We start from the raw sequence: 71,020 nt of genomic DNA, 5'->3' as shown, positions 1-71,020 counted from the left end.
GAGCAAACGTATGCTAAAAATGTTCGTAGAATGAGATTTTCAGTGAAGAGCAGCCAGGCACCTTTTAGCAAGTTTTACTTGTATGTGGGGTTGGAAACGCTTTTCAGGCTCAGTACTGGGCTCAAAAGATGCAGCCCTGATGTCTCTCATGATAGCAGGTGGTTAAGTAGAAATTCGCTGCTCGGTTGACCCTGCAGGATCAAACGTATGCTAAAAATGTTCATAGAATGAGCTTTTCAGTGAAGAGCAGCCAGGCACATTTTAGCAAGTTTTACTTGTACGTGGAGTTGGAAACGCTTTTCAGGCTCAGTACTGGGCTCAAAACATGCAGCCCTGATGTCTCTCATGATAGCAGGTGGTTAAGTAGAAATTCGCTGCTCGGCTGACCCAGCAGGACCAAACATATGCTAAAAATGTTCGTAGAATGAGATTTTCAGTGAAGAGCAGCCTGGCACATTTTAGCAAGTTTTACTTGTAAGTGGGGTTGGAAACGCTTTTCAGGCTCAATACTGGGCTCAAAAGATGCAGCCCTGATGTCTCTCATGATAGCAGGTGGTTAAGCAGAAATTCGCTGCTCGGCTGACCCTGCAGGAGCAAACGTATGCTAAAAATGTTCGTAGAATGAGATTTTCAGTGAAGAGCAGCCAGGCACATTTTAGCAAGTTTTACTTGTAAGTGGGGTTGGAAACGCTTTTCAGGCTCAATACTGGGCTCAAAAGATGCAGCCCTGATGTCTCTCATGAAAGCAGGTGGTTAAGTAGAAATTCGCTGCTCACAAATGTATGCCAAAAATGTACGTAGAATGAGATTTTCAGTGAATAGCAGCCAGGCACATTTTAGCAAGTTTTACTTGTAAGTGGGGTTGGAAACGCTTTTCAGGCTCAATACTGGGCTCAAAAGATGCAGCCCTGATGTCTCTCATGATAGCAGGTGGTTAAGTAGAATTTCGCTGCTCGGCTGACCCGGCAGGAACAAATGTATGCCAAAAATGTACGTAGAATGAGATTTTCAGTGAAGAGCAGCCAGGCACATTTTAGCAAGTTTTACTTTGTAAGTGGGGTTGGAAACGCTTTTCAGGCTCAATACTGGGCTTAAACGATGCAGCCCTGATGTCTCTCATGATAGCAGGTGGTTAAGTAGAAATTCGCTGCTCGGCTGACCCGGCAGGAACAAATGTATGCCAAAAATGTACGTAGAATGAGATTTTCAGTGAATAGGAGCCAGGCACATTTTAGAAAGTTTTACTTGTAAGTCGGGATGGAAACGCTTTTTAGGCTCAGTACTGGGCTCAAAAGATGCAGCCCTGATGTCTCTCATGATAGCAGGTGGTTAAGTAGAAATTCGCTGCTCGGCTGATCCAGCAGGAGCAAACATAAGCGAAAAATGTACGTAGAATGAGCTTTTCAGTGAAGAGCAGCCAGGCACATTTTAGCAAGTTTTACTTGTAAGTGGCTGTGGAAACGGTTTTCAGGCTCAGTACTGGGCTCAAAACATGCAGCCCTGATGTCTCTCATGATAGCAGATGGTTAAGTAGAAATTCGCTGCTCGGCTGATCCAGCAGGAGCAAACATATGCTAAAAATGTACGTAGAATGAGATTTTCAGGGAAGAGCAGCCAGGCACATTTTTAGCAAGTTTTACTTGTAAGTGGGGTTGGAAACGCTTTTCAGGCTCAATACTGGGCTCAAAAGATGCAGCCCTGATGTCTCTCATGATAGCAGGTGGTTAAGTAGAAATTCGCTGCTCGGCTGACCCGGCAGGAACAAATGTATGCCAAAAATGTACGTAGAATGAGATTTTCAGTGAATAGCAGCCAGGCATATTTTAGCAAGTTTTACTTGTAAGTGGGGATGGAAACGCTTTTTAGGCTCAGTACTGGGCTCAAAAGATGCAGCCCTGATGTCTCTCATGATAGCAGGTGGTTAAGTAGAAATTCGCTGCTTGGCTGACCCTGCAGGAGCAAACGTATGCTAAAAATGTTCGTAGAATGAGATTTTCAGTGAAGAGCAGCCAGGCACATTTTAGCAAGTTTTACTTGTAAGTGGGGTTGGAAACGCTTTTCAGGCTCAATACTGGGCTCAAAAGATGCAGCCCTGATGTCTATCATGATAGCAGGTGGTTAAGTAGAAATTCGCTGCTCGGCTGACCCGGCAGGAACAAATGTATGCCAAAAATGTTCGTAGAATGAGATTTTCAGTGAAGAGCAGCCAGGCACATTTTAACAAGTTTTACTTGTAAGTGGGGTTGGAAACGCTTTTCAGGCTCAGTACTGGGCTCAAAACATGCAGCCCCTGATGTCTCTCATGATAGCAGGTGGTTAAGTAGAAATTCGTTGCTCGGCTGACCCAGCAGGAGCAAACGTATGCGAAAAATGTTCTAGAATGAGTTTTTCAGTGAAGAGCAGACAGGCACATTTTAGCAAGTTTTACTTGTAAGTGGGGATGGAAACGCTTTTCAGGCTCAGTACTGGGCTCAAAAGATGCAGCCCTGATGTCTCTCATGATTAGCAGGTGGTTAAGTAGAAATTCGCTGCTCGGCTGACCCAGCAGGAGCAAACGTATGCTAAAAATGTTCGTAGAATGAGATTTTCAGTGAAGAGCAGCCAGGCACCTTTTAGCAAGTTTTACTTGTACGTGGAGTTGGAAACGCTTTTCAGGCTCAGTACTGGGCTCAAAACATGCAGCCCTGATGTCTCTCATGATAGCAGGTGGTTAAGTAGAAATTCGCTGCTCGGCTGACCCAGCAGGACCAAACGTATGCTAAAAATGTTCGTAGAATGAGATTTTCAGTGAAGAGCAGCCAGGCACATTTTAGCAAGTTTTGCTTGTAAGTTTGGATAGAAACGCTTTTTAGGCTCAGTACTGGGCTCAAAAGATGCAGCCCTGATGTCTCTCATGATAGCAGGTGGTTAAGTAGAAATTCGCTGCTCGGCTGACCCTGCAGGAGCAAACGTATGCTAAAAATGTTCGTAGAATGAGATTTTCAGTGAAGAGCAGCCAGGCACCTTTTAGCAAGTTTTACTTGTAAGTGGGGATGGAAACGCTTTTTAGGCTCAGTACTGGGCTCAAAAGATGCAGCCCTGATGTCTCTCATGATAGCAGGTGGTTAAGTAGAAATTCGCTGCTTGGCTGACCCTGCAGGAGCAAACGTATGCTAAAAATGTTCGTAGAATGAGATTTTCAGTGAAGAGCAGCCAGGCACATTTTAGCAAGTTTTACTTGTAAGTGGGGTTGGAAACGCTTTTCAGGCTCAATACTGGGCTCAAAAGATGCAGCCCTGATGTCTATCATGATAGCAGGTGGTTAAGTAGAAATTCGCTGCTCGGCTGACCCGGCAGGAACAAATGTATGCCAAAAATGTTCGTAGAATGAGATTTTCAGTGAAGAGCAGCCAGGCACATTTTAACAAGTTTTACTTGTAAGTGGGGTTGGAAACGCTTTTCAGGCTCAGTACTGGGCTCAAAACATGCAGCCCCTGATGTCTCTCATGATAGCAGGTGGTTAAGTAGAAATTCGTTGCTCGGCTGACCCAGCAGGAGCAAACGTATGCGAAAAATGTTCTAGAATGAGTTTTTCAGTGAAGAGCAGCCAGGCACATTTTAGCAAGTTTTACTTGTAAGTGGGGATGGAAACGCTTTTCAGGCTCAGTACTGGGCTCAAAAGATGCAGCCCTGATGTCTCTCATGATTAGCAGGTGGTTAAGTAGAAATTCGCTGCTCGGCTGACCCAGCAGGAGCAAACGTATGCTAAAAATGTTCGTAGAATGAGATTTTCAGTGAAGAGCAGCCAGGCACATTTTAGCAAGTTTTGCTTGTAAGTTTGGATAGAAACGCTTTTTAGGCTCAGTACTGGGCTCAAAAGATGCAGCCCTGATGTCTCTCATGATAGCAGGTGGTTAAGTAGAAATTCGCTGCTCGGCTGACCCTGCAGGAGCAAACGTATGCTGAAAATGTTCGTAGAATGAGATTTTCAGTGAAGAGCAGCCAGGCACCTTTTAGCAAGTTTTACTTGTACGTGGAGTTGGAAACGCTTTTCAGGCTCAGTACTGGGCTCAAAACATGCAGCCCTGATGTCTCTCATGATAGCAGGTGGTTAAGTAGAAATTTGCTGCTCGGCTGACCCAGCAGGACCAAACGTATGCTAAAAATGTTCGTAGAATGAGATTTTCAGTGAAGAGCAGCCAGGCACATTTTAGCAAGTTTTGCTTGTAAGTTTGGATAGAAACGCTTTTTAGGCTCAGTACTGGGCTCAAAAGATGCAGCCCTGATGTCTCTCATGATAGCAGGTGGTTAAGTAGAAATTCGCTGCTCGGCTGACCCTGCAGGAGCAAACGTATGCTAAAAATGTTCGTAGAATGAGATTTTCAGTGAAGAGCAGCCAGGCACCTTTTAGCAAGTTTTACTTGTAAGTGGGGTTGGAAACGCTTTTCAGGCTCAGTACTGGGCTCAAAACATGCAGCCCCTGATGTCTCTCATGATAGCAGGTGGTTAAGTAGAAATTCGTTGCTCGGCTGACCCAGCAGGAGCAAACGTATGCGAAAAATGTTCTAGAATGAGTTTTTCAGTGAAGAGCAGCCAGGCACATTTTAGCAAGTTTTACTTGTAAGTGGGGATGGAAACGCTTTTCAGGCTCAGTACTGGGCTCAAAAGATGCAGCCCTGATGTCTCTCATGATAGCAGGTGGTTAAGTAGAAATTCGCTGCTCGGCTGACCCTGCAGGAGCAAACGTATGCTAAAAATGTTCGTAGAATGAGATTTTCAGTGAAGAGCAGCCAGGCACCTTTTAGCAAGTTTTACTTGTAAGTGGGGTTGGAAACGCTTTTCAGGCTCAGTACTGGGCTCAAAACATGCAGCCCCTGATGTCTCTCATGATAGCAGGTGGTTAAGTAGAAATTCGTTGCTCGGCTGACCCAGCAGGAGCAAACGTATGCGAAAAATGTTCTAGAATGAGTTTTTCAGTGAAGAGCAGCCAGGCACATTTTAGCAAGTTTTACTTGTAAGTGGGGATGGAAACGCTTTTCAGGCTCAGTACGGGGCTCAAAAGATGCAGCCCTGATGTCTCTCATGATTAGCAGGTGGTTAAGTAGAAATTCGCTGCTCGGCTGACCCAGCAGGAGCAAACGTATGCTAAAAATGTTCGTAGAATGAGATTTTCAGTGAAGAGCAGCCAGGCACATTTTAGCAAGTTTTGCTTGTAAGTTTGGATAGAAACGCTTTTTAGGCTCAGTACTGGGCTCAAAAGATGCAGCCCTGATGTCTCTCATGATAGCAGGTGGTTAAGTAGAAATTCGCTGCTCGGCTGACCCTGCAGGAGCAAACGTATGCTGAAAATGTTCGTAGAATGAGATTTTCAGTGAAGAGCAGCCAGGCACCTTTTAGCAAGTTTTACTTGTATGTGGGGTTGGAAACGCTTTTCAGGCTCAGTACTGGGCTCAAAAGATGCAGCCCTGATGTCTCCCATGATAGCAGGTGCTTAAGTAGAAATTCGCTGCTCGGTTGACCCTGCAGGATCAAACGTATGCTAAAAATGTTCGTAGAATGAGCTTTTCAGTGAAGAGCAGCCAGGCACATTTTAGCAAGTTTTACTTGTATGTGGAGTTGGAAACGCTTTTCAGGCTCAGTACTGGGCTCAAAACATGCAGCCCTGATGTCTCTCATGATAGCAGGTGGTTAAGTAGAAATTCGCTGCTCGGCTGACCCAGCAGGACCAAACGTATGCTAAAAATGTTCGTAGAATGAGATTTTCAGTGAAGAGCAGCCTGGCACATTTTAGCAAGTTTTACTTGTAAGTGGGGTTGGAAACGCTTTTCAGGCTCAATACTGGGCTCAAAAGATGCAGCCCTGATGTCTCTCATGATAGCAGGTGGTTAAGTAGAAATTTGCTGCTCGGCTGACCCTGCAGGAGCAAACGTATGCTAAAAATGTTCGTAGAATGAGATTTTCAGTGAAGAGCAGCCAGGCACATTTTAGCAAGTTTTACTTGTAAGTGGGGTTGGAAACGCTTTTCAGGCTCAATACTGGGCTCAAAAGATGCAGCCCTGATGTCTCTCATGATAGCAGGTGGATAAGTAGAAATTCGTTGCTCGGCTGACCCAGCAGGAGCAAACGTATGCGAAAAATGTTCTAGAATGAGTTTTTCAGTGAAGAGCAGCCAGGCACATTTTAGCAAGTTTTACTTGTAAGTGGGGATGGAAACGCTTTTCAGGCTCAGTACTGGGCTCAAAAGATGCAGCCCTGATGTCTCTCATGATTAGCAGGTGGTTAAGTAGAAATTCGCTGCTCGGCTGACCCAGCAGGAGCAAACGTATGCTAAAAATGTTCGTAGAATGAGATTTTCAGTGAAGAGCAGCCAGGCACATTTTATCAAGTTTTGCTTGTAAGTTTGGATAGAAACGCTTTTTAGGCTCAGTACTGGGCTCAAAAGATGCAGCCCTGATGTCTCTCATGATAGCAGGTGGTTAAGTAGAAATTCGCTGCTCGGCTGACCCTGCAGGAGCAAACGTATGCTAAAAATGTTCGTAGAATGAGATTTTCAGTGAAGAGCAGCCTGGCACATTTTAGCAAGTTTTACTTGTACGTGGAGTTGGAAACGCTTTTCAGGCTCAGTACTGGGCTCAAAACATGCAGCCCTGATGTCTCTCATGATAGCAGGTGGTTAAGTAGAAATTCGCTGCTCGGTTGACCCGCAGGATCAAACGTATGCTAAAAATGTTCATAGAATGAGCTTTTCAGTGAAGAGCAGCCAGGCACATTTTAGCAAGTTTTACTTGTACGTGGAGTTGGAAACGCTTTTCAGGCTCAGTACTGGGCTCAAAACATGCAGCCCTGATGTCTCTCATGATAGCAGGTGGTTAAGTAGAAATTCGCTGCTCGGCTGACCCAGCAGGACCAAACTTATGCTAAAAATGTTCGTAGAATGAGATTTTCAGTGAAGAGCAGCCTGGCACATTTTAGCAAGTTTTACTTGTAAGTGGGGTTGGAAACGCTTTTCAGGCTCAATACTGGGCTCAAAAGATGCAGCCCTGATGTCTCTCATGATAGCAGGTGGTTAAGCAGAAATTCGCTGCTCGGCTGACCCTGCAGGAGCAAACGTATGCTAAAAATGTTCATAGAATGAGATTTTCAGTGAAGAGCAGCCAGGCACATTTTAGCAAGTTTTACTTGTAAGTGGGGTTGGAAACGCTTTTCAGGCTCAATACTGGGCTCAAAAGATGCAGCCCTGATGTCTATCATGATAGCAGGTGGTTAAGTAGAAATTCGCTGCTCACAAATGTATGCCAAAAATGTACGTAGAATGAGATTTTCAGTGAATAGCAGCCAGGCACATTTTAGCAAGTTTTACTTGTAAGTGGGGTTGGAAACGCTTTTCAGGCTCAATACTGGGCTCAAAAGATGCAGCCCTGATGTCTCTCATGATAGCAGGTGGTTAAGTAGAATTTCGCTGCTCGGCTGACCCAGCAGGAACAAATGTATGCCAAAAATGTACGTAGAATGAGATTTTCAGTGAAGAGCAGCCAGGCACATTTTAGCAAGTTTTACTTTGTAAGTGGGGTTGGAAACGCTTTTCAGGCTCAATACTGGGCTTAAAAGATGCAGCCCTGATGTCTCTCATGATAGCAGGTGGTTAAGTAGAAATTCGCTGCTCGGCTGACCCGGCAGGAACAAATGTATGCCAAAAATGTACGTAGAATGAGATTTTCAGTGAATAGGAGCCAGGCACATTTTAGCAAGTTTTACTTGTAAGTGGGGATGGAAACGCTTTTTAGGCTCAGTACTGGGCTCAAAAGATGCAGCCCTGATGTCTCTCATGATAGCAGGTGGTTAAGTAGAAATTTGCTGCTCGGCTGATCCAGCAGGAGCAAACATAAGCGAAAAATGTACGTAGAATGAGCTTTTCAGTGAAGAGCAGCCAGGCACATTTTAGCAAGTTTTACTTGTAAGTGGCTGTGGAAACGGTTTTCAGGCTCAGTACTGGGCTCAAAACATGCAGCCCTGATGTCTCTCATGATAGCAGATGGTTAAGTAGAAATTCGCTGCTCGGCTGATCCAGCAGGAGCAAACATATGCTAAAAATGTACGTAGAATGAGATTTTCAGGGAAGAGCAGCCAGGCACATTTTTAGCAAGTTTTACTTGTAAGTGGGGTTGGAAACGCTTTTCAGGCTCAATACTGGGCTCAAAAGATGCAGCCCTGATGTCTCTCATGATAGCAGGTGGTTAAGTAGAAATTCGCTGCTCGGCTGACCCGGCAGGAACAAATGTATGCCAAAAATGTTCGTAGAATGAGATTTTCAGTGAAGAGCAGCCAGGCACATTTTAACAAGTTTTACTTGTAAGTGGGGTTAGAAACGCTTTTCAGGCTCAGTACTGGGCTCAAAACATGCAGCCCCTGATGTCTCTCATGATAGCAGGTGGTTAAGTAGAAATTCGTTGCTCGGCTGACCCAGCAGGAGCAAACGTATGAGAAAAATGTTCTAGAATGAGTTTTTCAGTGAAGAGCAGCCAGGCACATTTTAGCAAGTTTTACTTGTAAGTGGGGATGGAAACGCTTTTCAGGCTCAGTACTGGGCTCAAAAGATGCAGCCCTGATGTCTCTCATGATTAGCAGGTGGTTAAGTAGAAATTCGCTGCTCGGCTGACCCAGCAGGAGCAAACGTATGCTAAAAATGTTCGTAGAATGAGATTTTCAGTGAAGAGCAGCCAGGCACATTTTAGCAAGTTTTGCTTGTAAGTTTGGATAGAAACGCTTTTTAGGCTCAGTACTGGGCTCAAAAGATGCAGCCCTGATGTCTCTCATGATAGCAGGTGGTTAAGTAGAAATTCGCTGCTCGGCTGACCCTGCAGGAGCAAACGTATGCTGAAAATGTTCATAGAATGAGATTTTCAGTGAAGAGCAGCCAGGCACCTTTTAGCAAGTTTTACTTGTATGTGGGGTTGGAAACGCTTTTCAGGCTCAGTACTAGGATCAAAAGATGCAGCCCTGATGTCTCTCATGATAGCAGGTGGTTAAGTAGAAATTAGCTGCTCGGTTGACCCTGCAGGATCAAACGTATGCTAAAAATGTTCGTAGAATGAGCTTTTCAGTGAAGAGCAGCCAGGCACATTTTAGCAAGTTTTACTTGTACGTGGAGTTGGAACCGCTTTTCAGGCTCAGTACTGGGCTCAAAACATGCAGCCCTGATGTCTCTCATGATAGCAGGTGGTTAAGTAGAAATTCGCTGCTCGGCTGACCCAGCAGGACCAAACGTATGCTAAAAATGTTCGTAGAATGAGATTTTCAGTGAAGAGCAGCCAGGCACATTTTAGCAAGTTTTGCTTGTAAGTTTGGATAGAAACGCTTTTTAGGCTCAGTACTGGGCTCAAAAGATGCAGCCCTGATGTCTCTCATGATAGCAGGTGGTTAAGTAGAAATTCGCTGCTCGGCTGACCCTGCAGGAGCAAACGTATGCTAAAAATGTTCGTAGAATGAGATTTTCAGTGAAGAGCAGCCAGGCACCTTTTAGCAAGTTTTACTTGTAAGTGGGGTTGGAAACGCTTTTCAGGCTCAGTACTGGGCTCAAAACATGCAGCCCCTGATGTCTCTCATGATAGCAGGTGGTTAAGTAGAAATTCGTTGCTCGGCTGACCCAGCAGGAGCAAACGTATGCGAAAAATGTTCTAGAATGAGTTTTTCAGTGAAGAGCAGCCAGGCACATTTTAGCAAGTTTTACTTGTAAGTGGGGATGGAAACGCTTTTCAGGCTCAGTACTGGGCTCAAAAGATGCAGCCCTGATGTCTCTCATGATAGCAGGTGGTTAAGTAGAAATTCGCTGCTCGGCTGACCCTGCAGGAGCAAACGTATGCTAAAAATGTTCGTAGAATGAGATTTTCAGTGAAGAGCAGCCAGGCACCTTTTAGCAAGTTTTACTTGTAAGTGGGGTTGGAAACGCTTTTCAGGCTCAGTACTGGGCTCAAAACATGCAGCCCCTGATGTCTCTCATGATAGCAGGTGGTTAAGTAGAAATTCGTTGCTCGGCTGACCCAGCAGGAGCAAACGTATGCGAAAAATGTTCTAGAATGAGTTTTTCAGTGAAGAGCAGCCAGGCACATTTTAGCAAGTTTTACTTGTAAGTGGGGATGGAAACGCTTTTCAGGCTCAGTACTGGGCTCAAAAGATGCAGCCCTGATGTCTCTCATGATTAGCAGGTGGTTAAGTAGAAATTCGCTGCTCGGCTGACCCAGCAGGAGCAAACGTATGCTAAAAATGTTCGTAGAATGAGATTTTCAGTGAAGAGCAGCCAGGCACATTTTAGCAAGTTTTGCTTGTAAGTTTGGATAGAAACGCTTTTTAGGCTCAGTACTGGGCTCAAAAGATGCTGCCCTGATGTCTCTCATGATAGCAGGTGGTTAAGTAGAAATTCGCTGCTCGGCTGACCCTGCAGGAGCAAACGTATGCTGAAAATGTTTGTAGAATGAGATTTTCAGTGAAGAGCAGCCAGGCACCTTTTAGCAAGTTTTACTTGTATGTGGGGTTGGAAACGCTTTTCAGGCTCAGTACTGGGCTCAAAACATGCAGCCCTGATGTCTCTCATGATAGCAGGTGGTTAAGTAGAAATTCGCTGCTCGGCTGACCCAGCAGGACCAAACGTATGCTAAAAATGTTCGTAGAATGAGATTTTCAGTGAAGAGCAGCCTGGCACATTTTAGCAAGTTTTACTTGTAAGTGGGGTTGGAAACGCTTTTCAGGCTCAATACTGGGCTCAAAAGATGCAGCCCTGATGTCTCTCATGATAGCAGGTAGTTAAGTAGAAATTCGCTGCTCGGCTGACCCTGCAGGAGCAAACGTATGCTAAAAATGTTCGTAGAATGAGATTTTCAGTGAAGAGCAGCCAGGCACATTTTAGCAAGTTTTACTTGTAAGTGGGGTTGGAAACGCTTTTCAGGCTCAATACTGGGCTCAAAAGATGCAGCCCTGATGTCTCTCATGATAGCAGGTGGATAAGTAGAAATTCGTTGCTCGGCTGACCCAGCAGGAGCAAACGTATGCAAAAAATGTTCTAGAATGAGTTTTTCAGTGAAGAGCAGCCAGGCACATTTTAGCAAGTTTTACTTGTAAGTGGGGATGGAAACGCTTTTCAGGCTCAGTACTGGGCTCAAAAGATGCAGCCCTGATGTCTCTCATGATTAGCAGGTGGTTAAGTAGAAATTCGCTGCTCGGCTGACCCAGCAGGAGCAAACGTATGCTAAAAATGTTCGTAGAATGAGATTTTCAGTGAAGAGCAGCCAGGCACATTTTATCAAGTTTTGCTTGTAAGTTTGGATAGAAACGCTTTTAGGCTCAGTACTGGGCTCAAAAGATGCAGCCCTGATGTCTCTCATGATAGCAGGTGGTTAAGTAGAAATTCGCTGCTCGGCTGACCCTGCAGGAGCAAACGTATGCTAAAAATGTTCGTAGAATGAGATTTTCAGTGAAGAGCAGCCAGGCACATTTTAGCAAGTTTTACTTGTAAGTGGGGATGGAAACGCTTTTCAGGCTCAGTACTGGGCTCAAAAGATGCAGCCCTGATGTCTCTCATGATTAGCAGGTGGTTAAGTAGAAATTCGCTGCTCGGCTGACCCAGCAGGAGCAAACGTATGCTAAAAATGTTCGTAGAATGAGATTTTCAGTGAAGAGCAGCCAGGCACATTTTATCAAGTTTTGCTTGTAAGTTTGGATAGAAACGCTTTTTAGGCTCAGTACTGGGCTCAAAAGATGCAGCCCTGATGTCTCTCATGATAGCAGGTGGTTAAGTAGAAATTCGCTGCTCGGCTGACCCTGCAGGAGCAAACGTATGCTAAAAATGTTCGTAGAATGAGATTTTCATTGAAGAGCAGCCAGGCACCTTTTAGCAAGTTTTACTTGTATGTGGGGTTGGAAACGCTTTTCAGGCTCAGTACTGGGCTCAAAAGATGCAGCCCTGATGTCTCTCATGATAGCAGGAGGTTAAGTAGAAATTCGCTGCTCGGTTGACCCTGCAGGATCAAACGTATGCTAAAAATGTTCATAGAATGAGCTTTTCAGTGAAGAGCAGCCAGGCACATTTTAGCAAGTTTTACTTGTACGTGGAGTTGGAAACGCTTTTCAGGCTCAGTACTGGGCTCAAAACATGCAGCCCTGATGTCTCTCATGATAGCAGGTGGTTAAGTAGAAATTCGCTGCTCGGCTGACCCAGCAGGACCAAACGTATGCTAAAAATGTTCGTAGAATGAGATTTTCAGTGAAGAGCAGCCTGGCACATTTTAGCAAGTTTTACTTGTAAGTGGGGTTGGAAACGCTTTTCAGGCTCAATACTGGGCTCAAAAGATGCAGCCCTGATGTCTCTCATGATAGCAGGTGGTTAAGTAGAAATTCGCTGCTCGGCTGACCCTGCAGGAGCAAACGTATGCTAAAAATGTTCGTAGAATGAGATTTTCAGTGAAGAGCAGCCAGGCACATTTTAGCAAGTTTTACTTGTAAGTGGGGTTGGAAACGCTTTTCAGGCTCAATACTGGGCTCAAAAGATGCAGCCCTGATGTCTCTCATGATAGCAGGTGGATAAGTAGAAATTCGTTGCTCGGCTGACCCAGCAGGAGCAAACGTATGCAAAAAATGTTCTAGAATGAGTTTTTCAGTGAAGAGCAGCCAGGCACATTTTAGCAAGTTTTACTTGTAAGTGGGGATGGAAACGCTTTTCAGGCTCAGTACTGGGCTCAAAAGATGCAGCCCTGATGTCTCTCATGATTAGCAGGTGGTTAAGTAGAAATTCGCTGCTCGGCTGACCCAGCAGGAGCAAACGTATGCTAAAAATGTTCGTAGAATGAGATTTTCAGTGAAGAGCAGCCAGGCACATTTTATCAAGTTTTGCTTGTAAGTTTGGATAGAAACGCTTTTTAGGCTCAGTACTGGGCTCAAAAGATGCAGCCCTGATGTCTCTCATGATAGCAGGTGGTTAAGTAGAAATTCGCTGCTCGGCTGACCCTGCAGGAGCAAACGTATGCTAAAAATGTTTGTAGAATGAGATTTTCAGTGAAGAGCAGCCAGGCACCTTTTAGCAAGTTTTACTTGTATGTGGGGTTGGAAACGCTTTTCAGGCTCAGTACTGGGCTCAAAACATGCAGCCCTGATGTCTCTCATGATAGCAGGTGGTTAAGTAGAAATTCGCTGCTCGGCTGACCCAGCAGGACCAAACGTATGCTAAAAATGTTCGTAGAATGAGATTTTCAGTGAAGAGCAGCCTGGCACATTTTAGCAAGTTTTACTTGTAAGTGGGGTTGGAAACGCTTTTCAGGCTCAATACTGGGCTCAAAAGATGCAGCCCTGATGTCTCTCATGATAGCAGGTAGTTAAGTAGAAATTCGCTGCTCGGCTGACCCTGCAGGAGCAAACGTATGCTAAAAATGTTCGTAGAATGAGATTTTCAGTGAAGAGCAGCCAGGCACATTTTAGCAAGTTTTACTTGTAAGTGGGGTTGGAAACGCTTTTCAGGCTCAATACTGGGCTCAAAAGATGCAGCCCTGATGTCTCTCATGATAGCAGGTGGATAAGTAGAAATTCGTTGCTCGGCTGACCCAGCAGGAGCAAACGTATGCAAAAAATGTTCTAGAATGAGTTTTTCAGTGAAGAGCAGCCAGGCACATTTTAGCAAGTTTTACTTGTAAGTGGGGATGGAAACGCTTTTCAGGCTCAGTACTGGGCTCAAAAGATGCAGCCCTGATGTCTCTCATGATTAGCAGGTGGTTAAGTAGAAATTCGCTGCTCGGCTGACCCAGCAGGAGCAAACGTATGCTAAAAATGTTCGTAGAATGAGATTTTCAGTGAAGAGCAGCCAGGCACATTTTATCAAGTTTTGCTTGTAAGTTTGGATAGAAACGCTTTTAGGCTCAGTACTGGGCTCAAAAGATGCAGCCCTGATGTCTCTCATGATAGCAGGTGGTTAAGTAGAATTTCGCTGCTCGGCTGACCCTGCAGGAGCAAACGTATGCTAAAAATGTTCGTAGAATGAGATTTTCAGTGAAGAGCAGCCAGGCACATTTTAGCAAGTTTTACTTGTAAGTGGGGATGGAAACGCTTTTCAGGCTCAGTACTGGGCTCAAAAGATGCAGCCCTGATGTCTCTCATGATTAGCAGGTGGTTAAGTAGAAATTCGCTGCTCGGCTGACCCAGCAGGAGCAAACGTATGCTAAAAATGTTCGTAGAATGAGATTTTCAGTGAAGAGCAGCCAGGCACATTTTATCAAGTTTTGCTTGTAAGTTTGGATAGAAACGCTTTTTAGGCTCAGTACTGGGCTCAAAAGATGCAGCCCTGATGTCTCTCATGATAGCAGGTGGTTAAGTAGAAATTCGCTGCTCGGCTGACCCTGCAGGAGCAAACGTATGCTAAAAATGTTCGTAGAATGAGATTTTCATTGAAGAGCAGCCAGGCACCTTTTAGCAAGTTTTACTTGTATGTGGGGTTGGAAACGCTTTTCAGGCTCAGTACTGGGCTCAAAAGATGCAGCCCTGATGTCTCTCATGATAGCAGGAGGTTAAGTAGAAATTCGCTGCTCGGTTGACCCTGCAGGATCAAACGTATGCTAAAAATGTTCATAGAATGAGCTTTTCAGTGAAGAGCAGCCAGGCACATTTTAGCAAGTTTTACTTGTACGTGGAGTTGGAAACGCTTTTCAGGCTCAGTACTGGGCTCAAAACATGCAGCCCTGATGTCTCTCATGATAGCAGGTGGTTAAGTAGAAATTCGCTGCTCGGCTGACCCAGCAGGACCAAACGTATGCTAAAAATGTTCGTAGAATGAGATTTTCAGTGAAGAGCAGCCTGGCACATTTTAGCAAGTTTTACTTGTAAGTGGGGTTGGAAACGCTTTTCAGGCTCAATACTGGGCTCAAAAGATGCAGCCCTGATGTCTCTCATGATAGCAGGTGGTTAAGTAGAAATTCGCTGCTCGGCTGACCCTGCAGGAGCAAACGTATGCTAAAAATGTTCGTAGAATGAGATTTTCAGTGAAGAGCAGCCAGGCACATTTTAGCAAGTTTTACTTGTAAGTGGGGTTGGAAACGCTTTTCAGGCTCAATACTGGGCTCAAAAGATGCAGCCCTGATGTCTCTCATGATAGCAGGTGGATAAGTAGAAATTCGTTGCTCGGCTGACCCAGCAGGAGCAAACGTATGCAAAAAATGTTCTAGAATGAGTTTTTCAGTGAAGAGCAGCCAGGCACATTTTAGCAAGTTTTACTTGTAAGTGGGGATGGAAACGCTTTTCAGGCTCAGTACTGGGCTCAAAAGATGCAGCCCTGATGTCTCTCATGATTAGCAGGTGGTTAAGTAGAAATTCGCTGCTCGGCTGACCCAGCAGGAGCAAACGTATGCTAAAAATGTTCGTAGAATGAGATTTTCAGTGAAGAGCAGCCAGGCACATTTTATCAAGTTTTGCTTGTAAGTTTGGATAGAAACGCTTTTTAGGCTCAGTACTGGGCTCAAAAGATGCAGCCCTGATGTCTCTCATGATAGCAGGTGGTTAAGTAGAAATTCGCTGCTCGGCTGACCCTGCAGGAGCAAACGTATGCTAAAAATGTTCGTAGAATGAGATTTTCAGTGAAGAGCAGCCAGGCACCTTTTAGCAAGTTTTACTTGTATGTGGGGTTGGAAAAGCTTTTCAGGCTCAGTACTGGGCTCAAAAGATGCAGCCCTGATGTCTCTCATGATAGCAGGAGGTTAAGTAGAAATTCGCTGCTCGGTTGACCCTGCAGGATCAAACGTATGCTAAAAATGTTCATAGAATGAGCTTTTCAGTGAAGAGCAGCCAGGCACATTTTAGCAAGTTTTACTTGTACGTGGAGTTGGAAACGCTTTTCAGGCTCAGTACTGGGCTCAAAACATGCAGCCCTGATGTCTCTCATGATAGCAGGTGGTTAAGTAGAAATTCGCTGCTCGGCTGACCCAGCAGGACCAAACGTATGCTAAAAATGTTCGTAGAATGAGATTTTCAGTGAAGAGCAGCCTGGCACATTTTAGCAAGTTTTACTTGTAAGTGGGGTTGGAAACGCTTTTCAGGCTCAGTACTGGGCTCAAAAGATGCAGCCCTGATGTCTCTCATGATTAGCAGGTGGTTAAGTAGAAATTCGCTGCTCGGCTGACCCAGCAGGAGCAAACGTATGCTAAAAATGTTCGTAGAATGAGATTTTCAGTGAAGAGCAGCCAGGCACATTTTATCAAGTTTTGCTTGTAAGTTTGGATAGAAACGCTTTTAGGCTCAGTACTGGGCTCAAAAGATGCAGCCCTGATGTCTCTCATGATAGCAGGTGGTTAAGTAGAAATTCGCTGCTCGGCTGACCCTGCAGGAGCAAACGTATGCTAAAAATGTTCGTAGAATGAGATTTTCAGTGAAGAGCAGCCAGGCACATTTTAGCAAGTTTTACTTGTAAGTGGGGATGGAAACGCTTTTCAGGCTCAGTACTGGGCTCAAAAGATGCAGCCCTGATGTCTCTCATGATTAGCAGGTGGTTAAGTAGAAATTCGCTGCTCGGCTGACCCAGCAGGAGCAAACGTATGCTAAAAATGTTCGTAGAATGAGATTTTCAGTGAAGAGCAGCCAGGCACATTTTATCAAGTTTTGCTTGTAAGTTTGGATAGAAACGCTTTTTAGGCTCAGTACTGGGCTCAAAAGATGCAGCCCTGATGTCTCTCATGATAGCAGGTGGTTAAGTAGAAATTCGCTGCTCGGCTGACCCTGCAGGAGCAAACGTATGCTAAAAATGTTCGTAGAATGAGATTTTCATTGAAGAGCAGCCAGGCACCTTTTAGCAAGTTTTACTTGTATGTGGGGTTGGAAACGCTTTTCAGGCTCAGTACTGGGCTCAAAAGATGCAGCCCTGATGTCTCTCATGATAGCAGGAGGTTAAGTAGAAATTCGCTGCTCGGCTGACCCAGCAGGACCAAACGTATGCTAAAAATGTTCGTAGAATGAGATTTTCAGTGAAGAGCAGCCTGGCACATTTTAGCAAGTTTTACTTGTAAGTGGGGTTGGAAACGCTTTTCAGGCTCAATACTGGGCTCAAAAGATGCAGCCCTGATGTCTCTCATGATAGCAGGTGGTTAAGTAGAAATTCGCTGCTCGGCTGACCCTGCAGGAGCAAACGTATGCTAAAAATGTTCGTAGAATGAGATTTTCAGTGAAGAGCAGCCAGGCACATTTTAGCAAGTTTTACTTGTAAGTGGGGTTGGAAACGCTTTTCAGGCTCAATACTGGGCTCAAAAGATGCAGCCCTGATGTCTCTCATGATAGCAGGTGGATAAGTAGAAATTCGTTGCTCGGCTGACCCAGCAGGAGCAAACGTATGCAAAAAATGTTCTAGAATGAGTTTTTCAGTGAAGAGCAGCCAGGCACATTTTAGCAAGTTTTACTTGTAAGTGGGGATGGAAACGCTTTTCAGGCTCAGTACTGGGCTCAAAAGATGCAGCCCTGATGTCTCTCATGATTAGCAGGTGGTTAAGTAGAAATTCGCTGCTCGGCTGACCCAGCAGGAGCAAACGTATGCTAAAAATGTTCGTAGAATGAGACTTTCAGTGAAGAGCAGCCAGGCACATTTTATCAAGTTTTGCTTGTAAGTTTGGATAGAAACGCTTTTTAGGCTCAGTACTGGGCTCAAAAGATGCAGCCCTGATGTCTCTCATGATAGCAGGTGGTTAAGTAGAAATTCGCTGCTCGGCTGACCCTGCAGGAGCAAACGTATGCTAAAAATGTTCGTAGAATGAGATTTTCAGTGAAGAGCAGCCAGGCACCTTTTAGCAAGTTTTACTTGTATGTGGGGTTGGAAAAGCTTTTCAGGCTCAGTACTGGGCTCAAAAGATGCAGCCCTGATGTCTCTCATGATAGCAGGAGGTTAAGTAGAAATTCGCTGCTCGGTTGACCCTGCAGGATCAAACGTATGCTAAAAATGTTCATAGAATGAGCTTTTCAGTGAAGAGCAGCCAGGCACATTTTAGCAAGTTTTACTTGTACGTGGAGTTGGAAACGCTTTTCAGGCTCAGTACTGGGCTCAAAACATGCAGCCCTGATGTCTCTCATGATAGCAGGTGGTTAAGTAGAAATTCGCTGCTCGGCTGACCCAGCAGGACCAAACGTATGCTAAAAATGTTCGTAGAATGAGATTTTCAGTGAAGAGCAGCCTGGCACATTTTAGCAAGTTTTACTTGTAAGTGGGGTTGGAAACGCTTTTCAGGCTCAATACTGGGCTCAAAAGATGCAGCCCTGATGTCTCTCATGATAGCAGGTGGTTAAGCAGAAATTCGCTGCTCGGCTGACCCTGCAGGAGCAAACGTATGCTAAAAATGTTCGTAGAATGAGATTTTCAGTGAAGAGCAGCCAGGCACATTTTAGCAAGTTTTACTTGTAAGTGGGGTTGGAAACGCTTTTCAGGCTCAATACTGGGCTCAAAAGATGCAGCCCTGATGTCTCTCATGATAGCAGGTGGTTAGGTAGAAATTCGCTGCTCACAAATGTGTGCCAAAAATGTACGTAGAATGAGATTTTCAGTGAATAGCAGCCAGGCACATTTTAGCAAGTTTTACTTGTAAGTGGGGTTGGAAACGCTTTTCAGGCTCAATACTGGGCTCAAAAGATGCAGCCCTGATGTCTCTCATGATAGCAGGTGGTTAAGTAGAAATTCGCTGCTCGGCTGACCCAGCAGGAGCAAACGTATGCTAAAAATGTTCGTAGAATGAGATTTTCAGTGAAGAGCAGCCAGGCACATTTTAGCAAGTTTTGCTTGTAAGTTTGGATAGAAACGCTTTTTAGGCTCAGTACTGGGCTCAAAAGATGCAGCCCTGATGTCTCTCATGATAGCAGGTGGTAAGTAGAAATTCGCTGCTCAGCTGACCCTGCAGGAGCAAACGTATGCTAAAAATGTTCGTAGAATGAGATTTTCAGTGAAGAGCAGCCAGGCACCTTTTAGCAAGTTTTACTTGTATGTGGGGTTGGAAACGCTTTTCAGGCTCAGTACTGGGCTCAAAAGATGCAGCCCTGATGTCTCTCATGATAGCAGGTGGTTAAGTAGAAATTCGCTGCTCGGTTGACCCGCAGGATCAAACGTATGCTAAAAATGTTCATAGAATGAGCTTTTCAGTGAAGAGCAGCCAGGCACATTTTAGCAAGTTTTACTTGTACGTGGAGTTGGAAACGCTTTTCAGGCTCAGTACTGGGCTCAAAACATGCAGCCCTGATGTCTCTCATGGTAGCAGGTAGTTAAGTAGAAATTCGCTGCTCGGCTGACCCAGCAGGACCAAACGTATGCTAAAAATGTTCGTAGAATGAGATTTTCAGTGAAGAGCAGCCTGGCACATTTCAGCAAGTTTTACTTGTAAGTGGGGTTGGAAACGCTTTTCAGGCTCAATACTGGGCTCAAAAGATGCAGCCCTGATGTCTCTCATGATAGCAGGTGGTTAAGCAGAAATTCGCTGCTCGGCTGACCCTGCAGGAGCAAACGTATGCTAAAAATGTTCGTAGAATGAGATTTTCAGTGAAGAGCAGCCAGGCACATTTTAGCAAGTTTTACTTGTAAGTGGGGTTGGAAACGCTTTTCAGGCTCAATACTGGGCTCAAAAGATGCAGCCCTGATGTCTATCATGATAGCAGGTGGTTAAGTAGAAATTCGCTGCTCACAAATGTATGCCAAAAATGTACGTAGAATGAGATTTTCAGTGAATAGCAGCCAGGCACATTTTAGCAAGTTTTACTTGTAAGTGGGGTTGGAAACGCTTTTCAGGCTCAATACTGGGCTCAAAAGATGCAGCCCTGATGTCTCTCATGATAGCAGGTGGTTAAGTAGAATTTCGCTGCTCGGCTGACCCAGCAGGAACAAATGTATGCCAAAAATGTACGTAGAATGAGATTTTCAGTGAAGAGCAGCCAGGCACATTTTAGCAAGTTTTACTTTGTAAGTGGGGTTGGAAACGCTTTTCAGGCTCAATACTGGGCTTAAAAGATGCAGCCCTGATGTCTCTCATGATAGCAGGTGGTTAAGTAGAAATTCGCTGCTCGGCTGACCCGGCAGGAACAAATGTATGCCAAAAATGTACGTAGAATGAGATTTTCAGTGAATAGGAGCCAGGCACATTTTAGCAAGTTTTACTTGTAAGTGGGGATGGAAACGCTTTTTAGGCTCAGTACTGGGCTCAAAAGATGCAGCCCTGATGTCTCTCATGATAGCAGGTGGTTAAGTAGAAATTTGCTGCTCGGCTGATCCAGCAGGAGCAAACATAAGCGAAAAATGTACGTAGAATGAGCTTTTCAGTGAAGAGCAGCCAGGCACATTTTTGCAAGTTTTACTAGTAAGTGGCTGTGGAAACGGTTTTCAGGCTCAGTACTGGGCTCAAAACATGCAGCCCTGATGTCTCTCATGATAGCAGATGGTTAAGTAGAAATTCGCTGCTCGGCTGATCCAGCAGGAGCAAACAGATGCTAAAAATGTACGTAGAATGAGATTTTCAGGGAAGAGCAGCCAGGCACATTTTTAGCAAGTTTTACTTGTAAGTGGGGTTGGAAACGCTTTTCAGGCTCAATACTGGGCTCAAAAGATGCAGCCCTGATGTCTCTCATGATAGCAGGTGGTTAAGTAGAAATTCGCTGCTCGGCTGACCCGGCAGGAACAAATGTATGCCAAAAATGTACGTAGAATGATATTTTCAGTGAATAGCAGCCAGGCACATTTTAGCAAGTTTTACTTGTAAGTGGGGATGGAAACGCTTTTTAGGCTCAGTACTGGGCTCAAAAGATGCAGCCCTGATGTCTCTCATGATAGCAGGTGGTTAAGTAGAAATTCGCTGCTTGGCTGACCCTGCAGGAGCAAACGTATGCTAAAAATGTTCGTAGAATGAGATTTTCAGTGAAGAGCAGCCAGGCACATTTTAGCAAGTTTTACTTGTAAGTGGGGTTGGAAACGCTTTTCAGGCTCAATACTGGGCTCAAAAGATGCAGCCCTGATGTCTATCATGATAGCAGGTGGTTAAGTAGAAATCCGCTGCTCGGCTGACCCGGCAGGAACAAATGTATGCCAAAAATGTTCGTAGAATGAGATTTTCAGTGAAGAGCAGCCAGGCACATTTTAACAAGTTTTACTTGTAAGTGGGGTTGGAAACGCTTTTCAGGCTCAGTACTGGGCTCAAAAGATGCAGCCCTGATGTCTCTCATGATTAGCAGGTGGTTAAGTAGAAATTCGCTGCTCGGCTGACCCAGCAGGAGCAAACGTATGCTAAAAATGTTCGTAGAATGAGATTTTCAGTGAAGAGCAGCCAGGCACATTTTAGCAAGTTTTGCTTGTAAGTTTGGATAGAAACGCTTTTTAGGCTCAGTACTGGGCTCAAAAGATGCAACCCTGATGTCTCTCATGATAGCAGGTGGTTAAGTAGAAATTCGCTGCTCGGCTGACCCTGCAGGAGCAAACGTATGCTGAAAATGTTCGTAGAATGAGATTTTCAGTGAAGAGCAGCCAGGCACCTTTTAGCAAGTTTTACTTGTATGTGGGGTTGGAAACGCTTTTCAGGCTCAGTACTGGGCTCAAAAGATGCAGCCCTGATGTCTCTCATGATAGCAGGTGGTTAAGTAGAAATTCGCTGCTCGGTTGACCCTGCAGGATCAAACGTATGCTAAAAATGTTCGTAGAATGAGCTTTTCAGTGAAGAGCAGCCAGGCACATTTTAGCAAGTTTTACTTGTACGTGGAGTTGGAAACGCTTTTCAGGCTCAGTACTGGGCTCAAAACATGCAGCCCTGATGTCTCTCATGATAGCAGGTGGTTAAGTAGAAATTCGCTGCTCGGCTGACCCAGCAGGACCAAACGTATGCTAAAAATGTTCGTAGAATGAGATTTTCAGTGAAGAGCAGCCTGGCACATTTTAGCAAGTTTTACTTGTAAGTGGGGTTGGAAACGCTTTTCAGGCTCAATACTGGGCTCAAAAGATGCAGCCCTGATGTCTCTCATGATAGCAGGTGGTTAAGTAGAAATTCGCTGCTCGGCTGACCCTGCAGGAGCAAACGTATGCTAAAAATGTTCGTAGAATGAGATTTTCAGTGAAGAGCAGCCAGGCACATTTTAGCAAGTTTTACTTGTAAGTGGGGTTGGAAACGCTTTTCAGGCTCAATACTGGGCTCAAAAGATGCAGCCCTGATGTCTCTCATGATAGCAGGTGGATAAGTAGAAATTCGTTGCTCGGCTGACCCAGCAGGAGCAAACGTATGCAAAAAATGTTCTAGAATGAGTTTTTCAGTGAAGAGCAGCCAGGCACATTTTAGCAAGTTTTACTTGTAAGTGGGGATGGAAACGCTTTTCAGGCTCAGTACTGGGCTCAAAAGATGCAGCCCTGATGTCTCTCATGATTAGCAGGTGGTTAAGTAGAAATTCGCTGCTCGGCTGACCCAGCAGGAGCAAACGTATGCTAAAAATGTTCGTAGAATGAGATTTTCAGTGAAGAGCAGCCAGGCACATTTTAGCAAGTTTTGCTTATAAGTTTGGATAGAAACGCTTTTTAGGCTCAGTACTGGGCTCAAAAGATGCAGCCCTGATGTCGCTCATGATAGCAGGTGGTTAAGTAGAAAGTCGCTGCTCGGCTGACCCTGCAGGAGCAAACGTATGCTAAAAATGTTCGTAGAATGAGATTTTCAGTGAAGAGCAGCCAGGCACCTTTTAGCAAGTTTTACTTGTATGTGGGGTTGGAAACGCTTTTCAGGCTCAGTACTGGGCTCAAAAGATGCAGCCCTGATGTCTCTCATGATAGCAGGTGGTTAAGTAGAAATTCGCTGCTCGGTTGACCCTGCAGGATCAAACGTATGCTAAAAATGTTCATAGAATGAGCTTTTCAGTGAAGAGCAGCCAGGCACATTTTAGCAAGTTTTACTTGTACGTGGAGTTGGAAACGCTTTTCAGGCTCAGTACTGGGCTCAAAACATGCAGCCCTGATGTCTCTCATGATAGCAGGTGGTTAAGTAGAAATTCGCTGCTCGGCTGACCCAGCAGGACCAAACGTATGCTAAAAATGTTCGTAGAATGAGATTTTCAGTAAAGAGCAGCCTGGCACATTTTAGCAAGTTTTACTTGTAAGTGGGGTTGGAAACCCTTTTCAGGCTCAATACTGGGCTCAAAAGATGCAGCCCTGATGTCTCTCATGATAGCAGGTGGTTAAGCAGAAATTCGCTGCTCGGCTGACCCTGCAGGAGCAAACGTATGCTAAAAATGTTCGTAGAATGAGATTTTCAGTGAAGAGCAGCCAGGCACATTTTAGCAAGTTTTACTTGTAAGTGGGGTTGGAAACGCTTTTCAGGCTCAATACTGGGCTCAAAAGATGCAGCCCTGATGTCTCTCATGATAGCAGGTGGTTAAGTAGAAATTCGCTGCTCACAAATGTATGCCAAAAATGTACGTAGAATGAGATTTTCAGTGAATAGCAGCCAGGCACATTTTAGCAAGTTTTACTTGTAAGTGGGGTTGGAAACGCTTTTCAGGCTCAATACTGGGCTCAAAAGATGCAGCCCTGATGTCTCTCATGATAGCAGGTGGTTAAGTAGAAATTCGCTGCTCGGCTGACCCAGCAGGAGCAAACGTATGCTAAAAATGTTCGTAGAATGAGATTTTCAGTGAAGAGCAGCCAGGCACATTTTAGCAAGTTTTGCTTGTAAGTTTGGATAGAAACGCTTTTTAGGCTCAGTACTGGGCTCAAAAGATGCAGCCCTGATGTCTCTCATGATAGCAGGTGGTTAAGTAGAAATTCGCTGCTCGGCTGACCCTGCAGGAGGAAACGTATGCTAAAAATGTTCGTAGAATGAGATTTTCAGTGAAGAGCAGCCAGGCACCTTTTAGCAAGTTTTACTTGTATGTGGGGTTGGAAACGCTTTTCAGGCTCAGTACTGGGCTCAAAAGATGCAGCCCTGATGTCTCTCATGATAGCAGGTGGTTAAGTAGAAATTCGCTGCTCGGTTGACCCTGCAGGATCAAACGTATGCTAAAAATTTTCATAGAATGAGCTTTTCAGTGAAGAGCAGCCAGGCACATTTTAGCAAGTTTTACTTGTACGTGGAGTTGGAAACGCTTTTCAGGCTCAGTACTGGGCTCAAAACATGCAGCCCTGATGTCTCTCATGATAGCAGGTGGTTAAGTAGAAATTCGCTGCTCGGCTGACCCAGCAGGACCAAACGTATGCTAAAAATGTTCGTAGAATGAGATTTTCAGTGAAGAGCAGCCTGGCACATTTTAGCAAGTTTTACTTGTAAGTGGGGTTGGAAACGCTTTTCAGGCTCAATACTGGGCTCAAAAGATGCAGCCCTGATGTCTCTCATGATAGCAGGTGGTTAAGCAGAAATTCGCTGCTCGGCTGACCCTGCAGGAGCAAACGTATGCTAAACATGTTCGTAGAATGAGATTTTCAGTGAAGAGCAGCCAGGCACATTTTAGCAAGTTTTACTTGTAAGTGGGATTGGAAACGCTTTTCAGGCTCAATACTGGGCTCAAAAGATGCAGCCCTGATGTCTCTCATGATAGCAGGTGATTAAGTAGAAATTCGCTGCTCACAAATGTATGCCAAAAATGTACGTAGAATGAGATTTTCAGTGAATAGCAGCCAGGCACATTTTAGCAAGTTTTACTTGTAAGTGGGGTTGGAAACGCTTTTCAGGCTCAATACTGGGCTCAAAAGATGCAGCCCTGATGTCTCTCATGATAGCAGGTGGTTAAGTAGAAATTCGCTGCGGGCTGACCCTGCAGGAGCAAACGTATGTGAAAAATGTTCGTAGAATGAGATTTTCAGTGAAGAGCAGCCAGGCACATTTTAGCAAGTTTTACTTGTACGTGGAGTTGGAAACGCTTTTCAGGCTCAGTACTGGGCTCAAAACATGCAGCCCTGATGTCTCTCATGATAGCAGGTGGTTAAGTAGAAATTCGCTGCTCGGCTGACCCAGCAGGACCAAACGTATGCTAAAAATGTTCGTAGAATGAGATTTTCAGTGAAGAGCAGCCAGGCACATTTTAGCAAGTTTTACTTGTAAGTGGGGTTGGAAACGCTTTTCAGGCTCAGTACTGGCTCAAAACATGCAGCCCTGATGTCTCTCATGATAGGAGGTGGTAAAGTAGAAATTCGCTGCTTGGCTGACCCTGCAGGAGCAAACGTATGCTAAAAATGTTCGTAGAATGAGATTTTCAGTGAAGAGCAGCCAGGCACATTTTAGCAAGTTTTACTTGTAAGTGGGGGTTGGAAACGCTTTTCAGGTTCAGTACTGGGCTCAAAAGATGCAGCCCTGATGTCTCTCATGATAGCAGGTGGTTAAGTAGAAATTCGATGCTCGGCTGACCCTGCAGGAGCAAACGTATGTGAAAAATGTTCGTAGAATGAGATTTTCAGTGAAGAGCAGCCAGGCACATTTTAGCAAGTTTTACTTGTAAGTGGGGATGGAAATGCTTTTCAGGCTCAGTACTGGGCTCAAAACATGCAGCCCTGATGTCTCTCATGATAGCAGGTGGTTAAGTAAAAATTCGCTGCTCGGCTGATCCAGCAGGAGCAAACATATGCTAAAAATGTACGTAGAATGAGATTTTCAGGGAAGAGCAGCCAGGCACATTTTTAGAAAGTTTTACTTGTAAGTGGGGTTGGAAACGCTTTTCAGGCTCAATACTGGGCTCAAAAGATGCAGCCCTGATGTCTCTCATGATAGCAGGTGGTTAAGTAGAAATTCGCTGCTCGGCTGACCCGGCAGGAACAAATGTATGCCAAAAATGTACGTAGAATGAGATTTTCAGTGAATAGCAGCCAGGCACATTTTAGCAAGTTTTACTTGTAAGTGGGGATGGAAACGCTTTTTAGGCTCAGTACTGGGCTCAAAAGATGCAGCCCTGATGTCTCTCGTGATAGCAGGTGGTTAAGTAGAAATTCGCTGCTCGGCTGACCCAGCAGGACCAAACGTATGCTAAAAATGTTCGTAGAATGAGATTTTCAGTGAAGAGCAGCCTGGCACATTTTAGCAAGTTTTACTTGTAAGTGGGGTTGGAAACGCTTTTCAGGCTCAATACTGGGCTCAAAAGATGCAGCCCTGATGTCTCTCATGATAGCAGGTGGTTAAGTAGAAATTCGCTGCTCGGCTGACCCTGCAGGAGCAAACGTATGCTAAAAATGTTCGTAGAATGAGATTTTCAGTGAAGAGCAGCCAGGCACATTTTAGCAAGTTTTACTTGTAAGTGGGGTTGGAAACGCTTTTCAGGCTCAATACTGGGCTCAAAAGATGCAGCCCTGATGTCTCTCATGATAGCAGGTGGTTAAGTAGAAATTCGCTGCTCGGCTGACCCTGCAGGAGCAAACGTATGCGAAAAATGTTCGTAGAATGAGATTTTCAGTGAAGAGCAGCCAGGCACATTTTAGCAAGTTTTACTTGTACGTGGAGTTGGAAACGCTTTTCAGGCTCAGTACTGGGCTCAAAACATGCAGCCCTGATGTCTCTCATGATAGCAGGTGGTTAAGTAGAAATTCGCTGCTCGGCTGACCCAGCAGGAGCAAACGTATGCTAAAAATGTTCGTAGAATGAGATTTTCAGTGAAGAGCAGCCAGGCACATTTTAGCAAGTTTTACTTGTAAGTGGGGTTGGAAACGCTTTTCAGGCTCAGTACTGGCTCAAAACATGCAGCCCTGATGTCTCTCATGATAGGAGGTGGTAAAGTAGAAATTCGCTGCTCGGCTGACCATGCAGGAGCAAACGTATGCTAAAAATGTTCGTAGAATGAGATTTTCAGTGAAGAGCAGCCAGGCACATTTTAGCAAGTTTTACTTGTAAGTGGGGGTTGGAAACGCTTTTCAGGCTCAGTACTGGGCTCAAAAGATGCAGCCCTGATGTCGTTCATGATAGCAGGTGGTTAAGTAGAAATTCGCTGCTCGACTGACCCTGCAGGAGCAAACGTATGCGAAAAATGTTCGTAGAATGAGATTTTCAGTGAAGAGCAGCCAGGCACATTTTAGCAAGTTTTACTTGTAAGTGGGGATGGAAATGCTTTTCAGGCTCAGTACTGGGCTCAAAACATGCAGCCCTGATGTCTCTCATGATAGCAGGTGGTTAAGTAAAAATTCGCTGCTCGGCTGATCCAGCAGGAGGAAACATATGCTAAAAATGTACGTAGAATGAGATTTTCAGGGAAGAGCAGCCAGGCACATTTTTAGCAAGTTTTACTTGTAAGTGGGGTTGGAAACGCTTTTCAGGCTCAATACTGGGCTCAAAAGATGCAGCCCTGATGTCTCTCATGATAGCAGGTGGTTAAGTAGAAATTTGCTGCTCGGCTGACCCGGCAGGAACAAATGTATGCCAAAAATGTACGTAGAATGAGATTTTCAGTGAATAGCAGCCAGGCACATTTTAGCAAGTTTTACTTGTAAGTGGGGATGGAAACGCTTTTTAGGCTCAGTACTGGGCTCAAAAGATGCAGCCCTGATGTCTCTCGTGATAGCAGGTGGTTAAGTAGAAATTCGCTGCTCGGCTGACCCTGCAGGAGCAAACGTATGCTAAAAATGTTCGTAGAATGAGATTTTCAGTGAAGAGCAGCCAGGCACATTTTAGCAAGTTTTACTTGTAAGTGGGGTTGGAAACGCTTTTCAGGCTCAATACTGGGCTTAAAAGATGCAGCCCTGATGTCTCTCATGATAGCAGGTGGTTAAGTAGAAATTCGTTGCTCGGCTGACCCAGCAGGAGCAAACGTATGCGAAAAATGTTCTAGAATGAGTTTTTCAGTGAAGAGCAGCCAGGCACATTTTAGCAAGTTTTACTTGTAAGTGGGGATGGAAACGCTTTTCAGGCTCAGTACTGGGCTCAAAGGATGCAGCCCTGATGTCTCTCATGATTAGCAGGTGGTTAAGTAGAAATTCGCTGCTCGGCTGACCCAGCAGGAGCAAACGTATGCTAAAAATGTTCGTAGAATGAGATTTTCAGTGAAGAGCAGCCAGGCACATTTTAGCAAGTTTTACTTGTAAGTGGGGTTGGAAACGCTTTTCAGGCTCAATACTGGGCTTAAAAGATGCAGCCCTGATGTCTCTCATGATAGCAGGTGGTTAAGTAGAAATTCGCTGCTCAGCTGACCCGGTAGGAACAAATGTATGCCAAAAATGTACGTAGAATGAGATTTTCAGTGAATAGCAGCCAGGCACATTTTAGCAAGTTTTACTTGTAAGTGGGGATGGAAACACTTTTTAGGCTCAGTACTGGGCTCAAAAGATGCAGCCCTGATGTCTCTCATGATAGCAGGTGGTTAAGTAGAAATTCGCTGCTCGGCTGATCCAGCAGGAGCAAACATAAGCGAAAAATGTACGTAGAATGAGCTTTTCAGTGAAGAGCAGCCAGGCACATTTTAGCAAGTTTTACTTGTAAGTGGCTGTGGAAACGCTTTTCAGGCTCAGTACTGGGCTCAAAACATGCAGCCCTGATGTCTCTCATGATAGCAGGTGGTTAAGTAGAAATTCGCTGCTCGGCTGACCCGGCAGGAACAAATGTATGCCAAAAATGTACGTAGAATGAGATTTTCAGTGAATAGCAGCCAGGCACATTTTAGCAAGTTTTACTTGTAAGTGGGGATGGAAACGCTTTTTAGGCTCAGTACTGGGCTCAAAAGATGCAGCCCTGATGTCTCTCATGATAGCAGGTGGTTAAGTAGAAATTCGCTGCTCGGCTGACCCTGCAGGAGCAAACGTATGCTAAAAATGTTTGTAGAATGAGATTTTCAGTGAAGAACAGCCAGGCACATTTTAGCAAGTTTTACTTGTAAGTGGGGTTGGAAGCGCTTTTCAGGCTCAATACTGGGCTCAAAAGCTGCAGCCCTGATGTCTCTCATGATAGCAGGTGGTTAAGTAGAAATTCGCTGCTCGGCTGACCCGGCAGGAACAAATGTATGCCAAAAATGTTCGTAGAATGAGATTTTCAGTGAAGAGCAGCCAGGCACATTTTAACAAGTTTTACTTGTAAGTGGGGTTGGAAACGCTTTTCAGGCTCAGTACTGGGCTCAAAACATGCAGCCCCTGATGTCTCTCATGATAGCAGGTGGTTAAGTAGAAATTCGTTGCTCGGCTGACCCAGCAGGAGCAAATGTATGCGAAAAATGTTCTAGAATGAGTTTTTCAGTGAAGAGCAGCCAGGCACATTTTAGCAAGTTTTACTTGTAAGTGGGGTTGGAAACGCTTTTCAGGCTCAATACTGGGCTCAAAAGATGCAGCCCTGATGTCTCTCATGATAGCAGGTGGTTAAGTAGAAATTCGCTGCTCGGCTGACCCGGCAGGAACAAATGTATGCCAAAAATGTACATAGAATGAGATTTTCAGTGAATAGCAGCCAGGCACATTTTAGCAAGTTTTACTTGTAACTGGGGATGGAAACACTCTTTAGGCTCAGTACTGGGCTCAAATGATGCAGCCCTGATGTCTCTCATGATAGCAGGTGGTTAAGTAGAAATTCGCTGCTCGGCTGACCCTGCAGGAGCAAACGTATGCTAAAAATGTTCGTAGAATGAGATTTTCAGTGAAGAGCAGCCAGGCACATTTTAGCAAGTTTTACTTGTAAGTGGGGTTGGAAACGCTTTTCAGGCTCAATACTGGGCTCAAAAGATGCAGCCCTGATGTCTCTCATGATAGCAGGTGGTTAAGTAGAAATTCGCTGCTCGGCTGACCCGGCAGGAACAAATGTATGCCAAAAATGTACGTAGAATGAGATTTTCAGTGAATAGCAGCCAGGCACATTTTAGCAAGTTTTACTTGTAAGTGGGGATGGAAACGCTTTTTAGGCTCAGTACTGGGCTCAAAAGATGCAGCCCCTGATGTCTCTCATGATAGCAGGTGGTTAAGTAGAAATTCGTTGCTCGGCTGACCCAGCAGGAGCAAACGTATGCGAAAAATGTTCTAGAATGAGTTTTTCAGTGAAGAGCAGCCAGGCACATTTTAGCAAGTTTTACTTGTAAGTGGGGATGGAAACGCTTTTCAGACTCAGTACCGGGCTCAAAAGATGCAGCCCTGATGTCTCTCATGATTAGCAGGTGGTTAAGTAGAAATTCGCTGCTCGGCTGACCCTGCAGGAGCAAACGTATGCTAAAAATGTTCGTAGAATGAGATTTTCAGTGAAGAGCAGCCTGGCACATTTTAGTAAGTTTTACTTGTAAGGGGGGTTGGAAACGCTTTTCAGGCTCAATACTGGGCTCAAAAGATGCAGCCCTGATGTCTCTCATGATAGCAGGTGGTTAAGTAGAAATTCGCTGCTCGGCTGATCCAGCAGGAGCAAACATAAGCGAAAAATGTACGTAGAATGAGCTTTTCAGTGAAGAGCAGCCAGGCACATTTTAGCAAGTTTTACTTGTAAGTGGCTGTGGAAACGCTTTTCAGGCTCACTACTGGGCTCAAAACATGCAGCCATGATGTCTCTCATGATAGCAGGTGGTTAAGTAGAAATTCGCTGCTCGGCTGATCCAGCAGGAGCAAACATATGCTAAAAATGTACGTAGAATGAGATTTTCAGGGAAGAGCAGCCAGGCACATTTTTAGCAAGTTTTACTTGTAAGTGGGGTTGGAAACGCTTTTCAGGCTCAATACTGGGCTCAAAAGATGCAGCCCTGATGTCTCTCATGATAGCAGGTGGTTAAGTAGAATTTCGCTGCTCGGCTGACCCGGCAGGAACAAATGTATGCCAAAAATGTACGTAGAATGAGATTTTCAGTGAATAGCAGCCAGGCACATTTTAGCAAGTTTTACTTGTAAGTGGGGTTGAAAACGCTTTTCAGGCTCAATACTGGGCTTAAAAGATGCAGCCCTGATGTCTCTCATGATAGCAGGTGGTTAAGTAGAAATTCGCTGCTCGGCTGACCCGGCAGGAACAAATGTATGCCAAAAATGTACGTAGAATGAGATTTTCAGTGAATAGCAGCCAGGCACATTTTAACAAGTTTTACTTGTAAGTGGGGTTGGAAACGCTTTTCAGGCTCAGTACTGGGCTCAAAACATGCAGCCCCTGATGTCTCTCATGATAGCAGGTGGTTAAGTAGAAATTCGTTGCTCGGCTGACCCAGCAGGAGCAAATGTATGCGAAAAATGTTCTAGAATGAGTTTTTCAGTGAAGAGCAGCCAGGCACATTTTAGCAAGTTTTACTTGTAAGTGGGGTTGGAAACGCTTTTCAGGCTCAATACTGGGCTCAAAAGATGCAGCCCTGATGTCTCTCATGATAGCAGGTGGTTAAGTAGAAATTCGCTGCTCGGCTGACCCGGCAGGAACAAATGTATGCTAAAAATGTACGTAGAATGAGATTTTCAGTGAATAGCAGCCAGGCACATTTTAGCAAGTTTTACTTGTAAGTGGGGATGGAAACACTCTTTAGGCTCAGTACTGGGCTCAAATGATGCAGCCCTGATGTCTCTCATGATAGCAGGTGGTTAAGTAGAAATTCGCTGCTCGGCTGACCCTGCAGGAGCAAACGTATGCTAAAAATGTTCGTAGAATGAGATTTTCAGTGAAGAGCAGCCAGGCACATTTTAGCAAGTTTTACTTGTAAGTTGGGTTGGAAACGCTTTTCAGGCTCAATACTGGGCTCAAAAGATGCAGCCCTGATGTCTCTCATGATAGCAGGTGGTTACGTAGAAATTCGCTGCTCGGCTGCCCCGGCAGGAACAAATGTATGCCAAAAATGTACGTAGAATGAGATTTTCAGTGAATAGCAGCCAGGCACATTTTAGCAAGTTTTACTTGTAAGTGGGGATGGAAACGCTTTTTAGGCTCAGTACTGGGCTCAAAAGATGCAGCCCCTGATGTCTCTCATGATAGCAGGTGGTTAAGTAGAAATTCGTTGCTCGGCTGACCCAGCAGGAGCAAACGTATGCGAAAAATGTTCTAGAATGAGTTTTTCAGTGAAGAGCAGCCAGGCACATTTTAGCAAGTTTTACTTGTAAGTGGGGATGGAAACGCTTTTCAGGCTCAGTACTGGGCTCAAAAAATGCAGCCCTGATGTCTCTCATGATTAGCAGGTGGTTAAGTAGAAATTCGCTGCTCGGCTGACCCTGCAGGAGCAAACGTATGCTAAAAATGTTCGTAGAATGAGATTTTCAGTGAAGAGCAGCCTGGCACATTTTAGTAAGTTTTACTTGTAAGGGGGGTTGGAAACGCTTTTCAGGCTCAATACTGGGCTCAAAAGATGCAGCCCTGATGTCTCTCATGATAGCAGGTGGTTAAGTAGAAATTCGCTGCTCGGCTGATCCAGCAGGAGCAAACATAAGCGAAAAATGTACGTAGAATGAGCTTTTCAGTGAAGAGCAGCCAGGCACATTTTAGAAAGTTTTACTTGTAAGTGGCTGTGGAAACGCTTTTCAGGCTCAGTACTGGGCTCAAAACATGCAGCCATGATGTCTCTCATGATAGCAGGTGGTTAAGTAGAATTTCGCTGCTCGGCTGACCCGGCAGGAACAAATGTATGCCAAAAATGTACGTAGAATGAGATTTTCAGTGAATAGCAGCCAGGCACATTTTAGCAAGTTTTACTTGTAAGTGGGGTTGGAAACGCTTTTCAGGCTCAATACTGGGCTTAAAAGATGCAGCCCTGATGTCTCTCATGATAGCAGGTGGTTAAGTAGAAATTCGCTGCTCGGCTGACCCTGCAGGAGCAAACGTATGCTAAAAATGTTCGTAGAATGAGATTTTCAGTGAAGAGCAGCCAGGCACATTTTAGCAAGTTTTACTTGTAAGTGGGGTTGGAAACGCTTTTCAGGCTCAATACTGGGCTTAAAAGATGCAGCCCTGATGTCTCTCATGATAGCAGGTGGTTAAGTAGAAATTCGTTGCTCGGCTGACCCAGCAGGAGCAAACGTATGCGAAAAATGTTCTAGAATGAGTTTTTCAGTGAAGAGCAGCCAGGCACATTTTAGCAAGTTTTACTTGTAAGTGGGGATGGAAACGCTTTTCAGGCTCAGTACTGGGCTCAAAGGATGCAGCCCTGATGTCTCTCATGATTAGCAGGTGGTTAAGTAGAAATTCGCTGCTCGGCTGACCCAGCAGGAGCAAACGTATGCTAAAAATGTTCGTAGAATGAGATTTTCAGTGAAGAGCAGCCAGGCACATTTTAGCAAGTTTTACTTGTAAGTGGGGTTGGAAACGCTTTTCAGGCTCAATACTGGGCTTAAAAGATGCAGCCCTGATGTCTCTCATGATAGCAGGTGGTTAAGTAGAAATTCGCTGCTCAGCTGACCCGGTAGGAACAAATGTATGCCAAAAATGTACGTAGAATGAGATTTTCAGTGAATAGCAGCCAGGCACATTTTAGCAAGTTTTACTTGTAAGTGGGGATGGAAACACTTTTTAGGCTCAGTACTGGGCTCAAAAGATGCAGCCCTGATGTCTCTCATGATAGCAGGTGGTTAAGTAGAAATTCGCTGCTCGGCTGATCCAGCAGGAGCAAACATAAGCGAAAAATGTACGTAGAATGAGCTTTTCAGTGAAGAGCAGCCAGGCACATTTTAGCAAGTTTTACTTGTAAGTGGCTGTGGAAACGCTTTTCAGGCTCAGTACTGGGCTCAAAACATGCAGCCCTGATGTCTCTCATGATAGCAGGTGGTTAAGTAGAAATTCGCTGCTCGGCTGACCCGGCAGGAACAAATGTATGCCAAAAATGTACGTAGAATGAGATTTTCAGTGAATAGCAGCCAGGCACATTTTAGCAAGTTTTACTTGTAAGTGGGGATGGAAACGCTTTTTAGGCTCAGTACTGGGCTCAAAAGATGCAGCCCTGATGTCTCTCATGATAGCAGGTGGTTAAGTAGAAATTCGCTGCTCGGCTGACCCTGCAGGAGCAAACGTATGCTAAAAATGTTTGTAGAATGAGATTTTCAGTGAAGAACAGCCAGGCACATTTTAGCAAGTTTTACTTGTAAGTGGGGTTGGAAACGCTTTTCAGGCTCAATACTGGGCTCAAAAGCTGCAGCCCTGATGTCTCTCATGATAGCAGGTGGTTAAGTAAAAATTCGCTGCTCGGCTGACCCGGCAGGAACAAATGTATGCCAAAAATGTTCGTAGAATGAGATTTTCAGTGAAGAGCAGCCAGGCACATTTTAACAAGTTTTACTTGTAAGTGGGGTTGGAAACGCTTTTCAGGCTCAGTACTGGGCTCAAAACATGCAGCCCCTGATGTCTCTCATGATAGCAGGTGGTTAAGTAGAAATTCGTTGCTCGGCTGACCCAGCAGGAGCAAATGTATGCGAAAAATGTTCTAGAATGAGTTTTTCAGTGAAGAGCAGCCAGGCACATTTTAGCAAGTTTTACTTGTAAGTGGGGTTGGAAACGCTTTTCAGGCTCAATACTGGGCTCAAAAGATGCAGCCCTGATGTCTCTCATGATAGCAGGTGGTTAAGTAGAAATTCGCTGCTCGGCTGACCCGGCAGGAACAAATGTATGCCAAAAATGTACATAGAATGAGATTTTCAGTGAATAGCAGCCAGGCACATTTTAGCAAGTTTTACTTGTAACTGGGGATGGAAACACTCTTTAGGCTCAGTACTGGGCTCAAATGATGCAGCCCTGATGTCTCTCATGATAGCAGGTGGTTAAGTAGAAATTCGCTGCTCGGCTGACCCTGCAGGAGCAAACGTATGCTAAAAATGTTCGTAGAATGAGATTTTCAGTGAAGAGCAGCCAGGCACATTTTAGCAAGTTTTACTTGTAAGTGGGGTTGGAAACGCTTTTCAGGCTCAATACTGGGCTCAAAAGATGCAGCCCTGATGTCTCTCATGATAGCAGGTGGTTAAGTAGAAATTCGCTGCTCGGCTGACCCGGCAGGAACAAATGTATGCCAAAAATGTACGTAGAATGAGATTTTCAGTGAATAGCAGCCAGGCACATTTTAGCAAGTTTTACTTGTAAGTGGGGATGGAAACGCTTTTTAGGCTCAGTACTGGGCTCAAAAGATGCAGCCCCTGATGTCTCTCATGATAGCAGGTGGTTAAGTAGAAATTCGTTGCTCGGCTGACCCAGCAGGAGCAAACGTATGCGAAAAATGTTCTAGAATGAGTTTTTCAGTGAAGAGCAGCCAGGCACATTTTAGCAAGTTTTACTTGTAAGTGGGGATGGAAACGCTTTTCAGACTCAGTACCGGGCTCAAAAGATGCAGCCCTGATGTCTCTCATGATTAGCAGGTGGTTAAGTAGAAATTCGCTGCTCGGCTGACCCTGCAGGAGCAAACGTATGCTAAAAATGTTCGTAGAATGAGATTTTCAGTGAAGAGCAGCCTGGCACATTTTAGTAAGTTTTACTTGTAAGGGGGGTTGGAAACGCTTTTCAGGCTCAATACTGGGCTCAAAAGATGCAGCCCTGATGTCTCTCATGATAGCAGGTGGTTAAGTAGAAATTCGCTGCTCGGCTGATCCAGCAGGAGCAAACATAAGCGAAAAATGTACGTAGAATGAGCTTTTCAGTGAAGAGCAGCCAGGCACATTTTAGCAAGTTTTACTTGTAAGTGGCTGTGGAAACGCTTTTCAGGCTCACTACTGGGCTCAAAACATGCAGCCATGATGTCTCTCATGATAGCAGGTGGTTAAGTAGAAATTCGCTGCTCGGCTGATCCAGCAGGAGCAAACATATGCTAAAAATGTACGTAGAATGAGATTTTCAGGGAAGAGCAGCCAGGCACATTTTTAGCAAGTTTTACTTGTAAGTGGGGTTGGAAACGCTTTTCAGGCTCAATACTGGGCTCAAAAGATGCAGCCCTGATGTCTCTCATGATAGCAGGTGGTTAAGTAGAATTTCGCTGCTCGGCTGACCCGGCAGGAACAAATGTATGCCAAAAATGTACGTAGAATGAGATTTTCAGTGAATAGCAGCCAGGCACATTTTAGCAAGTTTTACTTGTAAGTGGGGTTGAAAACGCTTTTCAGGCTCAATACTGGGCTTAAAAGATGCAGCCCTGATGTCTCTCATGATAGCAGGTGGTTAAGTAGAAATTCGCTGCTCGGCTGACCCGGCAGGAACAAATGTATGCCAAAAATGTACGTAGAATGAGATTTTCAGTGAATAGCAGCCAGGCACATTTTAACAAGTTTTACTTGTAAGTGGGGTTGGAAACGCTTTTCAGGCTCAGTACTGGGCTCAAAACATGCAGCCCCTGATGTCTCTCATGATAGCAGGTGGTTAAGTAGAAATTCGTTGCTCGGCTGACCCAGCAGGAGCAAATGTATGCGAAAAATGTTCTAGAATGAGTTTTTCAGTGAAGAGCAGCCAGGCACATTTTAGCAAGTTTTACTTGTAAGTGGGGTTGGAAACGCTTTTCAGGCTCAATACTGGGCTCAAAAGATGCAGCCCTGATGTCTCTCATGATAGCAGGTGGTTAAGTAGAAATTCGCTGCTCGGCTGACCCGGCAGGAACAAATGTATGCTAAAAATGTACGTAGAATGAGATTTTCAGTGAATAGCAGCCAGGCACATTTTAGCAAGTTTTACTTGTAAGTGGGGATGGAAACACTCTTTAGGCTCAGTACTGGGCTCAAATGATGCAGCCCTGATGTCTCTCATGATAGCAGGTGGTTAAGTAGAAATTCGCTGCTCGGCTGACCCTGCAGGAGCAAACGTATGCTAAAAATGTTCGTAGAATGAGATTTTCAGTGAAGAGCAGCCAGGCACATTTTAGCAAGTTTTACTTGTAAGTTGGGTTGGAAACGCTTTTCAGGCTCAATACTGGGCTCAAAAGATGCAGCCCTGATGTCTCTCATGATAGCAGGTGGTTACGTAGAAATTCGCTGCTCGGCTGCCCCGGCAGGAACAAATGTATGCCAAAAATGTACGTAGAATGAGATTTTCAGTGAATAGCAGCCAGGCACATTTTAGCAAGTTTTACTTGTAAGTGGGGATGGAAACGCTTTTTAGGCTCAGTACTGGGCTCAAAAGATGCAGCCCCTGATGTCTCTCATGATAGCAGGTGGTTAAGTAGAAATTCGTTGCTCGGCTGACCCAGCAGGAGCAAACGTATGCGAAAAATGTTCTAGAATGAGTTTTTCAGTGAAGAGCAGCCAGGCACATTTTAGCAAGTTTTACTTGTAAGTGGGGATGGAAACGCTTTTCAGGCTCAGTACTGGGCTCAAAAAATGCAGCCCTGATGTCTCTCATGATTAGCAGGTGGTTAAGTAGAAATTCGCTGCTCGGCTGACCCTGCAGGAGCAAACGTATGCTAAAAATGTTCGTAGAATGAGATTTTCAGTGAAGAGCAGCCTGGCACATTTTAGTAAGTTTTACTTGTAAGGGGGGTTGGAAACGCTTTTCAAGCTCAATACTGGGCTCAAAAGATGCAGCCCTGATGTCTCTCATGATAGCAGGTGGTTAAGTAGAAATTCGCTGCTCGGCTGATCCAGCAGGAGCAAACATAAGCGAAAAATGTACGTAGAATGAGCTTTTCAGTGAAGAGCAGCCAGGCACATTTTAGCAAGTTTTACTTGTAAGTGGCTGTGGAAACGCTTTTCAGGCTCAGTACTGGGCTCAAAACATGCAGCCATGATGTCTCTCATGATAGCAGGTGGTTAAGTAGAATTTCGCTGCTCGGCTGACCCGGCAGGAACAAATGTATGCCAAAAATGTACGTAGAATGAGATTTTCAGTGAATAGCAGCCAGGCACATTTTAGCAAGTTTTACTTGTAAGTGGGGTTGGAAACGCTTTTCAGGCTCAATACTGGGCTTAAAAGATGCAGCCCTGATGTCTCTCATGATAGCAGGTGGTTAAGTAGAAATTCGCTGCTCGGCTGACCCGGCAGGAACAAATGTATGCCAAAAATGTACGTAGAATGAGATTTTCAGTGAATAGCAGCCAGGCACATTTTAGCAAGTTTTACTTGTAAGTGGGGATGGAAACGCTTTTTAGGCTCAGTACTGGGCTCAAAAGATGCAGCCCTGATGTCTCTCATGATAGCAGGTGTTTAAGTAGAAATTCGCTGCTCGGCTGATCCAGCAGGAGCAAACATAAGCGAAAAATGTACGTAGAATGAGCTTTTCAGTGAAGAGCAGCAAGGCACATTTTAGCAAGTTTTACTTGTAAGTGGCTGTGGAAACGCTTTTCAGGCTCAGTACTGGGCTCAAAACATGCAGCCCTGATGTCTCTCATGATAGCAGGTGGTTAAGTAGAAATTCGCTGCTCGGCTGATCCAGCAGGAGAAAACATATGCTAAAAATGTACGTTGAATGAGATTTTCAGGGAAGAGCAGCCAGGCACATTTTTAGCAAGTATAACTTGTAAGTGGGGTTGGAAACGCTTTTCAGGCTCAATACTGGGCTCAAAAGATGCAGCCCTGATGTCTCTCATGATAGCAGGTGGTTAAGTAGAAATTCGCTGCTCGGCTGACCCGGCAGGAACAAATGTATGCCAAAAATGTACGTAGAATGAGATTTTCAGTGAATAGCAGCCAGGCACATTTTAGCAAGTTTTACTTGTAAGTGGGGATGGAAACGCTTTTTAGGCTCAGTACTGGGCTCAAAAGATGCAGCCCTGATGTCTCTCATGATAGCAGGTGGTTAAGGAGAAATTCGCTGCTCGGCTGACCCTGCAGGAGCAAACGTATGCTAAAAATGTTCGTAGAATGAGATTTTCAGTGAAGAGCAGCCAGGCACATTTTAGCAAGTTTTACTTGTAAGTGGGGTTGGAAACGCTTTTCAGGCTCAATACTGGGCTCAAAAGATGCAGCCCTGATGTCTCTCATGATAGCAGGTGGTTAAGTAGAAATTCGCTGCTCGGCTGACCCGGCAGGGACAAATGTATGCCAAATATGTTCGTAGAATGAGATTTTCAGTGAAGAGCAGCCAGGCACATTTTAACAAAATTTACCTGTAAGTGGGGTTGGAAACGCTTTTCAGGCTCAGTACTGGGCTCAAAACATGCAGCCCCTGATGTCTCTCATGATAGCAGGTGGTTAAGTAGAAATTCGTTTCTCGGCTGACCCAGCAGGAGCAAACGTATGCGAAAAATGTTCTAGAATGAGTTTTTCAGTGAAGAGCAGCCAGGCACATTTTAGCAAGTTTTACTTGTAAGTGGGGATGGAAACGCTTTTCAGGCTCAGTACTGGGCTCAAAAGATGCAGCCCTGATGTCTCTCATGATTAGCAGGTGGTTAAGTAGAAATTCGCTGCTCGGCTGACCCAGCAGGAGCAAACGTATGCTAAAAATGTTCGTAGAATGAGATTTTCAGTGAAGAGCAGCCAGGCACATTTTAGCAAGTTTTGCTTGTAAGTTTGGATAGAAACGCTATTTAGGCTCAGTACTGGGCTCAAAAGATGCAGCCCTGATGTCTCTCATGATAGCAGGTGGTTAAGTAGAAATTCGCTGCTCGGCTGACCCTGTAGGAGCAAACGTATGCTAAAAATGTTCGTAGAATGAGATTTTCAGTGAAGAGCAGCCAGGCACATTTTAGCAAGTTTTACTTGTATGTGGGGTTGGAAACGCTTTTCAGGCTCAGTACTGGGCTCAAAAGATGCAGCCCTGATGTCTCTCATGATAGCAGGTGGTTAAGTAGAAATTCGCTGCTTGGTTGACCCTGCAGGATCAAACGTATGCTAAAAATGTTCGTAGAATTAGCTTTTCAGTGAAGAGCAGCCAGGCACATTTTAGCAAGTTTTACTTGTACGTGGAGTTGGAAACGCTTTTCAGGCTCAGTACTGGGCTCAAAACATGCAGCCCTGATGTCTCTCATGATAGCAGGTGGTTAAGTAGAAATTCGCTGCTCGGCTGACCCAGCAGGACCAAACGTATGCTAAAAATGTTCATAGAATGAGATTTTCAGTGAAGAGCAGCCTGGCACATTTTAGCAAGTTTTACTTGTAAGTGGGGTTGGAAACGCTTTTCAGGCTCAATACTGGGCTCAAAAGATGCAGCCCTGATGTCTCTCATGATAGCAGGTGGTTAAGTAGAAATTCGCTGCTCGGCTGACCCTGCAGGAGCAAACGTATGCTAAAAATGTTCGTAGAATGAGATTTTCAGTGAAGAGCAGCCAGGCACATTTTAGCAAGTTTTACTTGTAAGTGGGGTTGGAAACGCTTTTCAGGCTCAATACTGGGCTCAAAAGATGCAGCCCTGATGTCTCTCATGATAGCAGGTGGTTAAGTAGAAATTCGCTGCTCACAAATGTATGCCAAAAATGTACGTAGAATGAGATTTTCAGTGAATAGCAGCCAGGCACATTTTAGCAAGTTTTACTTGTAAGTGGGGATGGAAACGCTTTTTAGGCTCAGTACTGGGCTCAAAAGATGCAGCCCTGATGTCTCTCATGATAGCAGGTGGTTAAGTAGAAATTCGCTGCTCGGCTGACCCTGCAGGAGCAAACGTATGCTAAAAATGTTTGTAGAATGAGATTTTCAGTGAAGAACAGCCAGGCACATTTTAGCAAGTTTTACTTGTAAGTGGGGTTGGAAACGCTTTTCAGGCTCAATACTGGGCTCAAAAGCTGCAGCCCTGATGTCTCTCATGATAGCATGTGGTTAAGTAAAAATTCGCTGCTCGGCTGACCCGGCAGGAACAAATGTATGCCAAAAATGTTCGTAGAATGAGATTTTCAGTGAAGAGCAGCCAGGCACATTTTAACAAGTTTTACTTGTAAGTGGGGTTGGAAACGCTTTTTAGGCTCAGTACTGGGCTCAAAACATGCAGCCCCTGATGTCTCTCATGATAGCAGGTGGTTAAGTAGAAATTCGTTGCTCGGCTGACCCAGCAGGAGCAAATGTATGCGAAAAATGTTCTAGAATGAGTTTTTCAGTGAAGAGCAGCCAGGCACATTTTAGCAAGTTTTACTTGTAAGTGGGGTTGGAAACGCTTTTCAGGCTCAATACTGGGCTCAAAAGATGCAGCCCTGATGTCTCTCATGATAGCAGGTGGTTAAGTAGAAATTCGCTGCTCAGCTGACCCGGCAGGAACAAATGTATGCCAAAAATGTACGTAGAATGAGATTTTCAGTGAATAGCAGCCAGGCACATTTTAGCAAGTTTTACTTGTAAGTGGGGTTGGAAACGCTTTTCAGGCTCAATACTGGGCTCAAAAGATGCAGCCCTGATGTCTCTCATGATAGCAGGTGGTTACGTAGAAATTCGCTGCTCGGCTGACCCGGCAGGAACAAATGTATGCCAAAAATGTACGTAGAATGAGATTTTCAGTGAATAGCAGCCAGGCACATTTTAGCAAGTTTTACTTGTAAGTGGGGATGGAAACGCTTTTTAGGCTCAGTACTGGGCTCAAAAGATGCAGCCCCTGATGTCTCTCATGATAGCAGGTGGTTAAGTAGAAATTCGTTGCTCGGCTGACCCAGCAGGAGCAAACGTATGCGAAAAATGTTCTAGAATGAGTTTTTCAGTGAAGAGCAGCCAGGCACATTTTAGCAAGTTTTACTTGTAAGTGGGGATGGAAACGCTTTTCAGGCTCAGTACCGGGCTCAAAAGATGCAGCCCTGATGTCTCTCATGATTAGCAGGTGGTTAAGTAGAAATTCGCTGCTCGGCTGACCCTGCAGGAGCAAACGTATGCTAAAAATGTTCGTAGAATGAGATTTTCAGTGAAGAGCAGCCTGGCACATTTTAGTAAGTTTTACTTGTAAGGGGGGTTGGAAACGCTTTTCAGGCTCAATACTGGGCTCAAAAGATGCAGCCCTGATGTCTCTCATGATAGCAGGTGGTTAAGTAGAAATTCGCTGCTCGGCTGATCCAGCAGGAGCAAACATAAGCGAAAAATGTACGTAGAATGAGCTTTTCAGTGAAGAGCAGCCAGGCACATTTTAGCAAGTTTTACTTGTAAGTGGCTGTGGAAACGCTTTTCAGGCTCAGTACTGGGCTCAAAACATGCAGCCATGATGTCTCTCATGATAGCAGGTGGTTAAGTAGAAATTCGCTGCTCGGCTGATCCAGCAGGAGCAAACATATGCTAAAAATGTACGTAGAATGAGATTTTCAGGGAAGAGCAGCCAGGCACATTTTTAGCAAGTTTTACTTGTAAGTGGGGTTGGAAACGCTTTTCAGGCTCAATACTGGGCTCAAAAGATGCAGCCCTGATGTCTCTCATGATAGCAGGTGGTTAAGTAGAATTTCGCTGCTCGGCTGACCCGGCAGGAACAAATGTATGCCAAAAATGTACGTAGAATGAGATTTTCAGTGAATAGCAGCCAGGCACATTTTAGCAAGTTTTACTTGTAAGTGGGGTTGGAAACGCTTTTCAGGCTCAATACTGGGCTTAAAAGATGCAGCCCTGATGTCTCTCATGATAGCAGGTGGTTAAGTAGAAATTCGCTGCTCGGCTGACCCGGCAGGAACAAATGTATGCCAAAAATGTACGTAGAATGAGATTTTCAGTGAATAGCAGCCAGGCACATTTTAGCAAGTTTTACTTGTAAGTGGGGATGGAAACGCTTTTTAGGCTCAGTACTGGGCTCAAAAGATGCAGCCCTGATGTCTCTCATGATAGCAGGTGTTTAAGTAGAAATTCGCTGCTCGGCTGATCCAGCAGGAGCAAACATAAGCGAAAAATGTACGTAGAATGAGCTTTTCAGTGAAGAGCAGCAAGGCACATTTTAGCAAGTTTTACTTGTAAGTGGCTGTGGAAACGCTTTTCAGGCTCAGTACTGGGCTCAAAACATGCAGCCCTGATGTCTCTCATGATAGCAGGTGGTTAAGTAGAAATTCGCTGCTCGGCTGATCCAGCAGGAGAAAACATATGCTAAAAATGTACGTTGAATGAGATTTTCAGGGAAGAGCAGCCAGGCACATTTTTAGCAAGTATAACTTGTAAGTGGGGTTGGAAACGCTTTTCAGGCTCAATACTGGGCTCAAAAGATGCAGCCCTGATGTCTCTCATGATAGCAGGTGGTTAAGTAGAAATTCGCTGCTCGGCTGACCCGGCAGGAACAAATGTATGCCAAAAATGTACGTAGAATGAGATTTTCAGTGAATAGCAGCCAGGCACATTTTAGCAAGTTTTACTTGTAAGTGGGGATGGAAACGCTTTTTAGGCTCAGTACTGGGCTCAAAAGATGCAGCCCTGATGTCTCTCATGATAGCAGGTGGTTAAGTAGAAATTCGCTGCTCGGCTGACCCTGCAGGAGCAAACGTATGCTAAAAATGTTCGTAGAATGAGATTTTCAGTGAAGAGCAGCCAGGCACATTTTAGCAAGTTTTACTTGTAAGTGGGGTTGGAAACGCTTTTCAGGCTCAATACTGGGCTCAAAAGATGCAGCCCTGATGTCTCTCATGATAGCAGGTGGTTAAGTAGAAATTCGCTGCTCGGCTGACCCGGCAGGGACAAATGTATGCCAAATATGTTCGTAGAATGAGATTTTCAGTGAAGAGCAGCCAGGCACATTCTAACAAAATTTACCTGTAAGTGGGGTTGGAAACGCTTTTCAGGCTCAGTACTGGGCTCAAAACATGCAGCCCCTGATGTCTCTCATGATAGCAGGTGGTTAAGTAGAAATTCATTTCTCGGCTGACCCAGCAGGAGCAAACGTATGCGAAAAATGTTCTAGAATGAGTTTTTCAGTGAAGAGCAGCCAGGCACATTTTAGCAAGTTTTACTTGTAAGTGGGGATGGAAACGCTTTTCAGGCTCAGTACTGGGCTCAAAAGATGCAGCCCTGATGTCTCTCATGATTAGCAGGTGGTTAAGTAGAAATTCGCTGCTCGGCTGACCCAGCAGGAGCAAACGTATGCTAAAAATGTTCGTAGAATGAGATTTTCAGTGAAGAGCAGCCAGGCACATTTTAGCAAGTTTTGCTTGTAAGTTTGGATAGAAACGCTTTTTAGGCTCAGTACTGGGCTCAAAAGATGCAGCCCTGATGTCTCTCATGATAGCAGGTGGTTAAGTAGAAATTCGCTGCTCGGCTGACCCTGTAGGAGCAAACGTATGCTAAAAATGTTCGTAGAATGAGATTTTCAGTGAAGAGCAGCCAGGCACATTTTAGCAAGTTTTACTTGTATGTGGGGTTGGAAACGCTTTTCAGGCTCAGTACTGGGCTCAAAAGATGCAGCCCTGATGTCTCTCATGATAGCAGGTGGTTAAGTAGAAATTCGCTGCTTGGTTGACCCTGCAGGATCAAACGTATGCTAAAAATGTTCGTAGAATGAGCTTTTCAGTGAAGAGCAGCCAGGCACATTTTAGCAAGTTTTACTTGTACGTGGAGTTGGAAACGCTTTTCAGGCTCAGTACTGGGCTCAAAACATGCAGCCCTGATGTCTCTCATGATAGCAGGTGGTTAAGTAGAAATTCGCTGCTCGGCTGACCCAGCAGGACCAAACGTATGCTAAAAATGTTCATAGAATGAGATTTTCAGTGAAGAGCAGCCTGGCACATTTTAGCAAGTTTTACTTGTAAGTGGGGATGGAAACGCTTTTTAGGCTCAGTACTGGGCTCAAAAGATGCAGCCCTGATGTCTCTCATGATAGCAGGTGGTTAAGTAGAAATTCGCTGCTCGGCTGACCCGGCAGGAACAAATGTATGCCAAAAATGTACGTAGAATGAGATTTTCAGTGAATAGCAGCCAGGCACATTTTAGCAAGTTTTACTTGTAAGTGGGGATGGAAACGCTTTTTAGGCTCAGTACTGGGCTCAAAAGATGCAGCCCTGATGTCTCTCATGATAGCAGGTGGTTAAGTAGAAATTCGCTGCTCGGCTGACCCTGCAGGAGCAAACGTATGCTAAAAATGTTCGTAGAATGAGATTTTCAGTGAAGAGCAGCCAGGCACATTTTAGCAAGTTTTACTTGTAAGTGGGGTTGGAAACGCTTTTCAGGCTCAATACTGGGCTCAAAAGATGCAGCCCTGATGTCTCTCATGATAGCAGGTGGTTAAGTAGAAATTCGCTGCTCGGCTGACCCGGCAGGGACAAATGTATGCCAAATATGTTCGTAGAATGAGATTTTCAGTGAAGAGCAGCCAGGCACATTCTAACAAAATTTACCTGTAAGTGGGGTTGGAAACGCTTTTCAGGCTCAGTACTGGGCTCAAAACATGCAGCCCCTGATGTCTCTCATGATAGCAGGTGGTTAAGTAGAAATTCATTTCTCGGCTGACCCAGCAGGAGCAAACGTATGCGAAAAATGTTCTAGAATGAGTTTTTCAGTGAAGAGCAGCCAGGCACATTTTAGCAAGTTTTACTTGTAAGTGGGGATGGAAACGCTTTTCAGGCTCAGTACTGGGCTCAAAAGATGCAGCCCTGATGTCTCTCATGATTAGCAGGTGGTTAAGTAGAAATTCGCTGCTCGGCTGACCCAGCAGGAGCAAACGTATGCTAAAAATGTTCGTAGAATGAGATTTTCAGTGAAGAGCAGCCAGGCACATTTTAGCAAGTTTTGCTTGTAAGTTTGGATAGAAACGCTTTTTAGGCTCAGTACTGGGCTCAAAAGATGCAGCCCTGATGTCTCTCATGATAGCAGGTGGTTAAGTAGAAATTCGCTGCTCGGCTGACCCTGTAGGAGCAAACGTATGCTAAAAATGTTCGTAGAATGAGATTTTCAGTGAAGAGCAGCCAGGCACATTTTAGCAAGTTTTACTTGTATGTGGGGTTGGAAACGCTTTTCAGGCTCAGTACTGGGCTCAAAAGATGCAGCCCTGATGTCTCTCATGATAGCAGGTGGTTAAGTAGAAATTCGCTGCTTGGTTGACCCTGCAGGATCAAACGTATGCTAAAAATGTTCGTAGAATGAGCTTTTCAGTGAAGAGCAGCCAGGCACATTTTAGCAAGTTTTACTTGTACGTGGAGTTGGAAACGCTTTTCAGGCTCAGTACTGGGCTCAAAACATGCAGCCCTGATGTCTCTCATGATAGCAGGTGGTTAAGTAGAAATTCGCTGCTCGGCTGACCCAGCAGGACCAAACGTATGCTAAAAATGTTCATAGAATGAGATTTTCAGTGAAGAGCAGCCTGGCACATTTTAGCAAGTTTTACTTGTAAGTGGGGTTGGAAACGCTTTTCAGGCTCAATACTGGGCTCAAAAGATGCAGCCCTGATGTCTCTCATGATAGCAGGTGGTTAAGTAGAAATTCGCTGCTCGGCTGACCCTGCAGGAGCAAACGTATGCTAAAAATGTTCGTAGAATGAGATTTTCAGTGAAGAGCAGCCAGGCACATTTTAGCAAGTTTTACTTGTAAGTGGGGTTGGAAACGCTTTTCAGGCTCAATACTGGGCTCAAAAGATGCAGCCCTGATGTCTCTCATGATAGCAGGTGGTTAAGTAGAAATTCGCTGCTCACAAATGTATGCCAAAAATGTACGTAGAATGAGATTTTCAGTGAATAGCAGCCAGGCACATTTTAGCAAGTTTTACTTGTAAGTGGGGATGGAAACGCTTTTTAGGCTCAGTACTGGGCTCAAAAGATGCAGCCCTGATGTCTCTCATGATAGCAGGTGGTTAAGTAGAAATTCGCTGCTCGGCTGACCCTGCAGGAGCAAACGTATGCTAAAAATGTTTGTAGAATGAGATTTTCAGTGAAGAACAGCCAGGCACATTTTAGCAAGTTTTACTTGTAAGTGGGGTTGGAAACGCTTTTCAGGCTCAATACTGGGCTCAAAAGCTGCAGCCCTGATGTCTCTCATGATAGCATGTGGTTAAGTAAAAATTCGCTGCTCGGCTGACCCGGCAGGAACAAATGTATGCCAAAAATGTTCGTAGAATGAGATTTTCAGTGAAGAGCAGCCAGGCACATTTTAGCAAGTTTTACTTGTAAGTGGGGTTGGAAACGCTTTTCAGGCTCAATACTGGGCTCAAAAGATGCAGCCCTGATGTCTCTCATGATAGCAGGTGGTTAAGTAGAAATTCGCTGCTCACAAATGTATGCCAAAAATGTACGTAGAATGAGATTTTCAGTGAATAGCAGCCAGGCACATTTTAGCAAGTTTTACTTGTAAGTGGGGATGGAAACGCTTTTTAGGCTCAGTACTGGGCTCAAAAGATGCAGCCCTGATGTCTCTCATGATAGCAGGTGGTTAAGTAGAAATTCGCTGCTCGGCTGACCCTGCAGGAGCAAACGTATGCTAAAAATGTTTGTAGAATGAGATTTTCAGTGAAGAACAGCCAGGCACATTTTAGCAAGTTTTACTTGTAAGTGGGGTTGGAAACGCTTTTCAGGCTCAATACTGGGCTCAAAAGCTGCAGCCCTGATGTCTCTCATGATAGCATGTGGTTAAGTAAAAATTCGCTGCTCGGCTGACCCGGCAGGAACAAATGTATGCCAAAAATGTTCGTAGAATGAGATTTTCAGTGAAGAGCAGCCAGGCACATTTTAACAAGTTTTACTTGTAAGTGGGGTTGGAAACGCTTTTTAGGCTCAGTACTGGGCTCAAAACATGCAGCCCCTGATGTCTCTCATGATAGCAGGTGGTTAAGTAGAAATTCGTTGCTCGGCTGACCCAGCAGGAGCAAATGTATGCGAAAAATGTTCTAGAATGAGTTTTTCAGTGAAGAGCAGCCAGGCACATTTTAGCAAGTTTTACTTGTAAGTGGGGTTGGAAACGCTTTTCAGGCTCAATACTGGGCTCAAAAGATGCAGCCCTGATGTCTCTCATGATAGCAGGTGGTTAAGTAGAAATTCGCTGCTCGGCTGACCCAGCAGGAGCAAACGTATGCGAAAAATGTTCTAGAATGAGTTTTTCAGTGAAGAGCAGCCAGGCACATTTTAGCAAGTTTTACTTGTAAGTGGGGATGGAAACGCTTTTCAGGCTCAGTACCGGGCTCAAAAGATGCAGCCCTGATGTCTCTCATGATTAGCAGGTGGTTAAGTAGAAATTCGCTGCTCGGCTGACCCTGCAGGAGCAAACGTATGCTAAAAATGTTCGTAGAATGAGATTTTCAGTGAAGAGCAGCCTGGCACATTTTAGTAAGTTTTACTTGTAAGGGGGGTTGGAAACGCTTTTCAGGCTCAATACTGGGCTCAAAAGATGCAGCCCTGATGTCTCTCATGATAGCAGGTGGTTAAGTAGAAATTCGCTGCTCGGCTGATCCAGCAGGAGCAAACATAAGCGAAAAATGTACGTAGAATGAGCTTTTCAGTGAAGAGCAGCCAGGCACATTTTAGCAAGTTTTACTTGTAAGTGGCTGTGGAAACGCTTTTCAGGCTCAGTACTGGGCTCAAAACATGCAGCCATGATGTCTCTCATGATAGCAGGTGGTTAAGTAGAAATTCGCTGCTCGGCTGATCCAGCAGGAGCAAACATATGCTAAAAATGTACGTAGAATGAGATTTTCAGGGAAGAGCAGCCAGGCACATTTTTAGCAAGTTTTACTTGTAAGTGGGGTTGGAAACGCTTTTCAGGCTCAATACTGGGCTCAAAAGATGCAGCCCTGATGTCTCTCATGATAGCAGGTGGTTAAGTAGAATTTCGCTGCTCGGCTGACCCGGCAGGAACAAATGTATGCCAAAAATGTACGTAGAATGAGATTTTCAGTGAATAGCAGCCAGGCACATTTTAGCAAGTTTTACTTGTAAGTGGGGTTGGAAACGCTTTTCAGGCTCAATACTGGGCTTAAAAGATGCAGCCCTGATGTCTCTCATGATAGCAGGTGGTTAAGTAGAAATTCGCTGCTCGGCTGACCCGGCAGGAACAAATGTATGCCAAAAATGTACGTAGAATGAGATTTTCAGTGAATAGCAGCCAGGCACATTTTAGCAAGTTTTACTTGTAAGTGGGGATGGAAACGCTTTTTAGGCTCAGTACTGGGCTCAAAAGATGCAGCCCTGATGTCTCTCATGATAGCAGGTGTTTAAGTAGAAATTCGCTGCTCGGCTGATCCAGCAGGAGCAAACATAAGCGAAAAATGTACGTAGAATGAGCTTTTCAGTGAAGAGCAGCAAGGCACATTTTAGCAAGTTTTACTTGTAAGTGGCTGTGGAAACGCTTTTCAGGCTCAGTACTGGGCTCAAAACATGCAGCCCTGATGTCTCTCATGATAGCAGGTGGTTAAGTAGAAATTCGCTGCTCGGCTGATCCAGCAGGAGAAAACATATGCTAAAAATGTACGTTGAATGAGATTTTCAGGGAAGAGCAGCCAGGCACATTTTTAGCAAGTATAACTTGTAAGTGGGGTTGGAAACGCTTTTCAGGCTCAATACTGGGCTCAAAAGATGCAGCCCTGATGTCTCTCATGATAGCAGGTGGTTAAGTAGAAATTCGCTGCTCGGCTGACCCGGCAGGAACAAATGTATGCCAAAAATGTACGTAGAATGAGATTTTCAGTGAATAGCAGCCAGGCACATTTTAGCAAGTTTTACTTGTAAGTGGGGATGGAAACGCTTTTTAGGCTCAGTACTGGGCTCAAAAGATGCAGCCCTGATGTCTCTCATGATAGCAGGTGGTTAAGGAGAAATTCGCTGCTCGGCTGACCCTGCAGGAGCAAACGTATGCTAAAAATGTTCGTAGAATGAGATTTTCAGTGAAGAGCAGCCAGGCACATTTTAGCAAGTTTTACTTGTAAGTGGGGTTGGAAACGCTTTTCAGGCTCAATACTGGGCTCAAAAGATGCAGCCCTGATGTCTCTCATGATAGCAGGTGGTTAAGTAGAAATTCGCTGCTCGGCTGACCCGGCAGGGACAAATGTATGCCAAATATGTTCGTAGAATGAGATTTTCAGTGAAGAGCAGCCAGGCACATTTTAACAAAATTTACCTGTAAGTGGGGTTGGAAACGCTTTTCAGGCTCAGTACTGGGCTCAAAACATGCAGCCCCTGATGTCTCTCATGATAGCAGGTGGTTAAGTAGAAATTCGTTTCTCGGCTGACCCAGCAGGAGCAAACGTATGCGAAAAATGTTCTAGAATGAGTTTTTCAGTGAAGAGCAGCCAGGTACATTTTAGCAAGTTTTACTTGTAAGTGGGGATGGAAACGCTTTTCAGGCTCAGTACTGGGCTCAAAAGATGCAGCCCTGATGTCTCTCATGATTAGCAGGTGGTTAAGTAGAAATTCGCTGCTCGGCTGACCCAGCAGGAGCAAACGTATGCTAAAAATGTTCGTAGAATGAGATTTTCAGTGAAGAGCAGCCAGGCACATTTTAGCAAGTTTTGCTTGTAAGTTTGGATAGAAACGCTTTTTAGGCTCAGTACTGGGCTCAAAAGATGCAGCCCTGATGTCTCTCATGATAGCAGGTGGTTAAGTAGAAATTCGCTGCTCGGCTGACCCTGTAGGAGCAAACGTATGCTAAAAATGTTCGTAGAATGAGATTTTCAGTGAAGAGCAGCCAGGCACATTTTAGCAAGTTTTACTTGTATGTGGGGTTGGAAACGCTTTTCAGGCTCAGTACTGGGCTCAAAAGATGCAGCCCTGATGTCTCTCATGATAGCAGGTGGTTAAGTAGAAATTCGCTGCTTGGTTGACCCTGCAGGATCAAACGTATGCTAAAAATGTTCGTAGAATTAGCTTTTCAGTGAAGAGCAGCCAGGCACATTTTAGCAAGTTTTACTTGTACGTGGAGTTGGAAACGCTTTTCAGGCTCAGTACTGGGCTCAAAACATGCAGCCCTGATGTCTCTCATGATAGCAGGTGGTTAAGTAGAAATTCGCTGCTCGGCTGACCCAGCAGGACCAAACGTATGCTAAAAATGTTCATAGAATGAGATTTTCAGTGAAGAGCAGCCTGGCACATTTTAGCAAGTTTTACTTGTAAGTGGGGTTGGAAACGCTTTTCAGGCTCAATACTGGGCTCAAAAGATGCAGCCCTGATGTCTCTCATGATAGCAGGTGGTTAAGTAGAAATTCGCTGCTCGGCTGACCCTGCAGGAGCAAACGTATGCTAAAAATGTTCGTAGAATGAGATTTTCAGTGAAGAGCAGCCAGGCACATTTTAGCAAGTTTTACTTGTAAGTGGGGTTGGAAACGCTTTTCAGGCTCAATACTGGGCTCAAAAGATGCAGCCCTGATGTCTCTCATGATAGCAGGTGGTTAAGTAGAAATTCGCTGCTCACAAATGTATGCCAAAAATGTACGTAGAATGAGATTTTCAGTGAATAGCAGCCAGGCACATTTTAGCAAGTTTTACTTGTAAGTGGGGATGGAAACGCTTTTTAGGCTCAGTACTGGGCTCAAAAGATGCAGCCCTGATGTCTCTCATGATAGCAGGTGGTTAAGTAGAAATTCGCTGCTCGGCTGACCCTGCAGGAGCAAACGTATGCTAAAAATGTTTGTAGAATGAGATTTTCAGTGAAGAACAGCCAGGCACATTTTAGCAAGTTTTACTTGTAAGTGGGGTTGGAAACGCTTTTCAGGCTCAATACTGGGCTCAAAAGCTGCAGCCCTGATGTCTCTCATGATAGCATGTGGTTAAGTAAAAATTCGCTGCTCGGCTGACCCGGCAGGAACAAATGTATGCCAAAAATGTTCGTAGAATGAGATTTTCAGTGAAGAGCAGCCAGGCACATTTTAACAAGTTTTACTTGTAAGTGGGGTTGGAAACGCTTTTTAGGCTCAGTACTGGGCTCAAAACATGCAGCCCCTGATGTCTCTCATGATAGCAGGTGGTTAAGTAGAAATTCGTTGCTCGGCTGACCCAGCAGGAGCAAATGTATGCGAAAAATGTTCTAGAATGAGTTTTTCAGTGAAGAGCAGCCAGGCACATTTTAGCAAGTTTTACTTGTAAGTGGGGTTGGAAACGCTTTTCAGGCTCAATACTGGGCTCAAAAGATGCAGCCCTGATGTCTCTCATGATAGCAGGTGGTTAAGTAGAAATTCGCTGCTCGGCTGACCCGGCAGGACCAAATGTATGCCAAAAATGTACGTAGAATGAGATTTTCAGTGAATAGCAGCCAGGCACATTTTAGCAAGTTTTACTTGTAAGTGGGGTTGGAAACGCTTTTCAGGCTCAATACTGGGCTCAAAAGATGCAGCCCTGATGTCTCTCATGATAGCAGGTGGTTACGTAGAAATTCGCTGCTCGGCTGACCCGGCAGGAACAAATGTATGCCAAAAATGTACGTAGAATGAGATTTTCAGTGAATAGCAGCCAGGCACATTTTAGCAAGTTTTACTTGTAAGTGGGGATGGAAACGCTTTTTAGGCTCAGTACTGGGCTCAAAAGATGCAGCCCCTGATGTCTCTCATGATAGCAGGTGGTTAAGTAGAAATTCGTTGCTCGGCTGACCCAGCAGGAGCAAACGTATGCGAAAAATGTTCTAGAATGAGTTTTTCAGTGAAGAGCAGCCAGGCACATTTTAGCAAGTTTTACTTGTAAGTGGGGATGGAAACGCTTTTCAGGCTCAGTACCGGGCTCAAAAGATGCAGCCCTGATGTCTCTCATGATTAGCAGGTGGTTAAGTAGAAATTCGCTGCTCGGCTGACCCTGCAGGAGCAAACGTATGCTAAAAATGTTCGTAGAATGAGATTTTCAGTGAAGAGCAGCCTGGCACATTTTAGTAAGTTTTACTTGTAAGGGGGGTTGGAAACGCTTTTCAGGCTCAATACTGGGCTCAAAAGATGCAGCCCTGATGTCTCTCATGATAGCAGGTGGTTAAGTAGAAATTCGCTGCTCGGCTGATCCAGCAGGAGCAAACATAAGCGAAAAATGTACGTAGAATGAGCTTTTCAGTGAAGAGCAGCCAGGCACATTTTAGCAAGTTTTACTTGTAAGTGGCTGTGGAAACGCTTTTCAGGCTCAGTACTGGGCTCAAAACATGCAGCCATGATGTCTCTCATGATAGCAGGTGGTTAAGTAGAAATTCGCTGCTCGGCTGATCCAGCAGGAGCAAACATATGCTAAAAATGTACGTAGAATGAGATTTTCAGGGAAGAGCAGCCAGGCACATTTTTAGCAAGTTTTACTTGTAAGTGGGGTTGGAAACGCTTTTCAGGCTCAATACTGGGCTCAAAAGATGCAGCCCTGATGTCTCTCATGATAGCAGGTGGTTAAGTAGAATTTCGCTGCTCGGCTGACCCGGCAGGAACAAATGTATGCCAAAAATGTACGTAGAATGAGATTTTCAGTGAATAGCAGCCAGGCACATTTTAGCAAGTTTTACTTGTAAGTGGGGTTGGAAATGCTTTTCAGGCTCAATACTGGGCTTAAAAGATGCAGCCCTGATGTCTCTCATGATAGCAGGTGGTTAAGTAGAAATTCGCTGCTCGGCTGACCCGGCAGGAACAAATGTATGCCAAAAATGTACGTAGAATGAGATTTTCAGTGAATAGCAGCCAGGCACATTTTAGCAAGTTTTACTTGTAAGTGGGGATGGAAACGCTTTTTAGGCTCAGTACTGGGCTCAAAAGATGCAGCCCTGATGTCTCTCATGATAGCAGGTGTTTAAGTAGAAATTCGCTGCTCGGCTGATCCAGCAGGAGCAAACATAAGCGAAAAATGTACGTAGAATGAGCTTTTCAGTGAAGAGCAGCAAGGCACATTTTAGCAAGTTTTACTTGTAAGTGGCTGTGGAAACGCTTTTCAGGCTCAGTACTGGGCTCAAAACATGCAGCCCTGATGTCTCTCATGATAGCAGGTGGTTAAGTAGAAATTCGCTGCTCGGCTGATCCAGCAGGAGAAAACATATGCTAAAAATGTACGTTGAATGAGATTTTCAGGGAAGAGCAGCCAGGCACATTTTTAGCAAGTATAACTTGTAAGTGGGGTTGGAAACGCTTTTCAGGCTCAATACTGGGCTCAAAAGATGCAGCCCTGATGTCTCTCATGATAGCAGGTGGTTAAGTAGAAATTCGCTGCTCGGCTGACCCGGCAGGAACAAATGTATGCCAAAAATGTACGTAGAATGAGATTTTCAGTGAATAGCAGCCAGGCACATTTTAGCAAGTTTTACTTGTAAGTGGGGATGGAAACGCTTTTTAGGCTCAGTACTGGGCTCAAAAGATGCAGCCCTGATGTCTCTCATGATAGCAGGTGGTTAAGTAGAAATTCGCTGCTCGGCTGACCCTGCAGGAGCAAACGTATGCTAAAAATGTTCGTAGAATGAGATTTTCAGTGAAGAGCAGCCAGGCACATTTTAGCAAGTTTTACTTGTAAGTGGGGTTGGAAACGCTTTTCAGGCTCAATACTGGGCTCAAAAGATGCAGCCCTGATGTCTCTCATGATAGCAGGTGGTTAAGTAGAAATTCGCTGCTCGGCTGACCCGGCAGGGACAAATGTATGCCAAATATGTTCGTAGAATGAGATTTTCAGTGAAGAGCAGCCAGGCACATTCTAACAAAATTTACCTGTAAGTGGGGTTGGAAACGCTTTTCAGGCTCAGTACTGGGCTCAAAACATGCAGCCCCTGATGTCTCTCATGATAGCAGGTGGTTAAGTAGAAATTCGTTTCTCGGCTGACCCAGCAGGAGCAAACGTATGCGAAAAATGTTCTAGAATGAGTTTTTCAGTGAAGAGCAGCCAGGCACATTTTAGCAAGTTTTACTTGTAAGTGGGGATGGAAACGCTTTTCAGGCTCAGTACTGGGCTCAAAAGATGCAGCCCTGATGTCTCTCATGATTAGCAGGTGGTTAAGTAGAAATTCGCTGCTCGGCTGACCCAGCAGGAGCAAACGTATGCTAAAAATGTTCGTAGAATGAGATTTTCAGTGAAGAGCAGCCAGGCACATTTTAGCAAGTTTTGCTTGTAAGTTTGGATAGAAACGCTTTTTAGGCTCAGTACTGGGCTCAAAAGATGCAGCCCTGATGTCTCTCATGATAGCAGGTGGTTAAGTAGAAATTCGCTGCTCGGCTGACCCTGTAGGAGCAAACGTATGCTAAAAATGTTCGTAGAATGAGATTTTCAGTGAAGAGCAGCCAGGCACATTTTAGCAAGTTTTACTTGTATGTGGGGTTGGAAACGCTTTTCAGGCTCAGTACTGGGCTCAAAAGATGCAGCCCTGATGTCTCTCATGATATAGCAGGTGGTTAAGTAGAAATTCGCTGCTTGGTTGACCCTGCAGGATCAAACGTATGCTAAAAATGTTCGTAGAATGAGCTTTTCAGTGAAGAGCAGCCAGGCACATTTTAGCAAGTTTTACTTGTACGTGGAGTTGGAAACGCTTTTCAGGCTCAGTACTGGGCTCAAAACATGCAGCCCTGATGTCTCTCATGATAGCAGGTGGTTAAGTAGAAATTCGCTGCTCGGCTGACCCAGCAGGACCAAACGTATGCTAAAAATGTTCATAGAATGAGATTTTCAGTGAAGAGCAGCCTGGCACATTTTAGCAAGTTTTACTTGTAAGTGGGGTTGGAAACGCTTTTCAGGCTCAATACTGGGCTCAAAAGATGCAGCCCTGATGTCTCTCATGATAGCAGGTGGTTAAGTAGAAATTCGCTGCTCGGCTGACCCTGCAGGAGCAAACGTATGCTAAAAATGTTCGTAGAATGAGATTTTCAGTGAAGAGCAGCCAGGCACATTTTAGCAAGTTTTACTTGTAAGTGGGGTTGGAAACGCTTTTCAGGCTCAATACTGGGCTCAAAAGATGCAGCCCTGATGTCTCTCATGATAGCAGGTGGTTAAGTAGAAATTCGCTGCTCACAAATGTATGCCAAAAATGTACGTAGAATGAGATTTTCAGTGAATAGCAGCCAGGCACATTTTAGCAAGTTTTACTTGTAAGTGGGGATGGAAACGCTTTTTAGGCTCAGTACTGGGCTCAAAAGATGCAGCCCTGATGTCTCTCATGATAGCAGGTGGTTAAGTAGAAATTCGCTGCTCGGCTGACCCTGCAGGAGCAAACGTATGCTAAAAATGTTTGTAGAATGAGATTTTCAGTGAAGAACAGCCAGGCACATTTTAGCAAGTTTTACTTGTAAGTGGGGTTGGAAACGCTTTTCAGGCTCAATACTGGGCTCAAAAGCTGCAGCCCTGATGTCTCTCATGATAGCATGTGGTTAAGTAAAAATTTGCTGCTCGGCTGACCCGGCAGGAACAAATGTATGCCAAAAATGTTCGTAGAATGAGATTTTCAGTGAAGAGCAGCCAGGCACATTTTAACAAGTTTTACTTGTAAGTGGGGTTGGAAACGCTTTTTAGGCTCAGTACTGGGCTCAAAACATGCAGCCCCTGATGTCTCTCATGATAGCAGGTGGTTAAGTAGAAATTCGTTGCTCGGCTGACCCAGCAGGAGCAAATGTATGCGAAAAATGTTCTAGAATGAGTTTTTCAGTGAAGAGCAGCCAGGCACATTTTAGCAAGTTTTACTTGTAAGTGGGGTTGGAAACGCTTTTCAGGCTCAATACTGGGCTCAAAAGATGCAGCCCTGATGTCTCTCATGATAGCAGGTGGTTAAGTAGAAATTCGCTGCTCGGCTGACCCGGCAGGAACAAATGTATGCCAAAAATGTACGTAAAATGAGATTTTCAGTGAATAGCAGCCAGGCACATTTTAGCAAGTTTTACTTGTAAGTGGGGATGGAAACACTCTTTAGGCTCAGTACTGGGCTCAAAAGATGCAGCCCTGATGTCTCTCATGATAGCAGGTGGTTAAGTAGAAATTCGCTGCTCGGCTGACCCTGCAGGAGCAAACGTATGCTAAAAATGTTCGTAGAATGAGATTTTCAGTGAAGAGCAGCCAGGCACATTTTAGCAAGTTTTACTTGTAAGTGGGGTTGGAAACGCTTTTCAGGCTCAATACTGGGCTCAAAAGATGCAGCCCTGATGTCTCTCATGATAGCAGGTGGTTAAGTAGAAATTCGCTGCTCGGCTGACCCGGCAGGAACAAATGTATGCCAAAAATGTATGTAGAATGAGATTTTCAGTGAATAGCAGCCAGGCACATTTTAGCAAGTTTTACTTGTAAGTGGGGATGGAAACGCTTTTTAGGCTCAGTACTGGGCTCAAAAGATGCAGCCCCTGATGTCTCTCATGATAGCAGGTGGTTAAGTAGAAATTCGTTGCTCGGCTGACCCAGCAGGAGCAAACGTATGCGAAAAATGTTCTAGAATGAGTTTTTCAGTGAAGAGCAGCCAGGCACATTTTAGCAAGTTTTACTTGTAAGTGGGGATGGAAACGCTTTTCAGGCTCAGTACCGGGCTCAAAAGATGCAGCCCTGATGTCTCTCATGATTAGCAGGTGGTTAAGTAGAAATTCGCTGCTCGGCTGACCCTGCAGGAGCAAACGTATGCTAAAAATGTTCGTAGAATGAGATTTTCAGTGAAGAGCAGCCTGGCACATTTTAGTAAGTTTTACTAGTAAGGGGGGTTGGAAACGCTTTTCAGGCTCAATACTGGGCTCAAAAGATGCAGCCCTGATGTCTCTCATGATAGCAGGTGGTTAAGTAGAAATTCGCTGCTCGGCTGATCCAGCAGGAGCAAACATAAGCGAAAAATGTACGTAGAATGAGCTTTTCAGTGAAGAGCAGCCAGGCACATTTTAGCAAGTTTTACTTGTAAGTGGCTGTGGAAATGCTTTTCAGGCTCAGTACTGGGCTCAAAACATGCAGCCATGATGTCTCTCATGATAGCAGGTGGTTAAGTAGAAATTCGCTGCTCGGCTGATCCAGCAGGAGCAAACATATGCTAAAAATGTACGTAGAATGAGATTTTCAAGGAAGAGCAGCCAGGCACATTTTTAGCAAGTTTTACTTGTAAGTGGGGTTGGAAACGCTTTTCAGGCTCAATACTGGGCTCAAAAGATGCAGCCCTGATGTCTCTCATGATAGCAGGTGGTTAAGTAGAATTTCGCTGCTCGGCTGACCCGGCAGGAACAAATGTATGCCAAAAATGTACGTAGAATGAGATTTTCAGTGAATAGCAGCCAGGCACATTTTAGCAAGTTTTACTTGTAAGTGGGGTTGGAAACGCTTTTCAGGCTCAATACTGGGCTTAAAAGATGCAGCCCTGATGTCTCTCATGATAGCAGGTGGTTAAGTAGAAATTCGCTGCTCGGCTGACCCGGCAGGAACAAATGTATGCCAAAAATGTACGTAGAATGAGATTTTCAGTGAATAGCAGCCAGGCACATTTTAGCAAGTTTTACTTGTAAGTGGGGATGGAAACGCTTTTTAGGCTCAGTACTGGGCTCAAAAGATGCAGCCCTGATGTCTCTCATGATAGCAGGTGTTTAAGTAGAAATTCGCTGCTCGGCTGATCCAGCAGGAGCAAACATAAGCGAAAAATTTACGTAGAATGAGCTTTTCAGTGAAGAGCAGCCAGGCACATTTTAGCAAGTTTTACTTGTAAGTGGCTGTGGAAACGCTTTTCAGGCTCAGTACTGGGCTCAAAACATGCAGCCCTGATGTCTCTCATGATAGCAGGTGGTTAAGTAGAAATTCGCTGCTCGGCTGATCCAGCAGGAGCAAACATATGCTAAAAATGTACGTAGAATGAGATTTTCAGGGAAGAGCAGCCAGGCACATTTTTAGCAAGTTTTACTTGTAAGTGGGGTTGGAAACGCTTTTCAGGCTCAATACTGGGCTCAAAAGATGCAGCCCTGATGTCTCTCATGATAGCAGGTGGTTAAGTAGAAATTCGCTGCTCGGCTGACCCGGCAGGAACAAATGTATGCCAAAAATGTACGTAGAATGAGATTTTCAGTGAATAGCAGCCAGGCACATTTTAGCAAGTTTTACTTGTAAGTGGGGATGGAAACGCTTTTTAGGCTCAGTACTGGGCTCAAAAGATGCAGCCCTGATGTCTCTCATGATAGCAGGTGGTTAAGTAGAAATTCGCTGCTCGGCTGACCCTGCAGGTGCAAACGTATGCTAAAAATGTTCGTAGAATGAGATTTTCAGTGAAGAGCAGCCAGGCACATTTTAGCAAGTTTTACTTGTAAGTGGGGTTGGAAACGCTTTTCAGGCTCAATACTGGGCTCAAAAGATGCAGCCCTGATGTCTCTCATGATAGCAGGTGGTTAAGTAGAAATTCGCTGCTCGGCTGACCCGGCAGGGACAAATGTATGCCAAATATGTTCGTAGAATGAGATTTTCAGTGAAGAGCAGCCAGGCACATTTTAACAAAATTTACCTGTAAGTGGGGTTGGAAACGCTTTTCAGGCTCAGTACTGGGCTCAAAACATGCAGCCCCTGATGTCTCTCATGATAGCAGGTGGTTAAGTAGAAATTCGTTTCTCGTCTGACCCAGCAGGAGCAAACGTATGCGAAAAATGTTCTAGAATGAGTTTTTCAGTGAAGAGCAGCCAGGCACATTTTAGCAAGTTTTACTTGTAAGTGGGGATGGAAACGCTTTTCAGGCTCAGTACTGGGCTCAAAAGATGCAGCCCTGATGTCTCTCATGATTAGCAGGTGGTTAAGTAGAAATTCGCTGCTCGGCTGACCCAGCAGGAGCAAACGTATGCTAAAAATGTTTGTAGAATGAGATTTTCAGTGAAGAGCAGCCAGGCACATTTTAGCAAGTTTTGCTTGTAAGTTTGGATAGAAACGCTTTTTAGGCTCAGTACTGGGCTCAAAAGATGCAGCCCTGATGTCTCTCATGATAGCAGGTGGTTAAGTAGAAATTCGCTGCTCGGCTGACCCTGCAGGAGCAAACGTATGCTAAAAATGTTCGTAGAATGAGATTTTCAGTGAAGAGCAGCCAGGCACATTTTAGCAAGTTTTACTTGTATGTGGGGTTGGAAACGCTTTTCAGGCTCAGTACTGGGCTCAAAAGATGCAGCCCTGATGTCTCTCATGATAGCAGGTGGTTAAGTAGAAATTCGCTGCTTGGTTGACCCTGCAGGATCAAACGTATGCTAAAAATGTTCGTAGAATGAGCTTTTCAGTGAAGAGCAGCCAGGCACATTTTAGCAAGTTTTACTTGTACGTGGAGTTGGAAACGCTTTTCAGGCTCAGTACTGGGCTCAAAACATGCAGCCCTGATGTCTCTCATGATAGCAGGTGGTTAAGTAGAAATTCGCTGCTCGGCTGACCCAGCAGGACCAAACGTATGCTAAAAATGTTCATAGAATGAGATTTTCAGTGAAGAGCAGCCTGGCACATTTTAGCAAGTTTTACTTGTAAGTGGGGTTGGAAACGCTTTTCAGGCTCAATACTGGGCTCAAAAGATGCAGCCCTGATGTCTCTCATGATAGCAGGTGGTTAAGTAGAAATTCGCTGCTCGGCTGACCCTGCAGGAGCAAACGTATGCTAAAAATGTTCGTAGAATGAGATTTTCAGTGAAGAGCAGCCAGGCACATTTTAGCAAGTTTTACTTGTAAGTGGGGTTGGAAACGCTTTTCAGGCTCAATACTGGGCTCAAAAGATGCAGCCCTGATGTCTCTCATGATAGCAGGTGGTTAAGTAGAAATTCGCTGCTCACAAATGTATGCCAAAAATGTACGTAGAATGAGATTTTCAGTGAATAGCAGCCAGGCACATTTTAGCAAGTTTTACTTGTAAGTGGGGATGGAAACGCTTTTTAGGCTCAGTACTGGGCTCAAAAGATGCAGCCCTGATGTCTCTCATGATAGCAGGTGGTTAAGTAGAAATTCGCTGCTCGGCTGACCCTGCAGGAGCAAACGTATGCTAAAAATGTTTGTAGAATGAGATTTTCAGTGAAGAACAGCCAGGCACATTTTAGTAAGTTTTACTTGTAAGTGGGGTTGGAAACGCTTTTCAGGCTCAATACTGGGCTCAAAAGCTGCAGCCCTGATGTCTCTCATGATAGCATGTGGTTAAGTAAAAATTCGCTGCTCGGCTGACCCGGCAGGAACAAATGTATGCCAAAAATGTTCGTAGAATGAGATTTTCAGTGAAGAGCAGCCAGGCACATTTTAACAAGTTTTACTTGTAAGTGGGGTTGGAAACGCTTTTTAGGCTCAGTACTGGGCACAAAACATGCAGCCCCTGATGTCTCTCATGATAGCAGGTGGTTAAGTAGAAATTCGTTGCTCGGCTGACCCAGCAGGAGCAAATGTATGCGAAAAATGTTCTAGAATGAGTTTTTCAGTGAAGAGCAGCCAGGCACATTTTAGCAAGTTTTACTTGTAAGTGGGGTTGGAAACGCTTTTCAGGCTCAATACTGGGCTCAAAAGATGCAGCCCTGATGTCTCTCATGATAGCAGGTGGTTAAGTAGAAATTCGCTGCTCGGCTGACCCGGCAGGAACAAATGTATGCCAAAAATGTACGTAGAATGAGATTTTCAGTGAATAGCAGCCAGGCACATTTTAGCAAGTTTTACTTGTAAGTGGGGATGGAAACACTCTTTAGGCTCAGTACTGGGCTCAAAAGATGCAGCCCTGATGTCTCTCATGATAGCAGGTGGTTAAGTAGAAATTCGCTGCTCGGCTGACCCTGCAGGAGCAAACGTATGCTAAAAATGTTCGTAGAATGAGATTTTCAGTGAAGAGCAGCCAGGCACATTTTAGCAAGTTTTACTTGTAAGTGGGGTTGGAAACGCTTTTCAGGCTCAATACTGGGCTCAAAAGATGCAGCCCTGATGTCTCTCATGATAGCAGGTGGTTAAGTAGAAATTCGCTGCTCGGCTGACCCGGCAGGAACAAATGTATGCCAAAAATGTATGTAGAATGAGATTTTCAGTGAATAGCAGCCAGGCACATTTTAGCAAGTTTTACTTGTAAGTGGGGATGGAAACGCTTTTTAGGCTCAGTACTGGGCTCAAAAGATGCAGCCCCTGATGTCTCTCATGATAGCAGGTGGTTAAGTAGAAATTCGTTGCTCGGCTGACCCAGCAGGAGCAAACGTATGCGAAAAATGTTCTAGAATGAGTTTTTCAGTGAAGAGCAGCCAGGCACATTTTAGCAAGTTTTACTTGTAAGTGGGGATGGAAACGCTTTTCAGGCTCAGTACCGGGCTCAAAAGATGCAGCCCTGATGTCTCTCATGATTAGCAGGTGGTTAAGTAGAAATTCGCTGCTCGGCTGACCCTGCAGGAGCAAACGTATGCTAAAAATGTTCGTAGAATGAGATTTTCAGTGAAGAGCAGCCTGGCACATTTTAGTAAGTTTTACTTGTAAGGGGGGTTGGAAACGCTTTTCAGGCTCAATACTGGGCTCAAAAGATGCAGCCCTGATGTCGCTCATGATAGCAGGTGGTTAAGTAGAAATTCGCTGCTCGGCTGATCCAGCAGGAGCAAACATAAGCGAAAAATGTACGTAGAATGAGCTTTTCAGTGAAGAGCAGCCAGGCACATTTTAGCAAGTTTTACTTGTAAGTGGCTGTGGAAACGCTTTTCAGGCTCAGTACTGGGCTCAAAACATGCAGCCATGATGTCTCTCATGATAGCAGGTGGTTAAGTAGAAATTCGCTGCTCGGCTGACCCTGCAGGAGCAAACGTATGCTAAAAATGTTTGTAGAATGAGATTTTCAGTGAAGAACAGCCAGGCACATTTTAGTAAGTTTTACTTGTAAGTGGGGTTGGAAACGCTTTTCAGGCTCAATACTGGGCTCAAAAGCTGCAGCCCTGATGTCTCTCATGATAGCATGTGGTTAAGTAAAAATTCGCTGCTCGGCTGACCCGGCAGGAACAAATGTATGCCAAAAATGTTCGTAGAATGAGATTTTCAGTGAAGAGCAGCCAGGCACATTTTAACAAGTTTTACTTGTAAGTGGGGTTGGAAACGCTTTTTAGGCTCAGTACTGGGCACAAAACATGCAGCCCCTGATGTCTCTCATGATAGCAGGTGGTTAAGTAGAAATTCGTTGCTCGGCTGACCAAGCAGGAGCAAATGTATGCGAAAAATGTTCTAGAATGAGTTTTTCAGTGAAGAGCAGCCAGGCACATTTTAGCAAGTTTTACTTGTAAGTGGGGTTGGAAACGCTTTTCAGGCTCAATACTGGGCTCAAAAGATGCAGCCCTGATGTCTCTCATGATAGCAGGTGGTTAAGTAGAAATTCGCTGCTAGGCTGACCCGGCAGGAACAAATGTATGCCAAAAATGTACGTAGAATGAGATTTTCAGTGAATAGCAGCCAGGCACATTTTAGCAAGTTTTACTTGTAAGTGGGGATGGAAACACTCTTTAGGCTCAGTACTGGGCTCAAAAGATGCAGCCCTGATGTCTCTCATGATAGCAGGTGGTTAAGTAGAAATTCGCTGCTCGGCTGACCCTGCAGGAGCAAACGTATGCTAAAAATGTTCGTAGAATGAGATTTTCAGTGAAGAGCAGCCAGTCACATTTTAGCAAGTTTTACTTGTAAGTGGGGTTGGAAACGCTTTTCAGGCTCAATACTGGGCTCAAAAGATGCAGCCCTGATGTCTCTCATGATAGCAGGTGGTTAAGTAGAAATTCGCTGCTCGGCTGACCCGGCAGGAACAAATGTATGCCAAAAATGTATGTAGAATGAGATTTTCAGTGAATAGCAGCCAGGCACATTTTAGCAAGTTTTACTTGTAAGTGGGGATGGAAACGCTTTTTAGGCTCAGTACTGGGCTCAAAAGATGCAGCCCCTGATGTCTCTCATGATAGCAGGTGGTTAAGTAGAAATTCGTTGCTCGGCTGACCCAGCAGGAGCAAACGTATGCGAAATATGTTCTAGAATGAGTTTTTCAGTGAAGAGCAGCCAGGCACATTTTAGCAAGTTTTACTTGTAAGTGGGGATGGAAACGCTTTTCAGGCTCAGTACCGGGCTCAAAAGATGCAGCCCTGATGTCTCTCATGATTAGCAGGTGGTTAAGTAGAAATTCGCTGCTCGGCTGACCCTGCAGGAGCAAACGTATGCTAAAAATGTTCGTAGAATGAGATTTTCAGTGAAGAGCAGCCTGGCACATTTTAGTAAGTTTTACTTGTAAGGGGGGTTGGAAACGCTTTTCAGGCTCAATACTGGGCTCAAAAGATGCAGCCCTGATGTCTCTCATGATAGCAGGTGGTTAAGTAGAAATTCGCTGCTCGGCTGATCCAGCAGGAGCAAACATAAGCGAAAAATGTACGTAGAATGAGCTTTTCAGTGAAGAGCAGCCAGGCACATTTTAGCAAGTTTTACTTGTAAGTGGCTGTGGAAACGCTTTTCAGGCTCAGTACTGGGCTCAAAACATGCAGCCATGATGTCTCTCATGATAGCAGGTGGTTAAGTAGAAATTCGCTGCTCGGCTGATCCAGCAGGAGCAAACATATGCTAAAAATGTACGTAGAATGAGATTTTCAGGGAAGAGCAGCCAGGCACATTTTTAGCAAGTTTTACTTGTAAGTGGGGTTGGAAACGCTTTTCAGGCTCAATACTGGGCTCAAAAGATGCAGCCCTGATGTCTCTCATGATAGCAGGTGGTTAAGTAGAATTTCGCTGCTCGGCTGACCCGGCAGGAACAAATGTATGCCAAAAATGTACGTAGAATGAGATTTTCAGTGAAGAGCAGCCAGGCACATTTTAGCAAGTTTTACTTGTAAGTGGGGTTGGAAACGCTTTTCAGGCTCAATACTGGGCTTAAAAGATGCAGCCCTGATGTCTCTCATGATAGCAGGTGGTTAAGTAGAAATTCGCTGCTCGGCTGACCCGGCAGGAACAAATGTATGCCAAAAATGTACGTAGAATGAGATTTTCAGTGAATAGCAGCCAGGCACATTTTAGCAAGTTTTACTTGTAAGTGGGGATGGAAACGCTTTTTAGGCTCAGTACTGGGCTCAAAAGATGCAGCCCTGATGTCTCTCATGATAGCAGGTGGTTAAGTAGAAATTCGCTGCTCGGCTGATCCAGCAGGAGCAAACATAAGCGAAAAATGTACGTAGAATGAGCTTTTCAGTGAAGAGCAGCCAGGCACATTTTAGCAAGTTTTACTTGTAAGTGGCTGTGGAAACGCTTTTCAGGCTCAGTACTGGGCTCAAAACATGCAGCCCTGATGTCTCTCATGATAGCAGGTGGTTAAGTAGAAATTCGCTGCTCGGCTGATCCAGCAGGAGCAAACATATGCTAAAAATGTACGTAGAATGAGATTTTCAGGGAAGAGCAGCCAGGCACATTTTTAGCAAGTTTTACTTGTAAGTGGGGTTGGAAACGCTTTTCAGGCTCAATACTGGGCTCAAAAGATGCAGCCCTGATGTCTCTCATGATAGCAGGTGGTTAAGTAGAAATTCGCTGCTCGGCTGACCCGGCAGGAACAAATGTATGCCAAAAATGTACGTAGAATGAGATTTTCAGTGAATAGCAGCCAGGCACATTTTAGCAAGTTTTACTTGTAAGTGGGGATGGAAACGCTTTTTAGGCTCAGTACTGGGCTCAAAAGATGCAGCCCTGATGTCTCTCATGATAGCAGGTGGTTAAGTAGAAATTCGCTGCTCGCCTGACCCTGCAGGAGCAAACGTATGCTAAAAATGTTCGTAGAATGAGATTTTCAGTGAAGAGCAGCCAGGCACATTTTAGCAAGTTTTACTTGTAAGTGGAGTTGGAAACGCTTTTCAGGCTCAATACTGGGCTCAAAAGATGCAGCCCTGATGTCTCTCATGATAGCAGGTGGTTAAGTAGAAATTCGCTGCTCGGCTGACCCGGCAGGAACAAATGTATGCCAAATATGTTCGTAGAATGAGATTTTCAGTGAAGAGCAGCCAGGCACATTTTAACAAAATGTACCTGTAAGTGGGGTTGGAAACGCTTTTCAGGCTCAGTACTGGGCTCAAAACATGCAGCCCCTGATGTCTCTCATGATAGCAGGTGGTTAAGTAGAAATTCGTTGCTCGGCTGACCCAGCAGGAGCAAACGTATGCGAAAAATGTTCTAGAATGAGTTTTTCAGTGAAGAGCAGCCAGGCACATTTTAGCAAGTTTTACTTGTAAGTGGGGATGGAAACGCTTTTCAGGCTCAGTACTGGGCTCAAAAGATGCAGCCCTGATGTCTCTCATGATTAGCAGGTGGTTAAGTAGAAATTCGCTGCTCGGCTGACCCAGCAGGAGCAAACGTATGCGAAAAATGTTCTAGAATGAGTTTTTCAGTGAAGAGCAGCCAGGCACATTTTAGCAAGTTTTACTTGTATGTGGGGTTGGAAACGCTTTTCAGGCTCAGTACTGGGCTCAAAAGATGCAGCCCTGATGTCTCTCATGATAGCAGGTGGTTAAGTAGAAATTTGCTGCTTGGTTGACCCTGCAGGATCAAACGTATGCTAAAAATGTTCGTAGAATGAGCTTTTCAGTGAAGAGCAGCCAGGCACATTTTAGCAAGTTTTACTTGTACGTGGAGTTGGAAACGCTTTTCAGGCTCAGTACTGGGCTCAAAACATGCAGCCCTGATGTCTCTCATGATAGCAGGTGGTTAAGTAGAAATTCGCTGCTCGGCTGACCCAGCAGGACCAAACGTATGCTAAAAATGTTCATAGAATGAGATTTTCAGTGAAGAGCAGCCTGGCACATTTTAGCAAGTTTTACTTGTAAGTGGGGTTGGAAACGCTTTTCAGGCTCAATACTGGGCTCAAAAGATGCAGCCCTGATGTCTCTCATGATAGCAGGTGGTTAAGTAGAAATTCGCTGCTCGGCTGACCCCGCAGGAGCAAACGTATGCTAAAAATGTTCGTAGAATGAGATTTTCAGTGAAGAGCAGCCAGGCACATTTTAGCAAGTTTTACTTGTAAGTGGGGTTGGAAACGCTTTTCAGGCTCAATACTGGGCTCAAAAGATGCAGCCCTGATGTCTCTCATGATAGCAGGTGGTTAAGTAGAAATTCGCTGCTCACAAATGTATGCCAAAAATGTACGTAGAATGAGATTTTCAGTGAATAGCAGCCAGGCACATTTTAGCAAGTTTTACTTGTAAGTGGGGTTGGAAACGCTTTTCAGGCTCAATACTGGGCTCAAAAGATGCAGCCCTGATGTCTCTCATGATAGCAGGTGGTTAAGTAGAAATTCGCTGCTCGGCTGACCCTGCAGGAGCAAACGTATGCGAAAAATGTTCGTAGAATGAGATTTTCAGTGAAGAGCAGCCAGGCACATTTTAGCAAGTTTTACTTGTACGTGGAGTTGGAAACGCTTTTCAGGCTCAGTACTGGGCTCAAAACATGCAGCCCTGATGTCTCTCATGATAGCAGGTGGTTAAGTAGAAATTCGCTGCTCGTCTGACCCAGCAGGACCAAACGTATGCTAAAAATGTTCGTAGAATGAGATTTTCAGTGAAGAGCAGCCAGGCACATTTTAGCAAGTTTTACTTGTAAGTGGGGTTGGAAACGCTTTTCAGGCTCAGTACTGGCTCAAAACATGCAGCCCTGATGTCTCTCATGATAGGAGGTGTTTAAGTAGAAATTCGTTGCTCGGCTGACCCAGCAGGAGCAAACGTATGCGAAAAATGTTCTAGAATGAGTTTTTCAGTGAAGAGCAGCCAGGCACAATTTAGCAAGTTTTACTTGTAAGTGGGGTTGGAAACACTTTTCAGGCTCAATACTGGGCTCAAAAGATGCAGCCCTGATGTCTCTCATGATAGCAGGTGGTTAAGTAGAAATTCGCTGCTCGGCTGACCCGGCAGGAACAAATGTATGCCAAAAATGTACGTAGAATGAGATTTTCAGTGAATAGCAGCCAGGCACATTTTAGCAAGTTTTACTTGTAAGTGGGGATGGAAACACTCTTTAGGCTCAGTACTGGGCTCAAAAGATGCAGCCCTGATGTCTCTCATGATAGCAGGTGGTTAAGTAGAAATTCGCTGCTCGGCTGACCCTGCAGGAGCAAACGTATGCTAAAAATGTTCGTAGAATGAGATTTTCAGTGAAGAGCAGCCAGGCACATTTTAGCAAGTTTTACTTGTAAGTGGGGTTGGAAACGCTTTTCAGGCTCAATACTGGGCTCAAAAGATGCAGCCCTGATGTCTCTCATGATAGCAGGTGGTTAAGTAGAAATTCGCTGCTCGGCTGACCCGGCAGGAACAAATGTATGCCAAAAATGTACGTAGAATGAGATTTTCAGTGAATAGCAGCCAGGCACATTTTAGCAAGTTTTACTTGTAAGTGGGGATGGAAACGCTTTTTAGGCTCAGTACTGGGCTCAAAAGATGCAGCCCCTGATGTCTCTCATGATAGCAGGTGGTTAAGTAGAAATTCGTTGCTCGGCTGACCCAGCAGGAGCAAACGTATGCGAAAAATGTTCTAGAATGAGTTTTTCAGTGAAGAGCAGCCAGGCACATTTTAGCAAGTTTTACTTGTAAGTGGGGATGGAAACGCTTTTCAGGCTCAGTACCGGGCTCAAAAGATGCAGCCCTGATGTCTCTCATGATTAGCAGGTGGTTAAGTAGAAATTCGCTGCTCGGCTGACCCTGGAGGAGCAAACGTATGCTAAAAATGTTCGTACAATGAGATTTTCAGTGAAGAGCAGCCTGGCACATTTTAGTAAGTTTTACTTGTAAGGGGGGTTGGAAACGCTTTTCAGGCTCAATACTGGGCTCAAAAGATGCAGCCCTGATGTCTCTCATGATAGCAGGTGGTTAAGTAGAAATTCGCTGCTCGGCTGATCCAGCAGGAGCAAACATAAGCGAAAAATGTACGTAGAATGAGCTTTTCAGTGAAGAGCAGCCAGGCACATTTTAGCAAGTTTTACTTGTAAGTGGCTGTGGAAACGCTTTTCAGGCTCAGTACTGGGCTCAAAACATGCAGCCCTGATGTCTCTCATGATAGCAGGTGGTTAAGTAGAAATTCGCTGCTCGGCTGATCCAGCAGGAGCAAACATATGCTAAAAATGTACGTAGAATGAGATTTTCAGGGAAGAGCAGCCAGGCACATTTTTAGCAAGTTTTACTTGTAAGTGGGGTTGGAAACGCTTTTCAGGCTCAATACTGGGCTCAAAAGATGCAGCCCTGATGTCTCTCATGATAGCAGGTGGTTAAGTAGAAATTCGCTGCTCGGCTGACCCGGCAGGAACAAATGTATGCCAAAAATGTACGTAGAATGAGATTTTCAGTGAATAGCAGCCAGGCACATTTTAGCAAGTTTTACTTGTAAGTGGGGATGGTATCGCTTTTTAGGCTCAGTACTGGGCTCAAAAGATGCAGCCCTGATGTCTCTCATGATAGCAGGTGGTTAAGTAGAAATTCGCTGCTCGTCTGACCCAGCAGGACCAAACGTATGCTAAAAATGTTCGTAGAATGAGATTTTCAGTGAAGAGCAGCCAGGCACATTTTAGCAAGTTTTACTTGTAAGTGGGGTTGGAAACGCTTTTCAGGCTCAGTACTGGCTCAAAACATGCAGCCCTGATGTCTCTCATGATAGGAGGTGGTTAAGTAGAAATTCGTTGCTCGGCTGACCCAGCAGGAGCAAACGTATGCGAAAAATGTTCTAGAATGAGTTTTTCAGTGAAGAGCAGCCAGGCACAATTTAGCAAGTTTTACTTGTAAGTGGGGTTGGAAACACTTTTCAGGCTCAATACTGGGCTCAAAAGATGCAGCCCTGATGTCTCTCATGATAGCAGGTGGTTAAGTAGAAATTCGCTGCTCGGCTGACCCGGCAGGAACAAATGTATGCCAAAAATGTACGTAGAATGAGATTTTCAGTGAATAGCAGCCAGGCACATTTTAGCAAGTTTTACTTGTAAGTGGGGATGGTATCGCTTTTTAGGCTCAGTACTGGGCTCAAAAGATGCAGCCCTGATGTCTCTCATGATAGCAGGTGGTTAAGTAGAAATTCGCTGCTCGGCTGACCCTGCAGGAGCAAACGTATGCTAAAAATGTTCGTAGACTGAGATTTTCAGTGAAGAGCAGCCAGGCACATTTTAGCAAGTTTTACTTGTAAGTGGGGTTGGAAACGCTTTTCAGGCTCAATACTGGGCTTAAAAGATACAGCCCTGATGTCTCTCATGATAGCAGGTGGTTAAGTAGAAATTCGCTGCTCGGCTGACCCGGCAGGAACAAATGTATGCCAAAAATGTACGTAGAATGAGATTTTCAGTGAATAGCAGCCAGGCACATTTTAGCAAGTTTTACTTGTAAGTGGGGATGGAAACGCTTTTTAGGCTCAGTACTGGGCTCAAAAGATGCAGCCCTGATGTCTCTCATGATAGCAGGTGGTTAAGTAGAAATTCGCTGCTCGGCTGATCCAGCAGGAGCAAACATAAGCGAAAAATGTACGTAGAATGAGCTTTTCAGTGAAGAGCAGCCAGGCACATTTTAGCAAGTTTTACTTGTAAGTGGCTGTGGAAACGCTTTTCAGGCTCAGTACTGGGCTCAAAACATGCAGCCCTGATGTCTCTCATGATAGCAGGTGGTTAAGTAGAAATTCGCTGCTCGGCTGATCAAGCAGGAGCAAACATATGCTAAAAATGTACGTAGAATGAGATTTTCAGGGAAGAGCAGCCAGGCACATTTTTAGCAAGTTTTACTTGTAAGTGGGGTTGGAAACGCTTTTCAGGCTCAATACTGGACTAAAGATGCAGCCCTGATGTCTCTCATGATAGCAGGTGGTTAAGTAGAAATTCGCTGCTCGGCTGACCCGGCAGGAACAAATGTATGCCAAAAATGTACGTAGAATGAGATTTTCAGTGAATAGCAGCCAGGCTCATTTTAGCAAGTTTTACTTGTAAGTGGGGATGGAAACGCTTTTTAGGCTCAGTACTGGGCTCAAAAGATGCAGCCCTGATGTCTCTCATGATAGCAGGTGGTTAAGTAGAAATTTGCTGCTCGGCTGACCCTGCAGGAGCAAACGTATGCTAAAAATGTTCGTAGAATGAGATTTTCAGTGAAGAGCAGCCAGGCACATTTTAGCAAGTTTTACTTGTAAGTGGGGTTGGAAACGCTTTTCAGGCTCAATACTGGGCTCAAAAGATGCAGCCCTGATGTCTCTCATGATAGCAGGTGGTTAAGTAGAAATTCGCTGCTCGGCTGACCCGGCAGGAACAAATGTATGCCAAATATGTTCGTAGAATGAGATTTTCAGTGAAGAGCAGCCAGGCACATTTTAACAAAATTTACCTGTAAGTGGGGTTGGAAACGCTTTTCAGGCTCAGTACTGGGCTCAAAACATGCAGCCCCTGATGTCTCTCATGATAGCAGGTGGTTAAGTAGAAATTCGTTGCTCGGCTGACCCAGCAGGAGCAAACGTATGCGAAAAATGTTCTAGAATGAGTTTTTCAGTGAAGAGCAGCCAGGCACATTTTAGCAAGTTTTACTTGTAAGTGGGGATGGAAACGCTTTTCAGGCTCAGTACTGGGCTCAAAAGATGCAGCCCCTGATGTCTCTCATGATAGCAGGTGGTTAAGTAGAAATTCGTTGCTCGGCTGACCCAGCAGGAGCAAACGTATGCGAAAAATGTTCTAGAATGAGTTTTTCAGTGAAGAGCAGCCAGGCACATTTTAGCAAGT

The sequence above is a fragment of the Lissotriton helveticus genome, chromosome 3_1 (assembly GCF_964261635.1).
Source record: "Lissotriton helveticus chromosome 3_1, aLisHel1.1, whole genome shotgun sequence".
Lineage (NCBI taxonomy): Eukaryota > Metazoa > Chordata > Amphibia > Caudata > Salamandridae > Lissotriton > Lissotriton helveticus.
This window is presented reverse-complemented; position numbering follows the sequence as displayed.